At 34.7% G+C, this 60,948-nt stretch overlaps 5 protein-coding genes and 1 non-coding gene across 6 annotated transcripts; 3 read left to right on the forward strand and 3 right to left on the reverse strand.

The window, feature by feature from the left end:
- Positions 1–4,919: 4,919 nt before the first annotated feature.
- Positions 4,920–9,375, forward strand: LOC109798835 (Lung seven transmembrane receptor family protein). Its single transcript, XM_020359238.3, has 5 exons — positions 4,920–5,201; positions 5,279–6,218; positions 6,431–6,526; positions 6,674–6,810; positions 8,825–9,375. The coding sequence occupies exons 1-5, from the start codon at positions 5,020–5,022 to the stop codon at positions 9,000–9,002; spliced, it is 1,533 nt and encodes a 510-aa protein (XP_020214827.1). The 5' UTR covers positions 4,920–5,019; the 3' UTR covers positions 9,003–9,375.
- Positions 9,376–11,804: 2,429 nt separating this feature from the next.
- TRNAT-AGU (transfer RNA threonine (anticodon AGU)) lies at positions 11,805–11,878 on the reverse strand. Its single transcript has one exon. It is a non-coding gene; the product is annotated as a tRNA-Thr (tRNA).
- Positions 11,879–24,348: 12,470 nt separating this feature from the next.
- WTF1 (Ubiquitin carboxyl-terminal hydrolase family protein) lies at positions 24,349–26,373 on the forward strand. The gene has a single exon (XM_020368839.3). It carries the CDS (start codon positions 24,554–24,556, stop codon positions 26,111–26,113), a length of 1,560 nt encoding a protein of 519 aa, XP_020224428.1. The 5' UTR covers positions 24,349–24,553; the 3' UTR covers positions 26,114–26,373.
- A 3,168-nt stretch (positions 26,374–29,541) lies between these two features.
- Positions 29,542–35,106, forward strand: LOC109801881 (vacuolar-sorting receptor 1). Its single transcript, XM_020363039.3, has 12 exons — positions 29,542–30,172; positions 30,926–31,624; positions 32,036–32,124; positions 32,219–32,288; positions 32,375–32,458; positions 32,596–32,672; positions 32,786–32,867; positions 32,950–33,032; positions 33,138–33,204; positions 33,588–33,716; positions 34,011–34,117; positions 34,633–35,106. The coding sequence occupies exons 1-12, from the start codon at positions 29,881–29,883 to the stop codon at positions 34,726–34,728; spliced, it is 1,875 nt and encodes a 624-aa protein (XP_020218628.2). The 5' UTR covers positions 29,542–29,880; the 3' UTR covers positions 34,729–35,106.
- Positions 35,107–36,473: 1,367 nt separating this feature from the next.
- Positions 36,474–40,286, reverse strand: LOC109802977 (putative receptor protein kinase ZmPK1). The gene is made up of 2 exons (XM_020364423.3): positions 39,035–40,286; positions 36,474–38,219 (listed from the first exon to the last, which is right to left on the reverse strand). The coding sequence occupies exons 1-2, from the start codon at positions 39,981–39,983 to the stop codon at positions 36,748–36,750; spliced, it is 2,421 nt and encodes an 806-aa protein (XP_020220012.1). The 5' UTR covers positions 39,984–40,286; the 3' UTR covers positions 36,474–36,747.
- Positions 40,287–55,507: 15,221 nt separating this feature from the next.
- Positions 55,508–59,510, reverse strand: LOC109799358 (protein FATTY ACID EXPORT 3, chloroplastic). Its single transcript, XM_020359893.3, has 5 exons — positions 59,040–59,510; positions 57,333–57,500; positions 57,187–57,236; positions 56,872–56,909; positions 55,508–55,778 (listed from the first exon to the last, which is right to left on the reverse strand). Exons 1-5 carry the CDS (start codon positions 59,431–59,433, stop codon positions 55,688–55,690), a joined length of 741 nt encoding a protein of 246 aa, XP_020215482.1. The 5' UTR covers positions 59,434–59,510; the 3' UTR covers positions 55,508–55,687.
- Positions 59,511–60,948: the final 1,438 nt, after the last annotated feature.

The following is a 60,948-nucleotide window of genomic DNA, read 5'->3' on the forward strand; positions in this document are numbered from 1 at the left end:
AGGGGACTACTAAAACCTCTTCGGTACAATCTCTCATTGATGATCACAAATCTGGCTGACTCTCTTTGTATCAATGAAGCCTCTCTTTTGTCCTCTGGCAATTCCCCCCGAGTCAAGTATGCGATGTACGGCCCCATCCACGAATCGAGCTCTTCCTGGATGAAAAGAACACTCTCTTGTGGGAAATTGATACTCGGCTGGGATAAAGTTTCTTGGATAACCGACCGAGTGGCTCCTGGCTTCTTTATGCTTCCGAGTTTAGACAGCAGATCGGCCCGCGAGTTTTGCTCTCGTGGTACGTGGTTGAGTGTGAACTCTCAGAAATTTTTCGATAGGAGTTTCACCTTTTCCAAATACTTGGCCAATTGAGGATCCTTCGCCTGGAAGGTTTCGGCCACTTGTCCGGTAATCAGCTGGGAATCGCTTATAGCTGACAAGCTCGTCGCCCCCATCTCTTTTGCCAAAGTCATTCCTGCCAACAGTGCTTCATACTCTGCTTGATTTTTGCTCGCCCAGAACTCGAAGCGTAGTGACTGTTCCAACAGTATGCCACCCGGACCTTCCAAGACAATTCGAGCTCCACTTCCTCCTAGGTTCGAAGCGCCATCCACCGATAGAATCCATTGTGTTTCTCCGACTCCCCTCTCCTCAACAGGAGGGGTCAGTTCCATCAGGAAGTCAGCTAATGCTTGGGCCTTGATTGCTCCCCTTGGTTCATACTTGATTGAGAATTCAGATAACTTAACTGACCACTTCATCATTCGGCCTGCCAGTTCGGGTAATCGAATGATCAGTGTGAATTACCACTTCGTAACTCTGGAAGTAGTGCCTCAATTTCCTCGCGGTGACCAGTATCGCAAGGGCCAACTTTTCGATCCTCTGATACCTCGCCTCTACTCCCTGTAAAACCCTACTCACGAAGTAAATAGGAACTTGTGAAGCTTCTTGCTCTTGTACCAGAACTGAACTGACGGCTGGGTCGGATGCCGAAATGTAAACCAACAAGGGCAAGTTCGGTCGTGGTTTTGTCAGGATGGGCGGAGATGCCAATGACTTCTTGAGTTCCGAGAAGGCTTCTTCACACTCGGTCGTCCAAGCGAACCACTCATTCTTCCAGACATTGAAAAAGGGGCAGTGCCTTATCCGCTGCTCTTGATAAAAAACGGGAAAGAGAAGCCATCCTTCTCGTTAGTTGTTGTACCTCTTTCACCGTAGATGGGCTCCTCATGTTGATGATGGCCGAGCACTTGTCAAGGTTTGCTTCGATGCCACGATGAGTTAACAGGAAACCAAGGAATTTTCCTACTTGGACCCCAAATGAGCACTTTTCTGGATTCAACTTGAGTTGGTACACACTGATAATGTCGAATAGCTCCTGCAAATCATCAAAATGCCGACCAGTGCTCATCGACTTCACCACCATGTCGTCTACGTAAGCTTCCACATTCCGACCCAGCTGATTTACTAATACCTTGTCCATTAATCGTTGATAGGTTGCCCCCGCGTTCTTTAAGCCAAACGGCAAAACCCTGTAACAAAAATTAGCCTGATCTACTATGAAGGCCGTCTTATCTTCGTCTGTCGGATGCATACGTATCTGGTTGTAGCCCGAGTAGGCATCCATGAAACTCAACAACTCGTACCCTGACGCTCCATCGACCAAACAATCTATGTTAGGCAGCGAATACGAATCCTTCGGGCAAGCCTTATTAAGATTGGTGAAATCCGTGCACATCCTCCACTTCCCATTACTCTTGTGAACCATCACCACATTCGCCAACCATGTCGGATACTGAATTTCTCGGACATGTCCCGCCAGTACCAATTTCTTTGTTTCTTTCGCAATGGCCTTTCGTTTCTCCTCTCCGAACTTCCTCCTCTTCAGGATTATTGCCTTCGCGCTAGGGTCTATGGCCAACTTGTGGCACAAGAAATTTGGATCAATTCCAGGCATGTCGCTAGAATGCCACGCAAATGCCGACACATTGTCTTTTAGAACCCTCACCAATTTCTCTTCGTCCTCAGGAGTTAAAGAGGTCCCTATCTTTACATTTCTCCCTTCCATTATCTCCACTTCCTTGACGTCTTTCGCAGGGGCAGGTCGATGATCAAACTGACCCATTCTAGGGTCCAGCTCGATGGAATGAATGTGTCTTTCAACAGGTGTGGTGTATAAGCGTCTCCTCGCCTTCAAACTATCCGCATAACACTTCCGGGCAACCTCCTGGTCCACCTTGAGGACTCCGACCACTCCATTAGGCAACAGATACTTCACTTTCAGGTGCGCGGTTGATACAACGGCCTCCAGTTTGTTCAACGTAGGCCTGCCGATGAGTATATTGTACGACGACTGGGCATCCACCACTAAGTATCGAATGGTCACCGTCTTCATCTGCGAGCCCTGACCGAAAGGTCGTTTCTATATCGGTGTATCCCCTAGCCATAACCTGATCTCCTGCAAATCCTACCAGAGTTCCCGCGTAAGGCACCAGTCGGTCGTTGGGGATCTTCATTCCCACGAAAGCTTCCCAAAAGAGGATATCGGTTGAACTTCCCTGGTCAACCAGAACGCGCTTCACATTATAACCCATTACTATCATCGAAATGACGATGGGATCATCTTCGTGAGGAGCCACCCCTTCATAATCGGCGTCCGAGAAAGAAATTGTGGGATGCGGTGGTCGGCAAATTTCCGACACAGATAAGACAGAACGCGTGTATCTTTTCCGAGCAGCCGAGGTGACTCCTCCTCCTGCGAATCCTCCTGCCACCGTGTTGAAATCCCCATGGACTACTTACTGATGGGTCTCCGACGAACTTGCTGGAATGTCCTTGGGAGGAGTTCTCTCTCTATGCCTGTCCCTCCTTGTATCATCCTGCGCACGCCTGTGTCGCCTATCTGACGAGCCCTCTTCCTGTTTTTTCGCTACAAATTTTTTCAAGAGTCCCTCCTTGATCAAGCGTTCAATCTGTCTTCCAAGGACGAAGCAATTTTTGGTAGAATGCCCGTGAGTCCTGTGAAACTCGCACCAGTCGGTCTTGAAGGGACCCAATTGGCGCTCCGTTGTTGCTGGGAATTCGAACAACGCTGCGCTGTTGACATCATGGAGTATCTGCCTCCTAGGAACGTTGAGCAGGGTAAACTTCTCTTCGTCGTTAGTACGTGTCCACTCACCCCTAGGCCGACCTCCCCTATCGGCTTGTCGGTAATTGACCTCCTTCGAGTTGTAACGATCGCGTCGCTTATTCCAATCTGACCGTGGTCGGAGATGCTTGTTGCCATCGTTACCGCTTCCCCCTGCTTCTCTGCTCTCCGCTGCCCTCTTGCTGATCTGCCCTTCCTCTGTTTTAATGTGACTCAGCGCGAAGGCTCTTACCTCTGACATCGTCTGGCAATTTTCTCTTTCCAGCGCAATGTCGAAAGCTCCAAACCTCAGGTCCTTCTGGAATGCGATGACAACCATCCTTTCATCCAGGGATGCTATCCTCAAGGCGATCTCATTGAACCTTTGCAAAAAGTCCTTCAGTGATTCTTCCCGCTGCTGCTTGAGATCGAACAAATCCGACGTGATCGGAGGCTTCTTCTTGTTAGCGGCGAACTGTGCCATAAAGAGTCGACTGAAGACATCGAAGTTGGTGATCGATCGGTCAGGGAGGCCACTAAACCAATCGAGTGCCGCCTTCTTGAGTGTTCCCATGAACAGTTTGCAGCGGACTTCCATGCTCCCTCCGCAGATCAACATTTGAGCTCGGAAGTCCGTCAAATGCTGACTGGGGTCCTGCGTTCCATCAAAAGGTTCAACCTGGGGTATCCGATGATCCCTAGGGATGATCTCGGCCTCTATGGCTTCGGAGAAAGGTCGAAAATCCCTAGGGACTTCCATCATGACGTCTTCCTCCACCGTCCTGGTACTGGCCTCTAACCTGGCCTGCATCTCGTCCGCTCGCCTCCTGATCTCTTCATTCTCGCGCTGAATGGCCTCCTCTCTCTCCCTGGATTGCGCGTTCTCCTCCCTTAAGCCATTGATCATGGCCATCATCTCCTCCATGGTAGGGGGTTGTGAGTTGTTGTTGTTATTGCCGCCTCTCGCCATGGTAAAGTGTGGGTCTTCTGTATTACTTGGGGCGTAGGAAAAGTTTCACCGTGGCCCCACGGTGGGCGCCAAAATGTTCCGGCCAAGGGATGAACTAGGGTTTTTTTTCCTATATCAAGCCTTAGAGCCAGAGCATTCAAGAGTGTAATCTGCCTTCTTAGCCTTAGGGTTTTAGGTTTTATGGTGTGTCGTCAATGGGCCTCTTGGGCCCCGAGAATGAAGGGACCTTCCTAACCGTTCTTATCAAGAGGGCGCGAGATAAGTGGGGGCGAGTTTAGTCGGATTCCGACCGACTGGGTCTATACCGAGGGCCCAGTCAGGTAAATGCCGAGTAATCCCCTTATAGGTGAGGGGAATCAAATTAGCTAGTCTAGTCGGGTTATGACCGACTAGGTCTGTGCTGACCCTTCAATCGGGTTAATGCCGAGTAGAGGATCCTGCTCGCCCTATTACTGAATGGAAAACCAGGTCGGATTACGACCGGGACGGCACACTTGCCTTCCAGCCCTGAGCCTATAAGGCGAGAGGGCTTAAGGCCTGACGACCTAGTCGGGTATTGGTCGAGCAGAAGAATGTAGTCACCCTATTGCCGATAAAGAAACCAGGTCGAATTACGACCGGGACGGTACATATTTTTTAATAGCATATTAAAAGCATAGAAAGTTGAAACAATGTTGCTGAATCTTATGAGTTTGAAAAAAAAATATTAAAACTGAAATATATTTTTTTTAATAAAAATAGTTAAGCACATACATAATAACGTAATTATAAAATTAAAATATTTTTTTTTAAATTTTAATGAAGCAAAAACAGACCGCAAAAGTGGAAAGTGCAAACACTATCCTTAGAAAGAAGTCGCATTGCATTGCCTTGCATTGCATTGCATTGCATTGGCGCAGCACTTGTTGTATGTTGGTGTTGAACGATGACGGCGTTTGAGCGTGAAAGCCACCCTCCGTTTCCGTTACTGTTAGTGTTACCGTTACTGTTACTCTCTCCGACGAATGCCTCCATCCACGACTACTCCAACGAGGCCTTCACCCACCGCTCCGACGCCTTCTTCTTCCACGGCGGCAGCGAGGCCCTCTTCGCCAAATCCTTCATCAGGTACGCTCACGCTCACGCTTAGGGTTTCGCTTACCCTTCCCCTTCCGCTTCCAAAATGCTGTCGTTTTCCTCTCCAGGTTCGAAACGGTGACGTTCACGCGCCCTCGCGAATCCGCCAGCGTGCACGGCTCGATGCAGCAGAACTCGGGGCTCGTGGAGGCCATAGTCCTCGAGGTTCGGGATCGGAACCGGATCGGAGGCACGTTCCTCAAATCCGATTTGCTCTGCTGCGATCCCAAGCTCGCCAAGGAAGGAAACTGCAACCTCGGCGAAGTCATTATCCAGAAGAATCCCGATAACCCCCAATTCCCCAAACGCATCAAGACCTTCTTTCAGGGAACCAACGACGAGATCAAGATGGAGACGCAAACCTTGGAGATCAACGCCACCGGGATGTACTACCTCTACTTCATGTTCTGCGACCCTTCGCTTAAGGGCACCACCATCCAGGGAAGGACCGTGTGGAGAAACCCTAAAGGTTACTTGCCTGGGAAAATGGCACCTCTTATGACCCTTTATGGCTTTATGTCTCTAGCTTACTTGTTATTAGGGCTTGCTTGGTTTTTGAGGTTTGTTCAGTTCTGGAAGGATATCATTCACTTGCATTATCATATCACTGCTGTTATTGCGCTTGGGATGTGTGAGATGGCTGTGTGGTATTTTGAGTATGCTAATTTCAACTCCACTGGGGCTAGGCCCATGGGGATTACCCTCTGGGCAGTTACCTTTACCTCTGTTAAGAAGACTCTCTCGCGGCTGCTGCTGTTGGTTGTGTCCATGGGGTATGGGGTTGTTCGCCCCACGCTCGGTGGGCATGGGATTGCTTACAGAGTGTTGCTGCTTGGCTTGTTCTATTTTGTTGCCTCGGAGGCGCTTGAGCTTGTTGAGCATTTGGGGAATATTAATGACTTCTCCGGGAAGACTAAGCTGCTTTTGGTGCTCCCTGTCGTTTGTCTCGATTCCTGCTTCATTCTGTGGATTTTCTCGTCGTTGTCCAAAACCTTGGAGAAACTGCAGGCAATTTCACTTTATCTATATCATTCCTAGTGTGTTGTTGTTGTCGTTGGTTGGTTTGTCATGGGAATGGAAATGTTGCATTGGTTTGTGATTTGACTGTGTTTGAGTTAGTGTTGTTGGGTTATAGCAGGCAAGAGTTGTGTGCTTTTTTGGACTGGTTACTTTTGTGTAACAATTGTGGTTCTATTTTGTGTTGAAATTTTTGGATGCAGACGAGGAGAAACTTGGCTAAACTGGAGCTTTACCGAAAGTTTACAAACACGCTTGCGGTGTCTGTGCTGCTGTCCATTGCGTGGATTGGCTTTGAGGTGGGTCTTGGGAAAAAGATGTTTGATGCACAGAAATAAACAATTTTAGAGATTTACTCTCTCTGTAGGAGTTTTCTAGCATTCTATTTTGTGCATTTTTACGCGAGTCAATGTTGCTAACCAGGGGTTCTTACTGTGTTCAACCAGCTATACTTCAATGCTACCGATCCATTGAGTGAGCTGTGGCAAATTGCTTGGATTATTCCAGCTTTCTGGTCCCTGCTTTCATATGCCCTCTTGCTGGTGATATGTGTCCTTTGGGCTCCTTCTCGGAACCCTACTAGGTACTTGTCCTTTCCATGGCCTTCGTGTGGTGAATGGTGATTTTTTAAGACAGTTACTTGGTGGTTTTATGCTTAATATGTTTAAGCTTTTTATTTGAAATGCGTTTAATATCTGAGCTTAGAAGTTAGAACTAGTTATTCCAATAGCTAAGTTGCTTTGGGTCTTCATTTGCTGATTATTTTTTTTCTCTTTCATTTCATTGCAAATTTGCATTTATATACTGCACATTTAGATGTGTGTTGGATTTTATTTGCATGGTAAACTGTTACATTAGATACACTAATGCAAGTTTCATTTAACCTGTTGATGAAAATGCAAGATTCTATTTAACCTTCATTATATCTTTCGTTTCTGTGTGTATGTGTGTGCTAAATTGCTAGTGTACAAAATGAGACACAAACCATCGATGCAAATTGATGTTATGGGGAATTAGTTGTGCCACTGTATTTCCCTTTTCAAACCAGGCCTCAGCATAAAAAAAAATGTTAGTAATTCCTTATCTGTAGTGTTGTGCTTAATATTTCATCATTTCCTGTCTCTAATATGTCATCCACATACACCAAAAGTATTGTTACTCCTCCACAGAAGTAGAATGCTTAATAAATAGTGTTTGTTCTTCTTGGCTTTATCTGTATCCCATAGCCTATAGCTGATACAGCTCTTTCGAATTTGAAATTTCCAAATCATACCATGCTTAGTAAACAGTGTTTGTTCTTCTTGTGGCTTTATCTGTATCCCATAGCCTACGCAGCTCTTTCAAATTTCCAAACCATATCTGTGCTTAATAAACAGTGTTTGTTCTTCTTGTGGCTTTATCTGTATCCCATCGCCTACACAGCTCTTTCAAATTTCCAAACCATATCTGTGCTTAATAAACAGTGTTTCTTCTTGTGGCTTTATCTGTATCCCATAGCCTACACAGCTCTTTCAAATTTCCAAACCATATCTGTGCTTAATAAACAGTGTTTGTTCTTGGCTCTATCTGTTTCCCATTGCCTACACAGCTCTTTCTAATTCCCAAACTATACTAGGCCTTCTGCAATTCACATGTAGTATGGTGTTCATATTCTTCCTGTAGCTAGGTGGATACATATATGTGGATACTCCATATGGATTCTCCCTTCTTTCAGAATGTATGAATTTCAGTTATGGTTTGACCATTTTGAGAGCTCAGTAGGCAGTAGGCACATTAGCTTTAATGAGTTATTTTCAATATAATTTGTCTTAAACCACTCACTACACGAATTAGTGTTATGTTAATTAATCTTAGTATTGTGCGCCTAGATTATCTAGGCACATTAGTTTCAGTATGTGTGCCTAGTCAATCTTCATTGTGGTTTCTACCTGCCTTTTGTGTGTATACATGGGGAATGCTAACCTGCTCTTATGGGTTATTTTCAATATAATTTTTAAACCTCTACTTTAAGTTTTCTAACCTACCTTGTGTGTGCAGCCATTACTTGACTTTATCTCTGATATGCTAATGCTAACATGTACTTCTTCATTCTTAGTTAACATCATACTTCTTTTTTTAGTTTTGTTATTTCCAAATTAGCTTAAATAAAAAATCTATTTTAGGGTCTGTATGAGTAAATTTCTCTAAATCCACTTCTAGGAGAGGAAAATAAAAAGGAAAAATGAAATAAGTTTTTCCATAAGTTACAATTAGCTTATCCTTAAGCTAATTTATAGAAGTTCTCAGCAATTAGCTTTTCCAAAATCTTATTTTTAATTTATGTATAAGTTAATTTTAACTTATAAAGAAGTTTATTTCAATTTTCCTTCTTATTTTTCTTGAAGGGCTTTTAGAAAAATTTATCCAAACATATTCTTAGTAATTGTGAATATTATACATTTTACTTATTAAAGAAATCAGTAATTATGAATATTATACATTTTACTCATTAAAGAAATCAATAATCTTTATCATCTTTTTCTCTAGCACCTTCTTGCCTCGATTGGTCTTGTTTCTGTCTTTAGGCTGATTTGTTCCATATGTATGTTTGTTTCTAGATATGCATACATGGAGGAAACAGGTGATGACTTTGATGAGGAGGGCATCTCTCTGACGAGCAGTGTAGCGAAGATAAGTGGGGATGTGGCAGCCAAGCTTGATCGGAAGGAAAGGAAGGGTTCAAGTGCCACAGATCATGCCTTTGGAGAAGATATTGAGGAAGATAAGCGAGAGTAATGTCAAACTTGTATAGTAGTGTTGTTTCATATGACTGACATCATTTCTCACAACATGTCTGTAGATGGATGTCCATATATGCATGTGGTTTTGTATGCAACAGGTGTCGGTTGGTGATGGGGAAACAAAGGAGGCAATCTCACCATTAGATCAAAATCGTTTAATTGCAACTCATACGTACCACATTAGAGTAGTTTTTCATAACAGATGGTGTGATAAAATCATTCCTTGGTTTGGTTTCAAATGACCATCATCCCTATGTATCCATCTCTATGCCTTCAAAGTTCAAATTTACATTCCCTTTTCCTATAGCAAAACGAGTTCCAAAATTACTGTTTCAGGATTTTAAGGAAAATTTCCCACATTATTGACAGAGACTCCCATGATTCAGTTCAAAATTTTAGTAGTTATATACTTTATGGTAGTAAATTCGATCAAAAAAGTCAACCGGTTTTTACATTAGAAGGGCGAAGACAAAAAATAACCAAATAAATAGGATATACTCGAAGAAAGAATGGTTGAGGAAGAGAAGATTAATTCAATTAAATAGACATTAAAAAAGGTGTCAACATAGTTTATTTATTACAAGGTTCGGATTGTATATTTCCTAGACTGCCCAACCTTTTCTCGTTTATATTTTTAAGTAGATTACACTTGCACAGATTATTTATTTATACAATAATACCTGAGCAAGTCGGTGAGTATTCCTTCTGCATACTTAATGTCCAATAAGAGATATGAAAATATTCTTTTACTAGTATGTGTTTGGTACAATAGAATAATATGGTGTCATTCCTATACAACGCACGATGAGTGGCCATTTGCATTATATTTTTATTCAGTATTTTTTCAAATCCGTTGTACAACCTTTCTTTTTTGGTTACATAATTGTAAAATTTCAATTTGTGAGAGATGATTGATTAATGGGATGAAATGATATTAATAGTTGTTTACGCAATTGACATTTCACTCACAGAAAACGGTATAATTTATGAATAAGAAAAGGTTAAAATATTAAAAAAAAACTTTTTTTAAATATAAGTACATTTTAACTACTTTTACCTCATTTAATGGTACCCTACTTAAAATATGTCTATTTTAATGTATGATCTTTTAGTTGTTTCTTTGACATTTATAATAAGGAAAATTTAAGAAAAATGTTATAAAATTAGTAAGATTTAATATAAATAATTAATTTTTTTAATGTGTAAAATTAATTTTTTTAATAATGTAAAACAGAGGAAGTATTTAGTTGTTTTTATCATGATTAGGTTGTTTACGTTTGAAACATGAATGTCTTCTTTATTAATTATAATGGTATGGTATAAGCAATTGTGTCTTAAGCTTAATCTTAAGAAAGTATATTTTTTTAGTGTGAATAAGACCACACAAGTTTTCTTTTAATATCATGTATAAAACAAATTGGTTATGTTTTTATTTTATTAGTAGGTATTATAATGATAACAATAAAAATTTTATAACTGAAGATCATGGTATATTATTTTAATTCCATTACTAGATTGATCTTACTGATTCTTTTGAATCTCATACTTTGAATAAGTCAAATCTGCATAAATCCATTTATTCAACAAGTGATTTATGTTTAATAAAATGTATGTTACTCTTTTATAAATTTTGAGTTACTGTTGAAAGGGCTCAAAATTACGTTTCCAAAAGGATCACTAGTTACTTGTGTGTTAGAAGTGCATTGAAATGACTGGCACAATAATTTGGATGGAACCCAAACATGTGCAACATCCTTTTTTAAAAGTAGGTTCATCAGCTAATAATCCAAACGTGTTATTAATTGGTACAACTTAAATCAACCTTTTCCAAGTCAATATTCTTTCAGATATAATATTCACTAAATTTTATACTATTATCAGAGTCATTTTTATCCCACTTGACTGGTCCATTTAAATGATTTAACTGGTTGATCATGATCATAAACGGAAATTATCGACTATAGTATACCATTCAATTTTAAGAAAAATTGCTTTAGAAGCTGTATTTGTGGAGCAAGGTCTTCAATATAAAGTTGTGATTGATTGATTGATTCTAGAGGCATCTGATACAGTTAAGTATTGACATCAATCATTGTTGCCAATTATCAAATTCGTTTTAGCCGGATATCAATGTCACCTTCCTCCATGTTTGTGTATATCTACCGCATTCAATTTCTTTCTGATTGCTACACATTTTAACTTTTGATATATAATATTATCAAATTCACCTTCTTCTCTTGATGAAGGCAGGGTAAGAGAGAATGCATGCCTTCTTTCATAGTGTGTTTATTTCTAGTTATCTTTGAATTCTGACTACTGATTGCTGCACTTGGTTTTGGTTTTTCCAAAAGCTAAAAAATGGGACATCTCCATCACCATCATGGTAGTAATCATCATATTCATCATCAAAAGCTCCACAAACTAGGAGGAGGAGATAGTCCCTATGATGATCCTTTCTTGAATTCATGTTGCTGTTTTCTGGCTACCTCATACATTTTCATTGCTTTCCAGAGATGCATCCTTTTGCCATGTTACTCATTCTTCAAGTGCTTTGGGTGGAATGACACTGACCCCAGATATCATCATTACATCCATCACTTGGAAATGGAATGATTCTTACTCTCACTTATCAATTCCTTGATGTAAAAGGTCTTTACTTGTTACATATTATGATTATGATTGCTGGAATAACATTCTTTTTGAAAAGCAAGTTGCAAATTTATTGAAATTTGGCTAAAAAGATAGAGAAGAGAAAGGAATTTGATTATATAGAATGTAAAATCGTGAAACACAATTTTGCTTTCATTGAGAGTCGAACTCAAGACCTCCCGCTTACTAAACGGGTGCTCTAACCAACTGAGCTATGAAAGCACACATTTGAGAGAAAAGTTTTGCAGATTTAGATCTGTTTGGATTTATCAGTTTTTCGGTTCAGCAGTTTTTAGCTACGTAATTTAATTACAATGCATGTTTGCCGGCAGAAATATTTTTGTAAACATCAAGTTTTGTTTTACACTTTTACAACGAAAAAGGATTCGTCAAATTTGTGGGTAAAAAATTTACAGTTTCTAGAAATCAACTAGTGAAATGGATGCCCAATCACAGGAAGTACAAATTTCACAAAAATCTTGAAACTATACAAGAAAAATGTGTAACTAAGTCTATTAAAAATAATTTATTCAAGTTTAAATATGTTCAAATTTTCTCTAATTAAATCGATTTTCAGATTATTACCTATTAATTTTTTTTTTTTATTTTAAATACTTGACTATTTTTTTTTTCAATTTAGTACCTGATGTTAGTCCTCCTCTATTAAGTGATGATGACGAATTGTCATGTTATTACTCAACAGTGTCTGTCATATCATTTAAATGTTCGTCTCACTGTCCACATCATTGGCCACGTCAAATTTTATTTTTTTTATAAAAAATTTCATTTCGCGATTAAGGGAAACAATTCGTTGTTAAAGCATTGTCAAAGTTATTCTTGACGAAGCCCTTGTCATGCTCTGCCTGTGTTGAAGGTAAGTGGTTGCTTAGGTTATTAGGGTTTATAATTTGATAGAGTTTAACTGTTCTTTTGATGAGTTTTTTTTTCTGGACACAAAGATTTGGTTCCTTTACAATTGTGTTGATGGATTTCAATCTAATACTTCATCATGGGGTCATTTTGAGTTAGACCCGGTGATGCATTATGTTGGGGGCAACGAGCCAATGCATGTGAACAATGTGAATATGGATAGGTGGTCCTATTTTGAAGCCCTGTGAATCGTACAAGAAGACTTGACATATGGAGAGCATTCTGTTAGGCTGTGGTGGAAATTTGGTGCTTCTGATTTCAAAGAGATAAATTGTGATAGTGTTGCATCAAACATGCCAAACTTTGCAATTACTAACAATGTGGAAGTGGAAATGTTTACACTTTTTGATGGTGGCAACGAAGGTGTTGTTGGGGAGAATTTCTCTAATAGTGATGATGACTCTGTGAAGGATGTTCGGTTGGATGATTCAGAAGAGGAGAGAGTTGCTGGATTGGATGATGAACTTGATATAGAAATTCCTGAATTTGGTCGAGTCAAACGTACTCAAAAGAAGACAATTGCAAGGAAAAATGATGATCTTGAGGAGGAGTAGGAAGATGTTGCTCATAGTGTTCGTAACCCTGAGACGAAAGTATGGAGGTCAACTATTGATTGTTGTTGGTAGAGACTCAAACGATCAATATTTGCCCTTGGCTTTTGCTGTTGTGAAAACTAAGACAAAAGACTCATGGAAATGGTTTCTGAATTTGCTTCTAGAGGATATTGGTGTTGTACAGAACAATAAATGGGTTTTTATGAGTGGCCAACAAAAGATAAATTGATTTATACCTGTTGACTATAATTGTCTATGTTGCTAGCAAACTTTTGTACTAACTGTCAATTCATTTTGTATATGGTTTACTACAAGTGTTTGAAGAATTTCCTGTCCCAATTGAACACAAGTTATGTTTGAGACATTTGTATAATAATTTCAAAATGAAATTTGGAGGAGGTGTGCAACTAAGAGACTTAATGATGGGTGATGCCAAAGCAACGTATGAACAACTGTGGAAGTCTAAAATGTAATAGATTAGAGATGTGAATGAGGTTGCATATTGGTGGTTATATAACCTTGACAAAAAAGCATGGTGTAAGCATAAATTCTTCTTTTATACAAAGTGTGATTTGTTGATGAATAATTTGAGTGAGGCATTTAATAGTACCATACTTGTTGCTATGGATAAGCCAATCATAAGCATGTTTGAGTGGATTAGGATGTACCTCATGAATAGGTTTTCAAACCTTAGAGATAAGTGTAAAAATTACATAGGTTAGATTATGCGTAAACCTTTGAAGAAGTTAGATTGAGAGGTTGAAAAATCTGGGAATTGGGTTGCATGTTGGAGTAGGGATGGAGATTTTGAGGTGAGCCATTTACACAGTGGTGAGAAATTTCTCATTAACATCAACCGAAATTATTGTAGTTGCAATTTTTGGGATTTGGTAGGTATTCCATGCAGGCATGCAATGGTTGTGTGACACCCTCTACCCCATCATTAATACACAATAAATGTAAACAATAATTTTTTTTTCCTTTTTGAATAAATAAAATCTTTCATAGTTGACAATTTCTTTCATGGATAAAATAATTGTTGCAAATATCATAAGGTAGAAGATTCACATTCGTAACTCATAAGTCATGTAAGTATCCAAATTCAAGAAATCATATAATAGAAAATACAGAATAATTCCAGCAAAGGTGGCAGTGCCTCCTAGTTAGGAATTAATTTATAACTTTCAAATCATGTAATAAAATAATATGATAAAGATGCACATTTTGGTCTTTTATCAAGAACGTTCAAAATTACAAAAGAAATATTACAAACTTTATTTACGTTATTTCTTTGCTAGAAATTACAAAAGAAAAGAAACTAAAGTTATTAAAATAATAACATATTAGACTAAGCTAGCTATGCCCCGATGTCACATCCTATCAGAGCACGCCCAACTGAAGCCTTAAGCCTCATCACCAACATCCTCATGATGATGATCGCCTGCAACATAATTTAAACATATACAAGAACAACAAGGGAGTGAGAAACATCTCACTCAGTTTCAGGTGAAGAAATAAAGGTTAGATAACACACACACATAACAAATATAAGTCACATGTAGATAATACAAATAAATAATCAATATCACATATATACTCATTTATCATGCTATGATGTCATGGACTCGACTCACAAATGCATGCATGTGGCGCCATACGGAAGTTTAACAATTCATCACTGGTGACCCTACGGCACACCTGGTTACATCACTGGTGACCCTAAGGTACACCTTGTTAGCTTGTTACATCACTGGTGACCCTAAGGTACACCTTGTTAGCATCACTGGTGACCCTAAGGTACACCTTGTTAGCATGTTACATCACTGGTGATCCTAAGGTACACCTTGTTAGCATCACTGGTATGCGGCCTCAGCGGCACACCTGGAGTAATATATGCATATGATGCATGTCATACATTTATTATTTCATTGACTCAACATTGACTTATTACAAAATTTCATTTAGTACATCATGTCATCATTTTCCATATTCTCATAATCATGACTTGTCTTAATAGTCCATTCTTATGTCTCATGTTAGTTGTCCATATTTCACATGGTCATGTCATAAATACTCCTCATAGGGTCCGCATAGGAATTCACAGAGAACAGTCTTATTCATATTAAAACTTATTTATTTTTAACATTAATCACATATTCATTTATTACTTCCAACAAGAAACAAAGTAGAGCAAACAGAAAGTAAAATAGAACAACAGGCAAAGGATTGGGGGCCAATTCGACAATCAAACTATCCAACAATTATTCGCACACCCCCGAGCGAGGTTTCTCACTCCCCCCTTACCTGGATAAGCAGAGCTAAAACTTGGGCAGGACCTCCTCCTCTGGATTCCCTCTTTCTTTCCCTCTCTTTCTTTCTCTTTCTCTCTCTAAGATTTTCACCTTCTCACTAAGTTATAAATTTTTCACCCCCCTTGCCCCTATTTATAGGCATCCTGGTGCACCCGGAACGGCCCGTACTGAATTCGGAACGGCCCGTTCCAGATCCTTCAAATATACGTAAAATTCTCAACTAGAACGACCCGTTCTAAAATCGGAACGGCCCGTTTTCAAAAAGCAGAACGACCCGTTTTAAAACTAGAATGGCCTGTTCTGGGGTTCCATTTAACACTCATTGACCATACGTAGAACGCCTAGTTTCTAACTTAACTTTTTAGGCAAATTCAAAATCTCAGAACGGCCTGTTTCGCTTTGGGAACGGCCCGTTCCGGGAAAACCAAAATGGGCCTTTACATTACTTTGGAACGGCCCGTTCCACTTTTGGAACGGCCTGTTCTGCTGCTTCAAAAGTAACTTATTTACTTCATTTGGAACGGCCCGTTCTACTTTTGGAACAGCCCGTTCCGGCGTAAAAAAAACAGAATTTCACAAAAAATTTCACAAATAATTAAATTATTAAAAACCTTTACAATATTTTATAAAAATCCTTTTTTAATTAACTAAAACAACTATAATAAAATAATCTTCATAAATATAAAAATAAATAATAATTAATATTGCATTAGTAAAAATTCAGGGTGTTACAGGTTGCACTGTAGTTCAAAAAGTTAAACTTCATGAATTATGTTAATAATTGTTATTCTAGGGATACATATGTTATGTGTTATGCAAACAAGATTTTTGCCACAAATGGATAGGATATGTGGCCTGAAAGTCAATTTGATGAGATACAACCACCCAAAAATAAGAGGGGCCCTGGGCGACCAAACAAATTGAGGAGAAGAGAACTAGGTGAAATTGACCCAAATTTGACAAGACTGACAAGAGACAATGGAAAGTATAGGAGTAAGAGATGTGGTGGTCAAAGATATAACAAAAAAACCTGTAGATAACCAGCACCAACACCATAACTAGTCAATGAAACACCAACTAATGTTGAAAATCCAAATGTTGGAGCATATAGAGAGAATGTTATAGTTGAGACAACCCATGAGGTGGTTGAACCTAATGTTGATAGCAAGTTCCTTTACCAATGTGGTAGAAGGTATATGCTATAATAATAACGAATTCATTGCTTATATACAAATACTAATCTTTTGCCTTTGCAGGGAAGAAACATAAGACCACAATTGGTGCCAAGAAGACCCTTGAAAAGAGTAAACACAAGAAGGAAGCAAGTAGATATGAATGATGAGAGTGGTTCAATAAAAAGACCAACTGCAAAAGGGGCAAATCTAGAAGGACCAACTCAAGAAGAACCAAGTGCACTAGAAAAAGAACCGTAGCAGGAACAAAGGAGAAGGGAATGGATGCTTTTATTAAGATTACTTTTGCTATGATACTTTTGATACAAAATGTGTATTTAATTTTGATGCATGTGCATCTTTTGGGGACCATACATTACCTTTTTATTACAATGAAATATAAACAATGTGCAGCGTGTAGTGTGCACCTTTTGGGACCACACTTTTGTGTCTTTTCTATCTTAACATGTAATGTGCAATGTGTATTTAATTGTTACTGATTTTTACATTATCTGTCATGATTGTTACTGAGTTGTGCAATATTCAGGTAGTCAAATAAAAATTATTAGTTTTGTAGGTAGTAAAGTAAGACATATTTTTAAGTTGTGCTATGGAAAAAGTACCATCATTCAGGTAGTATTATAAAAAAAAAAGTTAATATTTGAAGGTAGTAAGTTGTATAACTTAATATTATGCAAGTAGTATTTTGAAATCATATATATTTCGAGGTAGTAAGTTGCATAAATTAATATTTCTACAACTCAAACCAGCGTCGCTTATGAAACATTCAAATCAATTGAATACAATGTTAGTTCAAAACAAATTCAAAACATACTCAGTCATAATGTAAAGAAACCTTGATTGTTGTTGCAAATCAATTCAATTAAATACAGTTTAGAACATAATCAGTTCTAATGTAGAGAAACAAAGTGCAAACCATAAAATTGCATTCAATTACAAACTATTAAAAGTGTACATTTTTCCTACCAACGTTGATTGTTATTACAATGTTTACAACTGTAATGAAAATCCAAAACACTATCACTACAAACCCTAACACCTTGACCCTATTTCACTCAACTGAAATCTTCTTTTTCTTGCATGAAATTTTCAACTTCAATAGCACAAGTTGTTGATGAAGATCAGAACATTCTTCCTGAAGCCGTGTAATCTTTTTTTTTTTTTGCTTGTTGCAATTTTCTCTTCATTTGCTTTTTCTACGTCCATTAAAGTACTAATCCTTAACTTCAAATCTTCAATTTTGCGCATGTGACTCCTTAAATCAGCTCCACCCACAAATGTGTTGTCCCCATATTTAACCCAAAGAAAAAAATTACAATACTCAGGTTCCTGCAATCAAAATTGAAACAACATTGTTATAAACAAAGGAAAACCTTAAACCCTAAACCCACATATGTCATTCCCAAAGCAGAAAATGAATTCCAACTTACGTTCCAATTAGGGCATCTCAAAACCTTTTAGCGGGATTTTCTTTGTTGTGGGATGTCAAAATGATAGCGTGTTTCTTACATTTACAATTGACTTGTTGTGCAGAAGACGAGCACGATGAACCACAGGATGAACTCATTTGACGAAGATAAACCCAAGTTGGGTCAAAGATGATGAAAAATGAACAAGAACCCTAACTCATTCTTCTTTTTCAAGGTTCTTCTTCTTCACTCACGAGAGCCCTCTTCTTCTTCTTCTTTTAGGGTTCTTTCAATTTGTTTTCATCCAAAGACGTTTCCTAAACCCTTAATTGCGAAACAAAATTTCTTTAAAAAATTTAAAATCTAACGTGGCCAATGACATGGAGAGTGAGGTGGACATTTAGATGATATGGTAGACACTGTTGGGTGATGACGTGGTAGTCCGCCAACCACATCATTACTTAACAGAGGGGAACTAATGTCAGATACTAAATTGAAAAGAAAAATAGTCAATTATTTAAAACAAAAAATTAATAGGTCGTAATCTAAAAATCGGCCTAACTAGAGGTAGTTTGAACATATTTAAAACATTTATTTATTTTTGCTCTATTTAAAAATTCATTACTCAGTTTATTTCTTTTTTCTTCATTAGTATAGCTCCAATAATTATATAATTCCTCATAATAAATTCTATCTCTTGTAAAGATATGTAATTTTGTTTCCATCATTTTTTGAAAAATGGATAAATTTGGTGGATATGTAAAAAATATTCTTTCTTTTCCATCACTTTGACATGTCTGAAAAAAAAATCTAAAATAATATAATTTAAATATTTAAAATATTCATTTATTTCAGTTAAAAAGTATAAAAATATATATTTATTGTATATTAAAGTATTATTTTATGTTCAACCATTCATTTTTCAAGTATATCCTCTTCTTAAGTTGTTAAATTTCTAAAGTTGATTTATATGCAATTAGTCTTTTCCATGGTGATTTTTATAACATGTCTTTGAATGTAGAACTCTGCTAGTGAATTATATAATGTTTCAAGATTAGATGATATCACTAGTTATTATTATTGTTGTGGACTTGTGGTTATATGCTACCGAGTTGGTGTTGAAGTAAATGTTAGAATACAAGAAGGGAAGGTTAAATTGTTTCCTTTTAAAAATCTATTACTCAAAAGACAATGAATACAAGATTTATACTAGTTCACCCTAATTGGGTTACGTTTAGTCCCCACACAAACTTGTGGGATTTTCCACTAAAAACATAACCAACGATTATTCAAACTCAGCCACCTGTTAACACAAATAACTACTACACAATCACCTGTTGTTAGCAGCAAACAATCAGCAACCTGTTGAGATTCTTCACTTAACCACTTGTTGAGAGAACAGTCTTACAACCACCTATTATGAGATTACACAACACCTATTATGATTTTATTTACTTCATTACATCGCTACATCTTAGTTTTGGGTAGAGAGTATGTTTACAAGAATGAGTTCTTTTATGTTCTTGTAGATTGAAAGTTCACAAGTAAATCTCTTATAATGGAGCTTCCACTAAGAAAGATATCACATTTCTATTTATATTACAAATCAGAGTTACAAATGTGAAGTGGGTGTCTCTAAAAAATTAGAGGGTGAAACAGGGAATATAGTTTGTTCAGCTTGAGTGATTTCTCTTTTTCTTTGATATTGCTTGCTTCAAAGTGAGACCATTGTCTTCCCTTTATAGGCACACAACAATAGATCCGTTGTAGCTTGCTTATTTTTTAAGCATATGGTTGTACTTTTTATTTTTGTTTTTGTCAACCTTAACAAATGAGGTTCCTTTTGAGTAAGTTGTTAGAAAAGATGACTTTATTCAAGAGGAGGTGAATTGAATATTTTAAAAATTATTTTCAAGATCTTCTATTTTTAAAACTTTTTTAAAAGTCTTTCCAAGGAAGTATATTGATTCAACTGATATAGGATAGGATATTGAGATTGATTTCTATATTTAAGAACATTCCATGAATAAAACCTATATAATATGCAAGAATTCAAATAGAATGGACTAAACACATTCTCAATCAATATAAGCAAGAAATACAAATAAGAAGTGTAGGGATAGAGAAAAATCAAACACAAGATTTATACTAGTTCAACCACTTCCATTATGATCTACATCCATTCTCCAATCAACTTGATTGTGATTTTTTGCTATCTTTAGATTTAGAGTATTACAATCACATCCACATATAATAAACTCCTAAAATTCTATAGATACACCAATTTCTTGAACCCCAAGAAATGTCCCATGTAGTCACCCACTACACAAACTCCTAATCCTGAGAAGTTGGCTTAAGAATATTATTCAAGAGACTTTTAGAACAAATTCATATGGATACAAAATCAATCAAATAGGCGAATCAATACTAGAGTAGTTTAGCCTTTCTCTTAAGTTGGAATTGTTCACAAAGGATCAAAGGTTTCAGAGAATCTTTTTCGCAAACATTATCACAAAGATACAAAATTTTCAGTTTTAGAATGTTTGTCCAAAAACCGATATTTAAAGAAATTTCTATTTGAAATAATCGATTATTTATATAGATAATCAATTATTTTATTCTTGGTAAATTTAGAAACTAGTTAAGAACATTTTAATCTATTATTTACTATGATAATCAATCATTATTGAGTATTGACTCTGAAATAATTGATCATTATAGTGAGTTTCTTATAATGAGAAAAATATAGTAAATAATCGATTATTCTAAGTGGATAATCGATTATTTTGAGTGACAAACTCAAATTCTTGATTTTTCAAGTTTAAAACCAATTTCAAAATCTTTTCATCATTAATCAATATCTAATAAGAGATATGTGACTAAATTACTCATAATGCACAAAACAAACATGCATACCAAAGCATAAAAACAAATCAATGCTATTTGCACTTTCTTAACTATGAGAGACATTATTTCTAATCATCAAAATATACTAAGTCTTATCATAGCATGGTCAACATAAGTCTTCACTTCAAGCCTTTTGTACCAGGTCTTCAATACAAGTCTTTTGAGGAACATTATTTCAATTGAAGGCTTTTAATAAACAACTTAAAACAATAGTCTTTTGAACCAGGTTTCCAAGACAAGCCTCATGAGAAGAAATATTTTACTTGGAGCATTTTGATTAGCAACTTGGAATACTCATTTACTTGCTTGAGATAAACACTTTTGTTTTTGTGCTAATTAAAAATCCTTGATAGATTATGAATATTATTTTAGGATGTCATATGGATGTCTTGTGAATCTCTTCAAGAAAATATTGAGTCATGTAGTTTTCTAATCAATCTTATTCTTGTTAAAACACTTGAACAAAATTATTAGCACACAGATGAAAACTCTTCTTTTTATAAAATTTGAGACTAAGAATTTGTCATTATTAAAATCACATTCGGGCAACATTCAACAAGTATTATTTTGGTTCTATTTGATGTGTTTGGAGAACTTGTTGCAATTTCCTTAGACAATTTTTTTTTGGGTGCCATATTATCATTAATTGTTAAGTCTCTAGTTCTTGAAACACACTTCTACTTGCATAACATTTTCAACATACAAACCATATTTCACATCTTCTCTACTTTAAATAAACAACTGAAGCTCACATATAACAAAGTTCATCATCATCTTGAAAAATACTAATACATTTTCTTCTCTATAATAAACATAACAATCAAACAATCAAAAGGAGGAAAACTTCATATAATCATCAAAGGAGTAAACTAGAAATATAACTTAACTCATACTTCATTTATTAGGGCTAATAGTCTTTATAAACCACCATGCACAATTATTTGTTGTGATGAGGGAATGTGAAGAACATTCCATGCAATAACTTAGACAAAAATATCAATCGAACCAACCTTATAATTAACATTTAGTTATTGAAAAATACCTTAAACCTTTCTATGTGAATAGAATTTTATTAAAAAAAAACATCACCAAATATCTCATATCCATCAATTAGTAAGTTACAACTACACCATTATTTATCTTCAAAATGAATGATACACATATTTTTGGACATGAATACAAAAATAAACAAGGGCTTTGTTAGATCAAAGGACGATCGTAAGATAATTTTTTTTCAAATCATACTATAAGACATATTAAAATAGATGATTGGTTATTATCACGTGTAGTCTTTCAAAAAAATCACTTCGTATGTATAAGACGAATGCATTTAATATATATCATTTATTATGTTTGATAACCTAATAGTCTTTGTCTACGATATTCCTTGACAGATCAAAAAGAATAAAAGCTTCATCAATACTCGCACCTTTGAAAGGAACAAAGACATACTTTTTGTTAGATAAAGGACAAGAAAATTTCTTGAAGTATAGGAAGTTTTAGAAAAAAGTCATTTTTGAATGCCATATGCAATAGTTCCTTCCGTTTGGTACCTTGAAGGTGATAAGTATCCTCCTTGATCAAATAAGAAGTGACAATTTGGTGAAACACATTTAATGCACCAATGGATACATGTCTCTATAAGGAGGGAAGATGAAAATAGGCGAAGCAACTTTATGAGAGATGCTCAAGGATTTTTAATAGTATCTTGATGAAAGACATATATAAAGAAGCTTGAAGTCTCAAAATGACAAAGAATAACAAATGTAAAAAATTCATTCATTATTTCTATAAAAGCTCTAAACTTAATTTGGTTGTATCACATCTTAAAAGTAAGATGAAACAACAAGTGATTTTCTAACTTTAACTTTGCCTTATTGCTTGAAGCCTGAAAAAGACTTTGTCATAAAAAATACTTGGTTGTTAAAGCCTAGATAGATTTTATTGTTCAAAAAATACTTGGGTAGTTACTTGAAGAGAAAAATCAAATAATATTTAGGTTGAGTTAAAAGTGTCTTGTGAAAGAATACTTATATATCTTTGTAAAAGATAGTGAAATGTGATCAGGTTAATTAAGAATGAACGTAATCTCGGTGGTTGAGATGAACCAGTATAAAAATACTGTGTATTCTTTGCTCTTAACTCTTCATTTGCACTCTTAATGTCTTGATACTATTTCACTATTTTAAAAAATTGTTGAGTTATTGATTGACATTATTCAACCTCCTTGTCTTTCGTTTCTCCACAGACTTGCTCATGAAAAAAAAAGGATACTATAATGGTTGAAACAACCAATTCATATAGAAATTCCCAAACTTGGAATGAGAGTATTTTTAGAGAATACCAACATATGTCATCAACAAATTTTGCATATTCAATAGTAAATACATTTCCAGGGATCTCTTGTAACAACATGATGAAAATAATGTACAGGAATGCATGAAATTGTAGACTAAAATTTTTTGTTGACATGAATACATCTCCCTAGCAAAACACTTCACTATAAAAGAACAACTTATCGCAGAACACCAATTATTGTAAAATTTTCCACCTATATTCAACACCGAAATAAAACCACAACAACACTTTATTGCTTTTCCATTTCGTCACACCTAAATGGGACCAATAAATGAGCAATTTGACACACACTAATTACACCTTGATTTTGTTGCATTTACAAAAGAAGAGAGCATAAACCTTTGAAGCCAAGTTAAAGGTGATAGCAAAGTCCCATATAGGTAGATACAACTCCAAACACATAGGGTCCAACCTAAAGGAGAATATGCAAATGATGTCTAACAAGAATATCTTCAAAACGTCATACAAGTCCAAAACGTTGTTGTTTTGTTTCTTTAAAGGGAGATGGATGAGGTGGTGTTGTAACTCGATTCTCACAACCTCAAACACACAGAATCTTATTGAACTCTTCATGAGTTTCAAGCTAATTATCTTCTTCTGAAAGTCCTTAGCCAATATTAAAGGCCCCTTAACCGATCCCTCAACCAAAAAAATCTATATAACTTATAGAGAATAAATCCTCTTTTAAAAAATTCTCAAACCTTAATACAATTAAGTGTTAATAGATTTTATCATACACAAATGCGACAATTTTTTTTTATAAAATTATTATTTACAAAGATGAATAAATAAATTAATAATATATTTTTATGAAGCAAGCATCAAAATACTATATACATTAAGCTTATCGATAGAGACATTAAGTATACCTTTCATATTTATCATTTGTTATTAAAATAATATATCTAACGGTGTACACTTTGATCTACCAAAACACTACTTAAAAGCTCATCCACCATGGATTTTACTATATAAAATAAATATTTATTCTTAAAATACTGGTTTATCTTATTTATGAACTTGTAGATAAAACCCTGAGATATTTCGAGCACCGGGGTTTAGGCTTAGCGTTACAACTCACAAGTGTTGCTGCATCCTTAGAGCAGAGCACTGAGTATCTTCTTCTTCTGTTGTTTGCAAAACATCTTTTCAGCTTTTGTGTGTGTACATCAAGGAAACATTTTTTTAACCTAGTTCTTCTTGTTATTGTTGTTGGGTGTTGGTGATAGATTCCATGGAGCCTTCACTCCTACTTTCTTCACCTTCATCCTCCACCCCTTTACCCTTCTTCATCTCAAACAACCTCCCTTTCCATCCAAAACCCAATCTTTCCGTCAAATTCAATTGCTCCCTCCAAAAGTCCCAATTTTGGGGCAGAAACTTGAGTTGGGTCTCGTCACAATCGCACGAAAGAGCAAAATCGGGTGTGCTGAGGCCCACGATAACGGCAGCGGTGAAGAGGAGGAAGGAGCTTCCCTTCGACAACGTGATTCAGAGGGACAAGAAGCTCAAATTCGTCCTCAAGGTAAGGAAGATTCTTGTGACTCAACCAGATAGGATTATGTCGCTTAAGCAACTTGGTAAGTTCAAAAGGGATTTAGGTCTTGATAAAAAGAGGAGGCTTATTGCCATATTGAAGAAATTCCCTGCAGTGTTTGAGATTATGGAAGAAGGGGTTTACTCTCTCAAATTCAAAATGACCAATGAAGCTGAAAGGCTCTATTTTGAGGAATTGAGGGTTAGGAATGAAATGGAGGAGTTGGTTGTTGTGAAGCTTAGGAAGTTGTTGATGATGTCACTTGAAAAACGGATTTTGTTGGAGAAGATTGCACATCTCAAGACTGATTTGGGTCTGCCACTAGAATTTCGTGACACAATTTGTCATAGGTACCCACAGTTCTTCAAAGTGGTGGCAACACAGCGTGGCCCTGCTTTGGAATTGACTCATTGGGATCCTGAGCTAGCCGTGTCGGCTGCTGAGTTGTCGGCGGAGGAGAATCGGATTAGGGAAATGGAGGAGCAGAATTTGATCATAGACAGGCCTCCTAGGTTCAATAGGGTGAAGCTTCCTAAGGGGCTTAATCTTTCCAAGGGTGAGATGAGGAAGATTATGCAATTCAGGGATTTGCCTTATATTTCGCCTTACTCGGATTTCTCAGGACTCAGGCCAGGGTCTAGGGAGAAGGAGAAGCATGCTTGTGGAGTTGTTCATGAGATCTTGAGTCTCACACTTGAGAAGCGAACGCTTGTGGATCATCTCACACATTTTAGAGAGGAGTTTAGATTCTCTCAGCAGCTGAGGGGGATGTTGATAAGGCATCCTGATATGTTTTATGTCTCCCTCAAAGGAGATAGGGATTCTGTGTTTTTGAGGGAAGGTTATCGAGATTCTCAGTTGGTGGAGAAGGACAGGTTGTTGCTTATAAAGGAAAAGCTTCGTTCCCTTGTTAATGTTCCTCGGTTTCGCGGGGGAGCTGGTCGCAGGGTAGTTGAAGATAGCATGAGAGAAAGTGATAGCAGAGAAGATGAAAGTGGTGGAGAGGAAGAAGATTGGTCAGAAGTTGATAACTTAATGAGTGATGCTGGGTTTGATGACTCTGGTGATGATGATGATGATGTTAATGACTGGAGTGATGAAGATGATGACGATTTGCCGCCGGATTTTGATGAGGATGCTGAAATGTTGGAGATTGGACAAGGAAAGACTGTTAAACAAGTTGAAGAGTCAAGACAGAAGGATGAAAAGGTTCTTGTTCCTGTATTTCCTGATGGCCGTCCAAGAGAACAATGGTGATCTTTGCAAGAGCTTCCAAGCTTGGAGTTTTTCGTGCAAGAAAGCATCTGACTTCAAATTTTGAGTTTGTACTGGCTGATTTGTGATGGGTGCTTTACACAATGCTTGTTGAATTCACCTTCTTTATTTTGACTTGTTTGATCCTCTTTTTTAAGGTTGTGACAAGATTTGTGTAGAAGGTTGAATTTCTGTTGCAAGCTCTGCAGATTAGCAAGTTAACAAATCAATTTATAGTGGCGGATATACATTTCTTGGCCTTAGTTAAGTCCCTCCCTGATCACTTTAGCATACTTGTTCAAAATACCTGAATCAATGATCCCTCATCATGATAGTTTCCATCAGACATGTTTAATTACATAGTTGTCTAAAAGCATGTTAAAATACAAGCTTATAAGAGTTTTTAAAAGCTTATTAACATTACAATACATTGACTTCTAATTATTATTATATCATCACCACTTTGTGAAGCTACTTTATGACTGATTCTCTTGGGAAGTATAGTACCTCAATTTGATCAGCTATCCCATCTTATGACAATGTGAGCTGCATTATGTAATAAATTGTTCTCTTGAAATTATGCATCCGAAGAGTTTCTACTAATACCTTAAGGCTTAAGCTGTTTATAATTTCATTGTTTTCTGGAATCTCGAGTGGAATAATCTGACAGTAGGAGATTGGAAATATTACATATATGAAACACTTGTAGATGACTTGGGCTTTATTTTGGAATTATGTCCATCACACAAGAAGCTGAATTATTAAAATTGTTCCTCATTAAGGTTTTATTTTAAGTTGTCTGTCTTATGGTTAGGCCTGAGCACGGGTTGGGTTCGGGTCAAAAATATTTAGCCTAATCCAAACCGACCAAAAAAAAATTTAACCCATTTTCGACTGTAACAGTGTTTCGGGTTTATCGGGTTCAGGTTTGTCGGGTCTCGGATTAATTGGGTCGGTTTAGTCGGATTGGGTCATATTGGGTCCTATTTTTATTTGTTATTTTTTTCAAAATCTAAACAATAAAAAAAGATAACAACAATGGAGGAGAGAGGGATGGCGAAGCCACTGCAGTAGGGGACAACGCGGGAGTCGTCGCAGTTGGAGACGATGATTTTGTCCCGCGTGATGACAGTGATGACCGCGGTGGATCCGACAGCGTCGTAGTGAGGAGTACAAAACTCGCAGCAGCAAGCGTAGGTGTGTTCGTTCTGGCTGCAATGATGAACCTCGTCGTCCATGCAAGCGAAACCGTTCCCCTATGATAGGGTTCATTTGAGAGACGTCATTCGTCGGAGCCTCGCGGTCTAGCGCGCGAAGGCTTCACTTAGCGTGGGCGAGGAGGACGTGGTGGTTGGGTGCTGCAGGGGGATGATCCTGACGGGACAGGTAGCGGGAGCGGCGGTTAGGGTTTCTAGTTTGTGAGCAGAAGAGAAGGTTTCGCGGAGCAGGCGCTTAGGGTTTTTAGTTTTACTCTCGCAGTGCTAGCTTTACAAGAATAAATAACATACCTTTTAATTGTTTTGGGTTGGTCGGGTATGGATACCGACGGGTTCAAATATTTTAACTCGAACCCGACCAACATAACCCATTACAAATCGAGTCTAACAATCCGCAAAACTGAAAAAACCAAAAATAACCGGCCGAACTAAGAAACTCACCGCGGAAACTTTCGATTTCGGTCGGGGCGAAATTTTCTGCTCACGCCTACTTATGGCTATAAACTATGACACATTGACACATATATAGAATAGCGTGTTGAACACTTATCGGACACATGTCGTCACGAGTAGAAAATGTCCTTTCGGCTTGAACACCTCCATGACATGTTTTGGTTGTGAATTAAGAGATGGAGTTGATACTTACTTTTAGTTTTACTTTTTAAGTTATATGTAATGTAATGTAAACTTGAATTTTAATATTATAATAATAATAATTATAGGTTTAGTTGAAAATAACTTGGACACCTGTTTCATTTTTATTTAAAATATGAGTTAAATCATATTAGTTTGATGGATTTTCAATTAAATTAGTAAATGAATTTTTATTTTTAATATTGTCGGTAAATGAATATCATATTTTAAATTTATTGTTCTAATTTGATAATATGAATGAGAAAATGTCGATGCATGAAAGGTTATATGTGAAAAAATGTTATTTAAGATAACATGAATTAGAAAATTTAAAATGTTTTTTGAATATACTTTTCTTTATTCAAATCTTATCATTTATGTTAAATTTTTAATTAATTTTATTATTATTTAAAAAAAAAAAAACCATGTCCTTTTAAAGCTCTTCAAATTCTTCTAAATTTTAGAAATTCTTACTATATAAACCTATTAAAATTTAAATTATAAAAATCTAAACCCACGGACTCAAGTGGATTCTTAAATATCAACAATGTCATATACTAATCACATGTTCATATACTTAATTATTAACCAAATAAGGTAAAAAGAAAATTGAAATAATGTACCTTAATTTTCATATAAAAATGTTTATAATATATTTTCTTTACCATCGGTTTTGCTTTTACTTTCATAAATGTTAAATAATAATAATAGTATATAAATGTTATTATAATAATAATAATTTTAGTATTTATAATGACAAGAATTAAATATATTTTTATCTTTCAAATTTGATGTAAATTTTTTCTTATCATGTGCTTAAAAGACATGATTATTTGTGAATTGTATCATACATTATATTAGTATGTAAATACAATTTTAAGGAAAATATATTTGTACAATTGTACAACTATCTAAAAGAGAGGAGAAAAAAACAGAAGATAAAGTTAAAATATAATAAATTATGTAACAGAGAGATAGATAAAAAATTAATATTTTCTCATTGTTATATGAATTGTAAGTGTATCGCAACCCTAATTTTAATTCATTTTTGATTAAATTTGATTTGAGTTATTCATTTTTTTTTTGTTAATTTTACTTATAAATAATAATAATAAAAAGAGAAACGGTGAATGGCACAAATCTAAACATATATACTATACCAGTAAAGCAACATGTAATAGGATATATTTAGATGCATGCCACACTATTAATAAATTATGAAATAAACTATTTTAACTTTTTTGAGAATATTTTATTTTTTCTATACAAATTATAAGAATTAAAATAAAAATTAGAAGAGCAAACCTATATATTTCACAAAGAATACCATGTTGGTAGAATGACTACATTGAACTCAAATTCCTCATACAAGGTTTTGGTTCAAGTTTGCAAGTAGAAAAAATGTAGTTGAAAAGGAAAATTCTTTTAAAAATGATCAGTAATGTTGTCCGAAATTAATAATCTATAAAACTGGTATGTAATTTGCACTTTGGTGACCAAAACAAAGAATAAAACCACATTTACCATTTTTATTATACGAATAAATAATCTTGGAATGTACAGTTAGGAAAGCTGAAATTGTATTTATATTGCGATGAGTGCAATTACCGTTGAATGTAACTAACCCGTCCACCCCATTGTCCATTTCTTTCGCCTTTTGGTTTTGATTTTGGATGTTTTTCTCTTCTCCCACGTATCAGCCATTGTTTTCATTTTCCCAATCTGGGTTTCCTTCTTCAGCATGCATTGCATTTCACTTAGCTAAGCTCTTCATTTGATCCAGGTTGTGCCTCAATGACATTGGAATTTCAGTGTTGTTGTTAACTGAACCAACAAAACAGGATTTCCTTTTTTTTTTTTTTATTCTTTCTTTTTTTGTTGATTGAGATCTTCCTACATTGGAGTGGAAGAGTTAAGCATATGACAATGAGGACAAAGCAAATTTTTTTTTGGTGTGCATGGGTTTTTCTTTGGGGGTCTTGTGTGGCCAGATTTGTGGTGGAAAAGAACAATTTGAAAATCACTTCTCCGAAATCATTGAGAGGTATATATGAATGTGCAATTGGAAATTTTGGGGTTCCCAAGTATGGAGGAACCATGATTGGCTCTGTGTTGTACCCCAAGTCCAATCGGAATGGATGTAAAAGCTTTGATTCCTCGTTGGGTTCCAAGCCAGGAACATTCCCTACCTTTGTTCTAATTGATCGGGGAGGTTAGCTACCTCTTAGTCCTTTGAATACTCTTCAGTTTTTGAATATGCCAACAAAGGAAAAAAGTATAAGATACAACTTTCGATGGGTTTCATTAAGTGCTTTCAGTATGATTCTTCCATCAGAATTAGTGTTTCATTTTGAAAAATTACATTGATCTTTAATGCAAATTTTATGGAATGAAATTCCAATTTTGATAGGAGAATTTTGCTAAAAGAATATGTGAAACTATCTTTGGTGGTTAAAGTTTTTATACATGGGCTTTTATTAGGAGGGTAACAATCAGGGATAATGGGGTGTGTGCATTTTTTTCTCTCTTTTTGGTATACAGTTCCATGGTGTGTTTTAGTTATGGGAGTTTTGAATCTTCTGAGAATTGCATTGCACTTTATTACATGACTTAGTTGATATGGTGATAATGTTAAGAGGAGCCTTTATTCCCTTCCCTTGCCTATATGCGTAGATCTCCAATGTAACAACAAGGAAAATTAAAAAAAAAATCTTAATCAATTGAATTGGTGTCTGTCTTAGAAATATTCTGTTTTCAGTTGGTATCACAAATTTAGAAAGGTCCTCTCATATGATGTAAAGTTCAAGGGAACTTCTTGTCCTATATTTTGGTAAATTTTGGTACCTTTTATTCATCACATTATTGTGTGGTGATTGGCGCCAAATTGTTGACATCATTGGTTTCTAGAAATATTCCAATAATAAGGCTCTCAAGTTTGTAAATTTTCTTTTTGTCATTTGGATAGATTGCTTCTTCACTTTAAAGGCGTGGAATGCACAAAAAGGTGGAGCAGCAGCTATTCTTGTTGCAGATGATAGGGTAGAACCATTGATCACCATGGATACTCCTGAAGAAGGGAATGGTGCAAATAATGATGATTACATCGAGAAGATCAGCATTCCTTCTGCCCTTATCAGCAAATCACTAGGGGATAACATCAAGAGGGCTCTCTCTGATGGGGCCATGGTTAACGTAAATCTTGATTGGAGAGAGGCTCTTCCACACCCTGATGAGAGAGTTGAGTATGAGTTTTGGACAAGTAGCAATGATGAGTGTGGACCAAAGTGTGAAAGTGAAATTAATTTTGTCCAGAGTTTCAAAGGGTCAGCTCAATTACTTGAGCAGAAAGGGTTTGCAAAGTTCACCCCTCACTATATAACTTGGTATTGTCCAGAAGCATTTATATTAAGCCAACAGTGCAAGTCCCAGTGCATAAATAATGGGAGATACTGTGCTCCAGATCCTGAGCTAGATTTCAGCAGAGGGTACAATGGTAGAGATGTTGTTATCCAAAATTTACGTCAAGCATGCTTCTTTAAAGTGGCAAATGAAAGTGGAAAACCTTGGCAATGGTGGGACTATGTCACTGACTTTTCGATCCGCTGTCCAATGAGAGAGAATAAGTACACTGAAGAATGCTCAGATCAAGTTATTAAATCTCTTGGTATGTTGGATACTGCATGTTCCTTTGCATACACTTTGCATTTCTTTGCCTTTTGATTTTGAGTATCGGGCAAAACCTTTCCAATCTATGTAATTATTGATTTTAGTTTTCTTGTCAATGCTTCAAGAAGTTTCAGTTTTTTCAAATACTGGAGCTTTTATACATATGTGGAACAAAACAAATCTGTATCTTCATTATACAAATATCGTTGCCATTATCCTCAAAATCAACACAAAAATCAAGTCATAGCTATAGTCTTATTTATCTTTTGGCATGAACTTAATTAAACTTCTTATTTGTTGTTATCCCAAATTTCTGGGAAAATGTTTCTCTCTTTTTTTTTTTTTTTTTCACGTTATTAAGTTGGGATATGCTGCATGCCTGTTTACTCATTGCTCATACACTTTACAGGTGCTGATTTGAAAAAAGTTAAAGACTGTGTTGGAGATCCTACGGCAAATGTCGACAACCCTGTTCTTAATGCTGAGCAGGATGCACAGGTTGGTCTTACAGGAGGAGAACTTCTGATGGCATTATTCTAGATTGTTCTTGTTCTTTAATTAGATCATTTTGTTTTATGATTTTTGGTTTCAGATTGGCAACGGCGATCGTGGTGATGTTACTATACTACCTACTCTTATTATAAACAACAGACAATACAGAGGTCTGAGACAACCATTCTGGATATCTTGATGGCTGTCTTACCTTGTTCTGTTGTATAATTTTTTTTTTTTTTAAAACTGCTTTTAGGTAAGCTGTCAAGAGCAGCAGTACTCAAGGCAATCTGTTCAGGTTTCCAAGAGACCACTGAGCCATCAATTTGTTTAGCCCCAGGTTCTTTTTTCATTTCTTCTTTTCTACCCCTACCTCCCAAACATCCATGGAGAAGAACCAATAGATTAAATCTGACATACCTACATAGTTGTTGGATAAAAGAATTGATATAAGATGCCATTGATTGTTGTTTGCAGACATGGAAACAAATGAGTGTTTGCAAAACAATGGTGGTTGTTGGCAGGACAAAGCTGCTAACATTACTGCATGCAGGGTATTTGGTTAACTCAATCCTGTCGGCCATATTTTTGTCAAATATTTATATCACTGTACTTTAATACATGTGGGGTCAGGCTCTTCTGGTTTTAATCGCTTTCCTAATTATAGGACACTTTCAGAGGAAGAGTATGTGAATGCCCTACTGTACAAAATGTACCATTTATTGGTGATGGATATACTCATTGTGAAGGTAAATTAGTTTCTTTAATTTAGATAAATCGCTTCATCCCTATGCTATAAATTAACTATAGCATATTTGAATTTCTAAGCAGCTACAGGCTCCTTGAGGTGTGCAATCAACAATGGAGGTTGTTGGAAGGAAACCCAAGGTAGCAGGTCTTTCTCTGCTTGTATTGTAAGTAATCCTCTGCATCCTCTTTTATATGACCTTGCTTGTGTGCTCTTTTTCTTTCTCTTTTATTGTTGTTATATGATTCCTGTTTCCTAAATGATTATGAAGGATGACCACACCAAAGGTTGCAAGTGTCCACCTGGATTCAGGGGTGATGGATTCCACTCCTGTAAAGGTACTTTAATGTCTAAAAGTTGTTTGAGCTGTTCTAATATAAATAATTATAGATCTTCTTACAACATCTTCCTGTAATTCCAACTTAATGAAGAAAGTGTTGAATATTTTTTATGTTTCCAAGATATTAAACATATTTACTTTTTGCTTAATACTTTATTAGGTATAGGAGAATTAATAGGAGGTTAATGTATGAGGAAATAACATTATTCCTCTAGTACCATCCTTTGAATGAAAAAGACAAATACATCAGCATTTACTTATCTTAGTTAACTGTTTCAGAATGATTGAATGTGATCCTATAGTAAATAGTCATGCTGTTAGCTATTCTGCAAATCTGAAAGGTTTTTTCTCTTAATATTTCTTGTTTTGATTATATTGTAGATGTGGATGAGTGCAAAGAAAAAACGGCTTGCCAGTGCCCAGAGTGCCAATGCAAAAATACCTGGGGAAGTTATGAATGCACATGCAATGATGGTTTGTTCTACACGCGAGAAAATGACATGTGTATTGGTGAGTTTTTTTTTTTTTTTTTTTTAAAAGCTTTTGTAACTCTTTGTATGCCATTTTGTAACTCATTAAAATTTGATTGATGATTCTCCATGCATGACTTTGCACTGGTCACTCAATAATGCTCAATTTGGCATTTCATTTCTACTTATTCTATATGTAATTTCTTTAAGGTTTCTAAATTTTTTTCCAAGTTATTTCTAATTATCAATGTTATGTTCTTTGAATAGCTGTTCAGACTTGAAAGAAAAAAAATTTATTCAATTTTAACTCTTGTCATATCTTACAAATATGTAGGTAAATATGCTGCGACAGCGTCTGGTGGGGGTATTGTTTGGTTGGTTATTCTGATCTTGGCTATTGCTGGTGCTGGGGGATATGCATTTTACAAGTACAGAATCCGGGTAAAATTCTTGCTGATTTGATTGTCCTTTAACAGTGTGACTTTGACAAAAATTTCCTTAAGGCATATATATTTAGATAAAAGAGGCATTTATGTTAATTTGAATAATTTCAATTTTTATAGCATTTAAAATATAAAAAATCCTTTTTACCAATGTTGAAGTAGCATGCAGCTCGCTGTATTGTCAAAAGACTTCCGATTAGAGTCAGGAACGATGAGTTTCCTTGATACACCTAGTTTAAGACAATATTGTTACACTACAATGCTCGATGTGTCATGTCAACAAACCATGGTTAATACCAAAAAGATCAACATAGGAATTAAAATAAACTAATATTTCGAAGTAAAATATTTTAAAACAGATGAAATATCTCCTGAATTGGAATTTGATTCAAATGACTATTTTTCTTTTGGCATTTTTCCCCCCTGATATTATAGTTGTTATTATATAAAGGTACTATATTCAATTGACATCCTATACTCGTTTAGTTTGAAAGAAACATTAATTTTCTGCAGAAATATATGGACTCCGAGATAAGGGCAATTATGGCCCAATACATGCCCTTGGATAATCAACCGGAGGTTTCTAGTCAAGCTCATGAAGATGTCTAGAAGATCTGGGAATGCCAATTCTATGAAAAGATGAATTTGATATATGGGACATCCTCTACAGTTTAGTTATTGACACGGAGACAAGCTGTTTAACCCGAGGCTTCTAGCATCAGGCTTAGTTAGTGTCATCCTTACCCCTCAAGTCTTTTTCTTTCCATTTCTTTTCCTTATTTTGTTATCTTTTTCTTCCCTCAAAGTGGATGGCTTGTTTTTCTTAGGAAGTATCAACATAGAGTGGAAGTCGTGTTCTTTTACTAATTTAGGCCACTTGAAGTTGGCACCACATTTCTATTCAATTGGGGACGTTAGATATGGCATATGGAAGAGACATATTTTTGTAGAAACTATAAACTTTGCAAGCTTTTAGTATTATTTTTATACCAGTTTGTAAATTTTATGAATAATATATATCTGTAGTTTGTCACTGCCGATGAACATACTAAATTAATGCCAAATCTCTCAGGAGTCAGGACCAAACTTAAACTTTCAACAAAGATCTAACCTGTTAATGGAAACTGTAATCTATCAGGCAAGGGTTTGTCTCCCCCAAGACATGTGATAATGATAGATATCCATTAATAGTTAGGTGTCTGTTAGTGAGGGAGTTGGTTAGTTAGGTTCATTGGACGGGGTAAGATAGTAGAATAAACAAGGTATATTGCTCTAAATAAAGAGGGGAGATTGAGAGAGAAATGATCTTATCATTTGAGAAATAATTAGACTCTTAGAGAGTGGGTAGAGTCCTGGTCTCTCAAATATTCAGGGAAATCATTCAGTTTTGTATCTTCTAACTCTAGCCTAAGGCTTTTACTACATTGCATTACATAACAATTGGGATTAATAAACTTTTGGGATGTATGGATTGAAGGAAGAAAGAGATAGACAAAAGAAATAAAACGAGAGAAAGTGACGGATGTAATAAATGATAAAATGAAAAATGAAGTAGATATAGAAAGAAAAATGGGATAGAAATGAGATGGAAAATAAAATGAAAGTACGATGATATTTAATAATAGGAAAATGATTCAAACTCCGAAAGTGTGTGCCGAATTCATTCCAAATCATTAAAATAATAATTTAAATTATAAAATATTAAATTAAATAATTGTTTTATAATAAATTTATTAAAAAATATTAATATTTTAAAGTTTCGAATGATATTTTGGACAATTATTTCGGAGGCTGAAGCATGACTCTTAATAATATGCCTAACTTTCCTATGTTCCAAATTTGAATAAACATTGGGTAACAAAGTAAAGCTAAGGATATGAAAAAAACCTAAGTTCCTGGCACGTGTCCTCCTTCACACGTCAAGATCTTATTTATGGATCTTTATTTAAAACATCTGTTATCTTCCTTATGTAATGCCAACTCTGAAGTCAAGTAATATGCTAAAGAAACATACTTAAAGATAAGAGAGTTCCACTCTAAACAAAGACACCATATTATAAAATTGATTGCGCATCGCCAGAAAAAGATAGCCTCTCGACTTTCTACCAAAACATGATGCATAAGAATTATAATTTCAATTTTCTCATAATAGAAATATCATCAGAATCTTAAAACTTGAGTTCGGATTACATACGTTCAGAAAATAAATATAATTCCGAGCTCAATGCAAAATGTGTATGATCTAGATTTTGTAAAACTATATCTACAAAATTGTTGCCATAGGTTTAACGTTGAATATGTACAAATAATTATTATTTTTTATTAAGTTGCAATTATATAAGAGTGGAAGGGGGTTAACGAAGCAAAGGAGTGGTTTGCAATTGATGGAAATATTGTAATACACAGGGTGTACTGAATAATTCCTGCAACTGTAACAACATACAATTGCTAGACACTAGAATAAGATATACAGCAGCAGCAGCATTAAACTTCAAAACAATTGTAGATTTACCACAAACAGAGACAATTTATAATAGACGAAACCACTCAAAATGAGAGGAACTGGAACCGTTGATGATAAAGGAAAGTGACAACCATGGGAGAGATGGCTATTTGTTGTTCAAACCATCAAGAAGCATGTTCATGACTTTGAAGCCTCTCAACAACTTGACTCATGCTGGGTCTTGCATCTTTCTCTTCCTCTACACAATCCAAAGCCACTGTAGCTAAAATCTCCATTTCATTCACGTCATAGTTTGATCTCAAAGCAGGGTCAATAATTTGACCCACCCAAGATGATCCCACTTCTGATCCTTTTCTCCTTTTCTCCCTCACCCATGTCACCAACCTCTCATGATGAGGTGAGTCTGCTTCTAATTCTGTGATTTGGACACCTGTTGTTGGGCTCCTTCCAGTTATCATCTCCAAGATAACAATTCCATAGCTGTAAACATCCACCTTGGAAGTGATTGGCAAGTTAAAAACCCACTCTGGTGCCATGTAACCTCTTGTTCCTCTTATCCTTGAGAAGGTTGAATTGTCGAGGTTGTTCCGGTTAAGTAGTTTAGACAAACCAAAATCAGCTACCTTGGGCTGGTACTCGGAGTCAAGAAGTATATTTTGGGGCTTAATATCACAATGCAAAATCCACTCCAAGCATTCTTCATGCAAGTAGGCCAGACCCCTTGCTGTTCCAAGAGCAATTTCATACCTCCTTTTCCAGTCAAGTACATTTGCATTCGATGAGAGGTTCTGAGCTAAAGAACCATTCTCCATGTACTCATAAACCAACAACCTATACTTTCCCTCTGCACAATAACCCAACATGCCAATTAAGTTCATGTGGTTAAGCCTTCCAATGATGCTTACTTCAGCCAGGAACTCACTTTGTCCTTGGTTCACTACTTCATGTAGTCGCTTTATTGCCACAACTCGATTATCTGACAACACACCCTTATACACAGTACCTCCGGCACCCCTTCCAATCTCTTCGCTGAAACCTTTGGTGGCTTTTTTCAGTTCAGAGTAACTGAATTTCCTAAACCCCGTTTCTGCTGCAAGAACATAGCCTTGTTTATCAGCATTATTCCTAAACAAGAAACACCACACCAGAAAGATGCACACGACCTCAATTCCTCCCAAGCCACTCGCAAACCACAGCATGAACTTCACCGACCCATTTTCTTTTTCTTCCACGTACGGCCTCTCTAGTACTTCTGCTCCTCCATTGTTTGCCTCACAAACCAAGCCATTCTCGATGTGGTTCTCATAGTCATGGGACAAAGGCAGTCGCAGGAGGAATGCTCCTGTGAAACCCGGTGAATGATGCCCATTTAGCAACTGTCTCTTCAGGTAGCACTGACTAGTGCTGTCACTTTGCCCCGAAAAGCTGTGTGAAAACCCTTTGCATTCACATAAACCCAAACACAAATTCTCGCATTGTTCGTATGTGTGATTTGGAAAGTAGCCATAGTCATATCCATAAAAATCAAATTCGGGTAAGCGCAGGAAGCGAGACTCTTGCTGAGTGTCGTTGCACCAAAGCTGGAATTTCGATACACAACCTTGAGACCAGTCTTGACTATCAACCCATCTATATCCTGTTTCCATAAATTTCTCGTTAACTAAAAGGAGAAAATAAATACTAATTTCTATAGAGGTTTAAACAAGAAAGTGTCTTTTCTCAGCAGGTATTTTTCTACATACACAACTCTAGTCTTCCCTTGACTACACATCCAACAGGCAAGGTTATCTTTCAATTATGTAACACCATATAAGTTCTCATACAAGTTAAACACATAAACCACAACCTATAAAGCACAAACACATTGATAGAACCTCGTATCAATGTGTTTCACATATTTTGGACACAATACTTGTCAAACACGTTTAGACACACGACTGACAACTATCCATCGTGTCGCAATTAAATTTCTTTTCTGTTTGGACACTTCTCTAATACACCTTGAACACCTTTCCAACACACCCGGAACACAAACTAAGAAACTGAAGTAAATCGACACTTCTCAGTTAAACACTTATCTAACACTCTTATTATAAAATAAAAAAATAAAAAATTCAATTAATTTATAAATATTACAACACCTGTAACATCTTTTGTGAGACTCGTTCTAATAAAAATTATCACTTGTTTTAACTTATATAGTCCATTTTACAAAAGCCATCATCATATAAAAATTATTTATATATAAATGTTGTCCCATGTCTCATATTTTGGACATTAGTTCCATGTCGGGGAGTTGGTGTTTCATAAACTACAATCAGCTATTAGAGAAGTTAAAACTCGGTAGTAAAGCATATAATAAGTCAATTTCAACCTAATGAAAGAAGCTTAAAGAGCAAAAAAAACATTTTTTTTCCTTCCGAAATCTTCTCCACTATTTTCCTCAAATACCTGGAAGGCACGAACACTTTCTCTCCGAATTTGGGCGAGCGCTGCAATAACTATTGGGTCCACAAATCCCGTGAATGAAACAAGGCTGCGAGCGAAACTGCGCCGACACGGACCACTTCTCCTCCCCCTCTCTCAAGCTATAGACGCGAACATTGCCGTCGTGATCGAGCGTCAACCGCCGCCGAAGCAGCGTCCCGCAATCAGCGGTTGTGATGGTGAAGTTGTCAGAAGAAACGACGTGGCCGAAGGAATCGAGCAGCACAACCCTAGTGTCGTTGTAGGTGGATCTGCCGTTCCCGACGAGGCCGAAGTTGTTGTTCTGGAGCCAGGCGTAGGGCCAGTAGACGCTGGAAACGCGAGGGCCCTGGTACATGAGGCGCAGAACATTCTCGAAGTCGAAGAAGAGCTTGTAGTAGCCGGAGGAGTAGTTCGACCCGCTTCTCGACGAAACCAGCGCGGTGCTCTTGCTCAGAGGCTGGTTCGGGAGGAGCGTGTCCGTGGGGAAGTCGAAGCTCTGCCAGAGAATCTTAATCTTTCCTCCGTCGCCGTGGTCGAGGAGTACGAGGTTGCCGGTGTCGTGCAGGTGAAGCTTCACCTGTCTGGATGCGGCGGCGGTGTTGGTGGACCACACTTGGAACTGGGCGGCGTCGGTGAGGACGAGGTTGCCGGTCTTGGAGAGAGAGAGGGTGGAGCGTCTACCGTTTACCGGGTGGTCCCGGTTGGCGATCCAGACGAGGGTGTGGGGCGGGCGCGTGTAGCGTATGGCGAAGCAGAAGGCGTTTTCCCCGACGGGGTGGAACGCTGCGGTGAATGTGGGTTCGGGAGACGAGAGAATCACGTCTTGGGGATTCTCGACGGAGAGTGAGAAGGAAAAGGAGTGGTGAGGATTTTGGAGGATTAAGGAGAAGAGAAGAGGAAGTAGGAGTAGTGTTGATGAGGCCATTCGCATGTTAATGCTATGCTCTACGGAATTGTCATGATAGGTATATAAAAATATATATTAAAGGAGGAGGTGATGAACAATTCAACATGCGACATCGGTGATTAATGGGGATGAACCATGATGGTGACTGCTGTCTTCAATCATCCTTTAGGAAGTTTCTGCGTACCAAATATTCACATTTCTAAAATGGATAATTTAACACTGTGTTTGGAATAATAGAAAAGTACGAGAGTGGAAAGAAAAGGAATGGAAACTGGAAAGGAGAAAGAAGGATATTATTTTTTTTGTCAAATGTTATTTTTCTTTAGAAATAATTATCGATATGTCCCACATTTTTGCACGTTGAGAAATCGGATACGGGGAATGATCTTCTGCTCAACATATTTTTTTTATTTAATTTTTTTAATTTAAAAATAATTTTTATAAATATATTTTTGCAAATATATATTTTAAAATGAGTAAAATACAATTAAATTTAAATAAAATATTTCTTCTTTTTTTATTCTATAATAATTGCCATTTTAAATTGTTTTATATAGATTAAAAAAAGCTAATAAATACATAAAAGAGAATTATATTTCTTAAAATTTAATTTTATAATAAATTTTCTTTATTAAAAATTATACAATACAATAACCATCTTTTACATAATACTATTAGGGTACAAATCAAAAGGAAGAAGAAAAAAAAATAATTAAAACTACATTGAAAAACTAATATAACACTTATTTTTGGACAATTTTTTTCCTTCTAATAATATGACACTTATTATAGGATGAGAGAAATAAATTATAAAGAAGTAATTACATAACAAATTTATTAAATTATTCAATCTATATATTTTAAAAAATATTAAAGTTAATTTTTGTGAAATTTGATTAATGTGTGAGATTTTTTTGTTCGAAAAATGATTCATGCCTATAGTCTTCATGTCATGAATCAAATTGTATAATTTTCACGTCTTAAATTGGTGTAAAAAGGACTTCAAAAATAATTTTCAAAATTGATAAAATTAGTATTTTTTTTTACTTAATTTAGTCCTTTAAGCTTATTATAAGGATTACACTGTACAAATAGATGGCTGAGAAATTGCATTGTATAAATGAATGAATGCAAAATCTCACATCCTACAAATTAACATTTGAGATCACACTTACAAATCAACACGTTAGAGAACTTTACAAAGATTTCTCTTTTGTGACAAGATAAAGGAGCATTTGAAAAAAATCATTATTTTTACTTAGTTAGGTCTTTTAAGTTTATCCCAATAGTCACACCATACAAATTAATCAACACTGAGATCAAACCATGTATACTACTTCATTTCAATTACTGTTTTGACAAAAATGAATGGTTGAAATATAACTCAGATGAATGATGTCATCATTAAAAAATGTAAAGAAACTCTAAAGGTTGCATAAAATCTATTTGTACACATATTGAGATAGATCTTAGAAAAAAAAACGCTAACTCAAAAGATGTGATTATTTTTGAACTACAAGACATAAAAAAATTGCACAACTTCAATAATAATAATAATATATGTTTTTAAATATGTTTTATATTTAAATAGTTAAAAAATCATGTGTATATATATTACATTTTATAAATTAACTTTTAAATTAAAAGAACAGGAAAAAAATTCCAAGTCAAGCCTCCCATGCCCAGCTTCTCAATGTAGACCAAAAGTGTGGCTTGTTGAAAAATATTTATTAGGGAGTGACATTTTAAAGCTTAAAACAAAGAGAAATAAAAAGAAATGATAAGATTTATATTTTTTTTTCTCCTCAATTTGAAAAGAAAGAAAATAAGATAAAAAAATTTAAAGAAAGTTAAAAATATTTTTATTTATTATATTTTTAATTTACATATTTCTATCATTTTATATATACATTTTTTTTCTTATGTTTTATTTTTTAATGCAAATAAAAAATCTAAAAAATAATTTCCTTTTACTCTTTTTCTTTTATTTTATTTTCTTTTATGTATCTTTCTTTTTTAAACTAAATAATTATTGTAACAGCCCAATTTTCACTGGGCCAAAAGCTCAATTAAGGTGGTTTAGTAGCCCGGAACGGGCCGTTCCAAAATTGGAACGAGCCGTTCCAAATTACTAAATAGACCTACTTTTGGGAGCCCGAAACGGGCCGTTCCAAACCATAAAATTTGTCTATGATTCTTACTTGGGAACGGGCCGTTCCCAACTAGAACGGGCCGTTCCGGATTTCAGAAATGGCCTTTGAACCTTATTTGAGAACGGGCCGTTCCAAAATATGACCGTTGAGAGTTTTAATGCGAACCCCAGAACGGGCCGTTCTGGTTTGAGAACGGGCAGTTCTGGATGTGAATTTTACCCATGACGTGAGATTTCAGAACGAGCCGTTCCGGATTTGAAACAGGCCGTTCCGCGAATCCTGATGCCTATTAATTGAGTGCTCTGACACTCCTAAAATCATATTTTTTCAGTTCTGACTTCTTTCTTCTACATTCTCTTCTTTCCCTTCTACACTCTCTGAAGATTGAGGGACACTTAGAGGAGGAGACCAAGAGATCTCTGTTTTGGTTTCAACTGCTGTTTATCCAGGTACGGGGGAAAAGAGAATTATTTATATGTAGAGTTACATGAGAGAATTGGGTAGAGGAAGAGTCCCTTAAGATTATGAGTAATTTTATAATTATTTTTGTTTGGAGAATTATTGCTTTTATGTGATTCTGTATGAATTTAGGATTATGAATATATATTTTATTTGTAAAAATGATGCTCTGGGAGAGAGAACGAAATTATAGAAAAGTGTCTGTAAGTTAGGTTTTGGAAAAATTGGATTGTTTCTGATGGAAGAGCATGGGCTAAAGGCCCAACCACTAGAGTTATGGCCAGGAGATTACTTGAAGACTTGACTGCTTTAGAGCTTAGTGGGCCCAATGGGCTTGGTGGGCCTAGGGTGCTTCTCACTTGGACCTTACTTGAATAAACACCATGTTTTATTGCATTTTCTTAGCATAGGAAGTTACTTTGATTGTTGGTCTTGTATTTTGACCATAGATTAAGGATTATGCTTTTGGGCTTGTATTTGGGCTTCTTAGGCTTTGGGCTTTTGATACCCAATATTAGGCTCATTCTTCTTCTTGTAATTTTTCCTATTCATTGTATTTCTTTGACCAATGTATTTCGGTCATTAGATTAGGTTTATATGAAGTATACATTAATAGGTGCATTAGGATTCATTTTTATGTCATTTAGAAGTAATTTGATTTGAATTTGAGTCACATGGATTGCATGGTGAGGATCCGGCCATGTGAGCTCTAAATTCACATCAAATAACTTCCAAATGACATTAGGATGAAGGTACCATCCGGATTAGTCACTTGGCTGGCCAAAGTTTGAATTTCAAATTCAAATTTGAAATTCAAACTTGGCGCCAACTAAGCTTACACGGATTGGCGCCACTTAACCTAATTTTCCCACCTATAAATGTGTAACTCTTACCTTGTATTTGCACTTTTGAATATATTGAATTTCTGAGTGAAATCTTCAGCAATTCTTCAAGAGTCACGGAGTTGAGAGAGAGCAAGAGAGAGTGCCTTCAAACACCTTAGGAAACCCTAGTTCCTTCCCTTTGAAGTGAGCAATCTCTTGATTGCTTGAGCTTGGATACTTCCTTTTAAGGCTTAGGCCTTCCAATCCGCGAGTTCTCCTCCTTCTAAAGTGTTCATCACTTCGGTCATTTCTCCTTTGAAGAAGATTCGTGCCTAGGAGAAGCTAAGGAGAGGTTCATTCATCACTTCTTCCACCTCCTCCATCAGTTTCTTTTTGAGAAATTGATAATCTGATTAGATTCTGTATGTGTTGAGGATTAGAAATATATATTTAATTTGTAAGAATGATGATCTAAGAGGGAGAAAGAAACTGTAGAAAAGTGTCTGTGAGCTAGGTTTTGGAACAATTGGGGGTTTTACCGTTATGTTGAAATTATATTAAATTGGTAATTCCGTTGAGTATTATATTAATTTATGAATGTTATTGTTATATTACTTGATAAAAATTGATGATTTATATGTGAATTGCTTGATGTGTATGAAACCCATTATTTTGGACTTGTTTGATGTGTGTATGGTATTGAGCTATGAGATGAGATGTTGTATGGATGTGATTATGATTGTGGTTCCTCACATCAATGACCAGGGATGGCATGGCCCCTGGGTAAGTGATGCTACAGGGAGGGCATGACCCTGGCATGGTGTGGGATGAGTGAGACAATTGACACGTATCACTTATGTCAAATATGGCAGCCCTGACATAGAGTTAATTGTAAAAGATTGTGTGGATTGTGATGTGATTGTGGTTCCTCACATCAATGACCAGGGATGGCACGACCCCTGGGCGTAAGTGATGCTACAGGGAGGGCGTGACCCTGGCGTGGTGTGGGATGAGTGAGGCAATTAACCCGTATCACTTATATCAGTTGTGGCGTGGCCTTGTCATAGTGTTAATTGTAAGATTTGTGTGGATTGTGATGGATTGATGTAATTGAGATGTGAAGATGATGAATGATTGATAAATTATGATATATATAAATGCTTGTGAATATTCCATTCAGTAAGGAATTATGGTGGATTATGTTGTGTTTTTCCTTGTGTGCTTTCCATATAGATGTTTTCTTTTCTTACCGTATAATTTGTGGATGTTTTAGGTGAGGAAGATCCGGCTTTGAGTGGCATCTAGAATGTCAACCATTGAGTTATGGGTGTGCTCTGATATTGTGACATCGGGGCAGAGGATTCTAGGATAAATTTTTATATGTATCTAGAGTTATACCTTCTCTTTTGAAAACAATTTGTAAACTCTCAAGTTTTACTTTCTAAATTTTATTTTTAATTATTTTGGTTATTTATGAAGGTTTTATGTGAACCCTTTTTACCATTGTTGAATATTTTATTCTTTAGCTAATTACAAGATTTATTTAAATATGTGTTGGGGTAGTAAGGGTGTCACAATTATCATCATGTCATGATGTCACTATTAAAATCTTACTTTACTTACTCAAAGAGATCTTTTGACATTAGAGTAGAAAAAATTCTAGTAAGCATCTATTAGTCCTCAACTCGACAAGTACAATCTTAAATCAAACTGAATATTACTAAGCTTCAACTCATTAAGTGAACAATGATGTCTGATGTAAGGATCTTAGCATGTTATTGACCAGTGGTAAGGAGTTTGGTTAGTATGCACATGATTATGAATTTGAATACTAGTGTCGTCATTGTAATTTTGATAGATTTAAAAGAAAAATAGACTATAGTGTTGTCATTATAATTTTAATGGATAAAAAAAATTAAAATAGTCCCTATAATATATATCATTCTCATGTATTTTATTATTAATCTTAATTTCAATTAATATTTGAATGTTAAATATTAAATAAAATATATAGTGCATCTTAATTAAATAAAAAATGTACTTTAAATTTAAAATACATTAAAATAATGCAAACTAAAACTAATAATAAATTTTAACGTTAATATATCTATAACAATAGATAAAAATGATACTTTCCCTCTCAACTATTTTTTGTCTCTAATTTTAATTGGACCATTTTGTCTTTTAAATGAAAACTTCTATTAAGTAATTGCTCATTACATTTCTATTGCAAATGAAAACTCACATAATTGTCCTTTTTTTCCTCTCTTTATATATCTTTTATTTTTCATCTCAATGTAAGATCATATTCTCTCACTATAATCGATACATGATTGTTCCTAATATATATATATATATATATATATATATATATATATATATATATATATATATATGTGTGTGTATGTGTGTGTGTGTGTGTGTGTGTGTGTGCATGTGTGTGTGTGCGTGTGTGTGCGTGTGTGCGTGCGTGGGTGCGTGGGTTTGTGTGTGTCTGTAATAAGGAAAAAACAAATAGGTGAAGAATAGACTCAAATTTGGTTGTTTGGTTTAACAGAAATAAGAAGAAAAAAAAGAAGAAGAGAAATAATATTATATGTTTGGTAAAATTAAAAAAAATAAGAAATAAAATATATAAAAATAGAGAAGAGAAATATAAATATAAATAAATGAATAAAATTAAATTTTAATTATTTTTATTAGTGTAAATTACACTCACATCCATTGTGTTTTTCTGAGATCGTAGTCAATACACCTTTGTTATTTAGACCTACGATGGGACCCCTTAAAAGTTAAAAAGATATTATACTCATCCATGAGTTTTCCTTCCTTTGGTGAGACCTTTTAAAAGTTGAAAAGATATTACACTCTCATCCTTAGCTTCACCTTAGCTAATATGAGGGGTTGGAGAATGGTCATTTTGGATTTTGGGTTGAAGGTCAATGTTGAAATTGTTTAGAAGGACATCTTAGGGAAGACAATAAACCTTGTTTGAAATGCACTCAAACTGTAACTAGTAATCGACCATTAGGCCTGGTTGATGTAGCTTAAAAAGCGTAGCCATATGGTTTTCATAAGATAAGGGTTTGAAGCACAACTCCAAGGAACAAGTATCCTAATCATAAAGTTGATTGTTCTAATAGAACCATTTGAATCGAGATAGAACATCGCCTTTCATATAAAAAGCCACCATGGAAAGTCATTGATCAAGCAAAATGTGGTGAAGATTAAAGAGTTGATTTCCTTGAAAAGGCTAGTCTAAAGGAGAGGTACCATCAAAAGGGAGTAGTTGTAGTTTAGGGTGATGTAAGGGAGGTGGTGGTGGTTGGCGTAGGGAGTGAAAAGGTGGTTATTGGTGGTGTTGATGGGTCATAAAAGGGTTGGGGATAACATGTAAGGCAAGCAGTAGGGTTAAACGAGAGAACGTGGGGGTGGGTATGAATAAATCCAAGGGAATTGGTGTTATGGATAGTGCCATTTGGGGAAACCTAGAAAACGATAGGGGAATTAATAGGCATGGTACCCAGGTTGTTTGATGCAAGGGGTGAACACAGGATGTTGAGGATGAAAACCTTATCAACTAGAGTGATGAGGATCCCAACAATATAGTTGTGATGAGCAGTCATGGTAGCGGGGAATTGGTTGAGGCATAGATCTTGTTGTTGTTGGTATTGATGGAGGGTGTCAACCATGGATTTGATGACCTTCTCTAGGTCCTTGGTGGTTTTCGAAGGAATGAGGCTAAATGAAAACATATTTTTGCATGTTAGTATTTGCATATTTTTGCTAAAGAATATGATTTTACAATAATTAATTATTGTTTGATTGTCAAAAGAATCTAAAAATGGCAACAGAAGCCAAGACTTGCTCTAATTTATAGATCTCGATTCATTTGGTCAACCTTCGATTCATGAAAACTTCATAACTTGAATTTGAGATTCTTTGCAGACTGTTTATGGTTCGTCTATTAATCTTCATTAATGTTGAAAATGATATCTTAGTCTTAAATCAATGAGAGCCTCACACTAAACTTTCATTCACCAAAATAAGCTGCATAAATTTTTTAAGATCCTCAAGGAATTTTAGAAACTCAGAGAATTTAAAATTCTCAAAAATCAAATTATTTTGATTTCAATTTCTATAATTCTTTAAATGTTTTATTTGTATAAATCAATTTAAATTTTTAAAATTTTTAATTTTTAATTTATATATGATAATTTGATTTTCACCATAAGTAAAATTAATTAATTATACACACACACATTGAAATTAGTGGTAGAGGTTGGAGTAGAATACATAGGATTTTATATTCGATCTCTAGTGTCATTATAATAATTCTGATGGATAAAAAATATACACATTTAAATTTTAAGATTAAATTTTACAAAATTAAATATTAGATAATTTTTACATAATTAATAGTTTTAAAAATTAATAATAGATAATATTTAATAATTTAAAAAATATTTTTGAATATTCAATAATTATGAGATAGAAGAGATATAAAAGATATGTAGGTTTGATAAGAAAGAAAAAATATGACGAATTTCAATTTTTTACTTTTTAGAAAGAATTTAAAATTATACTATTTTAAAGAATTTCACAAATATTTGAATTTTAAATTTTATGTAAATTCTCTATTCAAACAAAACATTTTTTATCTCAAGACATTTGAAATTCTTCAAGAAAAATGAATTACTCCAGTTAAATTTTTTATCCAAACATATTTTAATGGTTTAACCAAAATGTGAGAGAAAGTTTGAGTGAGAGAGAAAGCTCAAATGAAATCGAGCGAGAGCATGCAAGAATGGAGCAAGTAGTGATCCAAGGAATTTTAGAATTATTTTTTTTTAGGTGGGATTATTTTAGTTAATTAAGTTCTTGATTAAAATTTTTAAAATTTTAAATTCTCGTTAATATCCAAAAAAGAATATTTTGTTTCAAAAATTTTAAAATCCTTACTTAAAGTACTTTTCTCAATTGAAATCCCTTGTCTAAACACACAATTTGCACTATCAATTGAAAAATTGAAGGGTTTTATTTTATCTGTTATTCAAATGGGAAACAGACAAAGTTTTCGAAACCATATTTGCACTATCAACAAGCTATTGCTTGTATAACAGGAACTATTAGCTACCTAGCATCGGTTTATCTCCCAAAACACCATTTACAAATGGAAAGGTATTAGGGATTGGTCAATGAGACATTTAAAGGTAAAGCCAGTTGGTGATATTCCACTTCAAAGGAAGGTTGTACATCACTTTAAGACTTTTAGCTATAGTCAGTTTTAATATAAGTTTTTTATTAGGGCTACTTTGTAACTAATTCTATTACGTTAATTGCTTTCTATTTTTGCTCTTTCTAATTGTATAAATACCTTTTTTGTATTGTTATGAATCCATTTTTTCTGATCAATAATATTGAGCGTTATATGATTTTTTTCTCTCCCGAGTTCTCCATTATCATACATGTTGTGTTTAGTTCATAATACGGTATCCATGCTCTTCCTTTGAAGGGCTTTTCTTCGCATCTTTCTCTTCTTCATTTGTTCTTCCTTTTCTTCTTACAATGAGTGGAGATTTTGATCAAACAGTTCATGTGCATAACCTTTATTACTTGCATCCAAGTGAGAGTCCTGCTATTGCTCCCGTCTCACCAGTGTTGGATTCATCAAACTACAACTCATGGAGTAGGTCAATGTTAACAGCTTTGAGCGCCAAGAACAAACTCAAATTTGTTGATGGAACTCTTAACGAACCATCGCAAACCGATTCTTTCTACATCGCTTGGCGAAGGTGCAATAACATGGTTGTTTCATGGATCGTGCATTCTGTTTCAGTTTCAATAAGGCAAAGTATCTTATGGATGGACAAAGCTATCGACATATGGAGAGATTTGAAGTCACGATATTCGCAAGGAGATTTACTACACATTTCAAATTTACAACATGAAGCTTCTTCCATCAAGCAAGGTGATATTTCTGTAACTGATTTCTTCACAAAGTTATGCATAATTTAGGATGAACTTGAGAATTTTAAACCAAATCCGATTTGTTCATTCTTACCACAATGCTCTTGTAAAGCTCTCTCTAGTGTTTTGGAATGAAAACAACAGGGTCAGATCATGCAATTCTTAGGTGGTCTTAATGATCAATATAACCAAGTCAAATCTCATATTTTGATGTTGGACCCATTACCACCGATTTCGAAGGTTTTCTCCTATATTGTGCAACAGGAACGACAATTTATTAGTAGTGATGGTATTCTTAGTATACTGAATCTTGAATTGAAAGGATTAATCAATGTTGTTAGTTTTAATGCATCATCTTGCAAATTTTGTGGTAAAACTAGCCACACCAAAAGTGTTTGTTATAGGAAGCATGGATTTCCCTTAAATGGAGTTGGAAATAAGGGAACATCCAATCATGGCACAAAATCTTGCGCTCATTGTGGAAAACTTGGACACACGATTGATGTGTGTTACAGAAAACATGGTTTTCCTCTAGGTCACAAATTTCATAACCAGAATGCATATGTGAATAACTCAGTGACTGGTGATGTACATGTCACTTTTGATCAGCAAAAATAAGAAACTCATGGTCTACATTTCACATCTCAACAATATCAAGCCTTGCTACAGATCATGTATCTTCATGTCACTTTCTCTCCATGTCTCACTAATAATTCTTCCACTGTAGGTAATGTTCTCCCCTTTATTTTCTCCTTAAATTCAATTCACAATGCATCATGGTTTTTGGATTCTGGTGCTACAGATCATGTATCTTCTTCCTTAGCCTACTTCACTTCTTATTCTTTGATTAAACCTATAATTGTTCATTTACCAAATGGTCAAGAAGTTTTAGCCACACACTTAGGTCTTGTAAAATTTTCTAAGACATTATTTCTTTATGATGTTCTATACACTCCATCTTTCACTTTCAATCTAATTTCCATTTCCAAGCTCGTTTCTTCTCTTAATTGCATACTAACCTTTTCTTCTACTAAATGTTTGATAGAGGACATGAACACCAAGATGATGATTGGTACAATTGATGTTGTTGCTAGCTTATACAAATTGGTTGTTTCACCTCCATCCTTAGTCAACACCATTTTTGCAAATCATACATCTGTTTGTACTATTGTTATACAACTATCTTGTAATAAGTTGCCTATTGACCTTTGGCATTTTAGACTAGGACATATTTCTCATGACCACATGCTTCTTATGAAAGATTCTTATCCCTCTCTTGTAAGTGACAAAAATTTTATATGTAATACTTGCCATAACGCTAAACAGCGCAGACTTCTTTTTTCCAAAAGTGATTCACATGCTTCTCAACCCCTTGCTCTTTTACATGTTGATATATGGGGCCTTTGTGCCAAAATTTCTTTTCAAGGTCATCAATATTTTTTACTATAGTTAACGATTATTCTCGTTACACTTGGGATTTTCTAATGGTTTCTAAATCTGAAACTCATCAAATTTTACAAAATTTTATTACACAAGCAAAAAAACAATTTGAATTCAAGGTTAAAATCATTAGAACGGATAATGGAGTCAAGTTTCTTATGGATCAATTTTTTGCTTCCACGGGCATAATACATCAAACAAGTTATATTGAAACACCTCAATAAAATGGTATTGTGGAACGTAAACATCAACATCTTCTAAATGTTACTCTTGCTCTTCTTTTTTGATCTCATTTACCTCCTACATTTTGGTCATTTCTCTTTTACATGCTATTTTTATTATCAATTGTTTGCCAACTCCTTTTTTAAAAAATAAGACACCATATGAACTTCTTTATAAGCATCTTTGTGATCTTTCTTCATTCAAAGTATTTGGTTGTCTTTGTTATATCTCTACTATAACTGCTCATCGCAAAAAACTTGATCCACGTGCTAACCCTTGCATTTTTCTTGGTTTTAAACCTCACACCAAGGGTTATCTTATGTATAATTTACACTCAAGAAACATAGAGATTTCTCATAACATAGTTTTTCATGAAGATTGTTTTCCTTACTATCACATTCACTATGTTTCTCAAACTGATACCATACCCGAATTCATTTCATCTAGCTTGTCTCTTCTTTTATATGATATCCATGACTCTTCCATTTCACCCACTACACCAGTTGTTTCACCAATTGTTGATGCTCCTTCTTCTTTTAATCTTGTTCCTCTTCGTCGTTCACAACAACCCAATAGACAACAAACTTTTCTTAAAGATTTTCACACAGCTTTTACCTCAGCTAACACTAATTATCATCCAGGTATTCAGTATCCCTTATCTCAGGTATTTTCATATGCTAAATTGTCTCCTTCTTTTCATCATTCTGTTATGTCTATCACCTTTATTTCTGAACCCAAATCTTATAAAGAGGCTTCTAAGCATGATTGTTGGCTTAAGGCAACACATGAGGAGATATCTGCACTAGAGGCAAATGATACATGGGTTTTGATTACTCTTCCTCCTCACAAGACAGCCATTGGTTGTCGTTGGGTTTATAAAATCAAACATCGAGTTGATGGGTCTATCAAACGTTACAAGGCTCGCTTGGTTACTAAGGGTTACATACAAATGGGAGGTCTTGATTATATAGACACTTATTCTCCTGTTGCAAAACTCACTACTATTAGATTAATTATTGCCCTTGCAACTATGAACAATTGGCATCTTAAACAGTTTGATGTTAACAATGCTTTTCTCCATGGCATTCTTCATGAAAAAGTTTACATGCAAATTCCTCTAGGTATCACTCCTTCACTCCCTAGACAAGTTTTTCGTCTTCAAAAATCTCTTTATGGTTTGAAGTAAGTAAGTCGTCAATGTTATGCTCATTTGTCTTCATTCCTTATTTTTCATGGCAACAAGTAGTCTCAGTCTGATCATTCTCTTTTTCTTAAATGGTTAAATAATTATTTGCTCACTGTAGACCCCTAAAATTGTCCGGGTCGGAAATAAGACTCAAAGACTCTCGAAGACCGAAGGAAAGTCAGCCGGAAGGACTCCTGGAAGACCCTAGGATGATTCTTTGTAAGTCTAGAAGTCTTAGAGTAACTTAGAATAAGGGTGTGCGAGGATTGGAGCTCAATACGCCCTCCCAGAGGTTCAGTACGGCCGTACTGAGCCATTTGAACTGCAATACGGCCGTAGTGAACTCAATACGGTCGTACTGAAGTTTTTGAACTTCAGTACGGCCGTACCAAATTCAATACGGCCGTACTGTAGTTCAAAAACCCAGTACGGGCCGTATTGACCTCCCAGGCCGTATTGCGCCTCAATCCTATAAATAGGACGTCATTTGCACGTCCTTCCACACTTTTTTACACATTCCTCAACCCTCCTGCTGAGTATTCTTGGGTTTTTGAGCTCTTCTCTGCCCTAGATATCTCTCCGGGAGCCGATCCGACGAAGTTCTTGAGTCATGAGCCATTAGCTTGAGATTAGAACAAGTCGAAGGGAAATCTCTTTGATTTCCATAGTAAAAATTTGTCTTTAGGGGAAAGGAGCGAGCGGACGTGTAGTGGGAAGGAGCGCCAAAAAGCCTCCTAAACTTCATTTTGAATATATAAAAGCCCGCTTCGGAGGTTTCTTTCTAAATCCTTTCTTTTACCGCTTTTATTGATTTTTTATTGTTACATTGCATGTTTAGAGCTTTCATCATGTAAATATTTTATCTATAATCGTTTCTAATAAATAGGGGTAATTTAGTAATTTTACATTGTTATTTATGAAATAATCCGTCATAGGGAACCCGAAAGGGGTGTTGTGGGGTGCTAACACCTTCCTCGCACGTAATCGACTCCCTTACCCGACTCTGGTTGTAATGGCCAAGGTTGATTTATGAAAATCAATTGCCTTATATCTTTTTCCAATGTTTTGAGTAAAATATTGGTGGCGACTCCAAGAACCCTTCTTTTTACGAAAACCACTAATCCATGGAGGGTCCCGCTTGGGATTAACATGGATTGATGAGAGTCATTTAAACAAAATTGTTAGCTCGATGAAGTCTCAGTTTGAGAATAAGTCGTTCTAACAATCCATCATTCTTCAAAACTTAAAAAGAGTCCAACCATCGTCGCGAATGCCAAGGTCCGTTTCGGCGGGTGGCGACACTCACTACTTTACTAGTATATGTCGACGCCATTATACTTGTTGGAAATAATATTTATGAGATTCACTCCATCACTCATCTTCTTGATACCATGTTTCACATCAAAGATCTTGGTAATTTAAGATACTTTCTTGGATTAGAGGTTGCTTGAAATAACACTAGAATTTCTGTTTGTAAATGTAACCATACCCTTGATATCCTTACTAATACTGGTTTATTAGGTGCCAAGCCTGTTAGCACTCCCATTGACTATTGCACCATGTTACACAAAAATCTAGTACTATTCTTCCTGATCCTACTCCATATCTTTGATTAATTGGAAAATTGATTTACCTCACCAATACTCGTCCCGACATTTCTTATGATGTCCAACATTTAAGTCAATTTGTTGATTCTCGAACATCTGCTCATTAGCAAGCAACATTTCACATTGTTCGATATCTCAAGAATGCACCTAGATGTGGTATATTTTTCTCTAACAGAAATCATCCTCAGATCAAGGCCTTCAATGATTCTAATTGGGCTGGTTGCCATGATACTTGTAGGTCTATGACTGGTTTTGCGGTTTATCTTGTTTCTTCTCTCATTTCATGAAAGTTCAAGAAACAAGCTACAATTTCTCGAAGCTCTTCCGAAGCAAAATATCGTGCTCTTGCCACTACAACTTGTGAAATTTAGTGGCTGACTTTTTTGCTTCAGGATTTCCAAGTTCATTTTGATAAACCAACTTTACTCTATTGTGACAATCGATCTGCTCTTCATATGGCTACCAATCTCATTTTTAATGAAAGAACCAAGCATATTGAAATTGATTGCCACATTATTCGTGAAAAGCTCAATTTTGGTTTACTTAAACTTCTACCTGTTTCATCATCTCTTCAAATGGTTGACATATACAAAAAGCCTTTGCCTCCTACTGATTTCCACCATTTTTGTTCCAAGTTGGGCATGTCAAACATCTATTCCCAGTTTGTGGGGGGTCTTAGCTATAATCAATTTTACTATAGTTAGTTTTTTATCGAGGCTACTTTGTAACTAATTCTGTTATGTTAATTGCTTTCTGATTTTGCTCTTTCTGATTGTATAAATACCTTTGTTGTACCTATTATGAATCAGTTTTTGTTGATCAATAATATTGAGCATTATATGATTCTTTTCTCTCCCAAATTCTCCATTATCATACATGTTGTGTTTGGTTCATAATATAGACATCTATAATCTCTTAGTAATATGACAAATCACAATATTACATAAATTGGAAATTAGATCTATATTTCCAAGTTAAATTCTTCCATGCATGAAACCATAAATTAACATCACCAAATCTTTAAACAATTACACGAAGGAAGTAAATAACCATAAAAAGTAAGAGTCATTTTTGGACAAGTTTTTCAATAAGTATTGATAAGAGAAGAAAATAAAATGAATCAAGGAAGTAAATTGAACCTAATTCTCACGTAAATTAAAATTTAAAGGTTTAAATATGTTTTTAATCCCTCAAATTTAAGATAAATTTATTTTTGGTCCCTCAAATTTAAAACTGTTGTTTTTAGTCCCTGTAATTTTTAAAAGTCTTGTTTTAGTCCCTTAAATTACCAATAACTTATTTGAAAGTGACTAATTAAGACAGTTATGCAATATCAACAAGATTTAATGTGATATTTTCACTAATATGGACACCAATAGGTAGATTTTATACAATAAAATTTGATAAATTTCTTAACAAAATTTGAATATAGGGACTAAAATAAGATTTTTTGAAATTATAGAGACTAAAAATAACAATTTTAAATTTGAGGGACCAAAAACAGAATTACTCTAAATTTGAGGAACTAAAAACATATTTAAGCCAAATTTAAAATTAGTTTACACTCTTTGACTTCTTTACATGTTCCCTAATTTAACCTCTGTATAAGCGCCTAATAAACAGAACAGAGTTCAACGTTCATGCTTTAGAAAAGGCATGGCATGGTTTAACAATTGAAAAGTTGCCGTAAATAAACCAATATTTGACCATCTTAAAATAATCAACTTTTGCCAAATAGAAATCAATTACAGTGACAGATATTACAAAAATGTTCCTTTGATGAAAAGACATGATTTTTTTCTTATATGTTGTTTCGGAAAGAATACAATACTCTTGAACTTTAATAGGCTAGCTTTGTACGACAAAACTAATTTTCTGTACCACTTTCTAAGTTCGAGGCATTTTGTTGTTTATGTTCGAGTACCAATCTGTAGACATAAAATGCCACTACTGCACCACTGCAGATGTAAACAACGATGTTATTTAACAAAATATTAATAACTACGAAAGAACTAATCTAGCTTCAAGAACATAGGGAAATTGATTAATAAGGGAAGCCGACACTTGATTCATTCAAATTTCACAACATTATCAATGGAAAAAGAATTATAATCAATTGCATGTGCTGCTACTACAACAAAGAAAAACCGTCTCATATACCACCGACTAATTAAGTCATACGTTAAGAGTTTGGTTGATAAAACTTCTGTAATATCACTTTTAAGAAAAAAAAATTGAAATAAATTTCTCTATAAATTAAAATTAACTTATGCAGTTAAAATTGAGAATTTGAATAAGTTAATAGAAAAAAGTTTTACAAATTAACTTACACATAAATTAATTTAAATATATGAAGATGTTTATTTCATTTTTTTTCTTCATATTTTTCTCTCTAGCATATATGCTTCTAGAAAAATTTACCCAAATAGGTCCGTGGTCAACATAGAGGCTCAAAGCTACCAAAGAAAACATTATACATCTTCTAATCTAGACCGGCTCAAATTGCAATTTGCATTGCCAATTTTCCACCCACAAAGGATACAAATCCCAGACAAGAATATGCCTAGCTTTCGTATGTTCCTAATTTAGAAAAACATTCCGTATTATATCAAAGGCAATTTTCCACCACAAAGGATACATTTCCTTCTTCACGCCAAGTATCAAAATCCTATTTTAGGATACATATATTTAAGAAGTGCATGAAAGGCTAAATTAATAGTGAATAATGAAACTGAAAACACGTCTACTAATTTCACTTTTAAATTTTGTAAAAGATCATAGCATTGGCATTTGGCACAAAGAACAGGAATGGAATGAATGCCATCCTATTTAATCAGCATTCCATAGGTCAAACACAAGTATAAGGTTGGCTGAGTTTCCAATTCGAGTATTTAGCAAGAACCATCTCAATCTATAAGCTTCCCACAAAAAAAATAATTTTCAATATTGTGTCTGTAGAACATCATAGCAGGCTTCACCTCACAACCAAGCATTTCCCCAAAATATGTTATATAAAACCATTCATGTAAACAATAATAAGATTTTAAGAACCTGATCAAGGCAGTGAAATAAGTTACAAGTGGTGACCCCTGTAAAAAGGAAGACAGGAACAAAAACCATTAGAAATGTGAAACAAGATAAAATTGAATATAATGAACAAATCCAAAAAAAAAAAAAAAGAATAAATAATATAATAGTATAAAGGTTTTTTTCTATTGTTATCCAATCACAAATGATAAGTTTTGACTTTTAAAATGACTACTTTAAAATTCAAAGAAATGATAACTTCTAATTAGTTATCAATATAAAAAAAAATTATATTGCATTCTATTAAACTCAAGAAGTAAATAAATGAAATTGTCTAACCTCCGCAGCTAGCAATCTTATCTCCCGCAAAAACAATATAGTAGCTATTGCTGCAAGTCCAACAAACACACAAAACCTTAACATTCACAAAACAGATGGAGTAAATTTTAGAAGTCAAACCAATAATCATATGAAAATGATGTTACCGGTTTGGCCTTTCAGCATTATAGAAGATGATTGTCCTCTTTTATATGACCTGAGACTTGAAACGCTTAGAGCCAAAAGGACACCGCCTAACACTATCCCAAACCTCAGCGCCGCAATGCTTCCTGTCACCATGAAGGAAACAAATCCCCCTAAAGAAAGCACCAAACCTGCAATTTAAAAAAATAAATAAATTAAATTAGACAACGCGTTCGCAATAAAAACACAAAATCTTTCGTACGCTCTATTATTTATTAAAAATTACAAAAATCATTAATAAGACTTGTGAAATAATTGAATCCAACAAAATTTTACAATTTCAAATAAATTTCAACTAACAATAAATAAATAAAAAAAATGTGCTCAAAAACTGAAAAGAGTGTGTTGATATATTTGATTTGACTTCAATAGATATTCGAGTAAATCGTCTCTGAAAGTGATTAGTATTATCACATTAGTTATTAAAACTAAAAATGTAAAATAAATTCTTAAAATATCAAACAAGTCTCTAAATAACTACTTACTATCATAGTTTAGTAACTCTTTTAGTCCTTATAGTTTCATAAACTTACATTCTAGGCTCTATGGATAAAAATATTCCATTTTAATTTTTATACATATTTATTTTTTCTTTTTATTCTCTGTCATCTATTTTTATAAGAATTAAAAGAGAAAGTTTATGCAATTACAGGAACTAAAAAAGAAATTTTATGCAACAATTGAGACTAAAAAGAAAGTTTGTACAATTATAGAAACTAAAGAAAAAGTTTATATACATCAATAAGAACTAAAAGAGAAAATTCATACAAATAAAGGACTAATATGAATAACTTTTAGTCATGTTCTTAGAATAGTGGATTTAAGTCTAACTCAACCTTACAAAACCAGCTTGTAAGGTAAGGGTTATTTTCCACTCATATACTATTCAATTGCTTAATCTCTGGTCGATATGAGACTTAGATTTTTCTCAATATATGTAAACTTAAAAAGTAAAGTCTATAAAAATATAAGACAAAAAAAAAAGTTACTAAACCTACTATCATTTTTATCCTAAATATGTACTATGTTTTCACTAAAGTTACATTTTTTTTTACTAACGTAGTTGTCAATTTCTACCAAAACTTTTTGTTAATGGTTTTATTCAAAGGACTAATATGACGGTCCAAATTGAGGGAGGACCAAACGAGAAAGTGACTATTTAATTTAATTATTCATTTATAAATAACCACTCAAATTAGTCTTCGAATTTAAAAGGCGGTGTTATATGATTGAAACAAAGAAATTATTAAACACATTTTAAAAATATAAATTTATAATCACATTAGATAAAAAAAATATATGACTTTCAAAAATATTAATATATTTATACTAATATATATAAGGAATACATTTTTTTAAAAAACTACCTTATTCTTTATATTTTATTAACTATTATATCTTTCTATTTTAAAAAATTATTAAAAAAATAATATTTTTTATTAAATTTAAAAACTTGAAAACAAATCATAATATTAATTAGATTAATATATTTTTATTAATTAATTTTTATTTTTATTTTAGTTTGCCTCCATCTTACTAGTATTCATAAATGGTTTAATTTAGGAATTTAATTGAGACGATACGACAACTTGTTAATTTCAGGAGCAATGTGACATAATCATCCAAATTCAGGAGCGAAGTGAGAGTATTTGCTTCACTTACACACATACCGTAAGGTATACCGACGTAGAAATCGCGCAATTGAGAAATTTGGGCGAGGTCGTGATCGGGAGAGGCGAATGTTTGAACGATTTCCTTGACCTCAGGCGAATTCTCGACGATTTCCTCGGCCGTCACTCTCAGCTCTTCCGTCGCGTCCTTCAACACCAGAATCGCCTTCGAGGCCTCTTCTCGGAAGGCGTCGAGAGCTTGTTTCCACGATTCGATGGTGCGATCGCCCTTGCCCCCTTCTCTTTCACGCCGAGCTGCGAGAGCGAGAAAGGAAGGGGCGAGAATGCGAGGAGGAGCGAAACGAAGGTTAGGGGAGGAGCAACGGTGGTGTATCAATTTAGGGTTTAAAGCCCACGCTGATTTCAACGTTAAAGTCAATGCAGTTGCAGCCATCACACTCAGCTTGGAACGAAAGTGTTTCTCACAGTCCCAAGTCCCCAAACAACCCGCAACATTCTTACAACACTTTTGGAATCCAAATTTAACATGTACAACTTAAGTTTAAATATATATATTTCGTAAATTCCTCTTTTCTCCGTTATAAATAAATAAATATATATATATATATACATATAGAGGAGGGTTCAAACGACACCGGTATAATTTTTACTAAGTGTTACACCGCTCAATAACTTTATATTAAATGTGAATTTTGAAAATCCAACCGTTAGATTGAAAGTTCATATCTCGTAGATCATGTATATCAAATTTTGTATTAATCTAAGATGATTTGATACTTCATTCTCATAAAACAAAATCGACGTAATATATACATTTCAAAATATACAAAAATATGAACACTTTGATTACCTTCAAGTTGTTGTTCAATTTTAACAAAATTTGACATATATGATCTAAGAGATATGAACTTTCAATCTAACGGTTGAATTTTCAAAATTCACATTTAATATAAAGTTATTAAGCGGTGTAACACTTAGTAAAAGTTACACCAGTGTCGTTTGAACCCTCCTCATATATATATATATATATATATATATATATATATATATATATATATATATATATATATATATATATATATATATATTGTCCATTATATTCTTGTTAAGATATCTTTTTTAATGCATAACTTTTTAATTATATTATTTTAATATTTATAATAAAGATAATTTTAAAAAATATTATAAAATTAATCAAATTTAATATAAATAACTAAATTTTTTAATATGTGTATAATTTTAATTTGTTTTTTTTAAATAACTGAGAATAGAGGAAATATATAATTTTACAAAAATTATTTTTTAACTTTTATAGTTAAAAAATTTTATTTTATTATTTTTATTTTAGTTTTTGTCTGCTATTTATACTTAATGCTTGGGATATGATAACACGATAAAGATGTTTTTGAAATGGAAACATGAAATTTTTTTTTTCGAAGAGCATTGGCGAAGGCGTCGGTAGTTTATGTTTACAGAAGGTTTAGAACAGGGTTTTGAACATGTAAGTATGTTGTTTATGGGTGTTTTATGTTTTTAATGTTAACTCCTTTTATGTTAAATAATTAGAATATGTTTATATATAAATTAGAAGTATTTTTTAGAGTTTTTTATTAAAAATAAAAAAAATTTACATATCTTTTTTTAAATGTTTCTAAATTTGTATCTAAATAGATTTTTAATTTTGTTTGATATGTGAAACTTATGAGTTGCAAGTAAGTTTTGTTTTTATCAAAATTTGTAAAATGCTATAATCATATAGATGATGACATGGTGACTCCAATATCCACAAAGATAAAAATAGATGCAAAGACACTCTAACTTAAAAAAGAATTTTGGATAAAAATGAGATTATGATAGAACGATATATAATGTTTTATATATAGTTAATGGATCTTATCTTTAGATTTACAAATAATATTAAGTGATAAATCTTGGTGATTGCATAGAG

Source organism: Cajanus cajan, chromosome 3 (assembly GCF_000230855.2).
Source record: "Cajanus cajan strain Asha chromosome 3, NIPB_CcT2T_4, whole genome shotgun sequence".
NCBI lineage: Eukaryota > Viridiplantae > Streptophyta > Magnoliopsida > Fabales > Fabaceae > Cajanus > Cajanus cajan.

Bases quoted from the DNA above. Each gene is read 5' to 3' on its own strand.
- LOC109798835 (XM_020359238.3), top strand. From the start codon at position 5,020: ATGACGGCGTTTGAGCGTGAAAGCCACCCTCCGTTTCCGTTACTGTTA. The intron at 6,219-6,430 runs GCAATTTCACTT...TTTTGGATGCAG, and splicing joins AAACCTTGGAGAAACTGCAG to ACGAGGAGAAACTTGGCTAA. The intron at 6,811-8,824 runs GTACTTGTCCTT...GTTTGTTTCTAG, and splicing joins CCTTCTCGGAACCCTACTAG to ATATGCATACATGGAGGAAA.
- WTF1 (XM_020368839.3), top strand. From the start codon at position 24,554: ATGGAGCCTTCACTCCTACTTTCTTCACCTTCATCCTCCACCCCTTTA.
- LOC109801881 (XM_020363039.3), top strand. From the start codon at position 29,881: ATGACAATGAGGACAAAGCAAATTTTTTTTTGGTGTGCATGGGTTTTT. The intron at 32,125-32,218 runs GTTGGTCTTACA...TTTTGGTTTCAG, and splicing joins ATGCTGAGCAGGATGCACAG to ATTGGCAACGGCGATCGTGG. The intron at 33,205-33,587 runs GTACTTTAATGT...ATTATATTGTAG, and splicing joins TGGATTCCACTCCTGTAAAG to ATGTGGATGAGTGCAAAGAA.
- LOC109802977 (XM_020364423.3), bottom strand. From the start codon at position 39,983: ATGCGAATGGCCTCATCAACACTACTCCTACTTCCTCTTCTCTTCTCC. The intron at 38,220-39,034 runs GTATTTGAGGAA...TTATGGAAACAG, and splicing joins AAAGTGTTCGTGCCTTCCAG to GATATAGATGGGTTGATAGT.
- LOC109799358 (XM_020359893.3), bottom strand. From the start codon at position 59,433: ATGGCTGCAACTGCATTGACTTTAACGTTGAAATCAGCGTGGGCTTTA. The intron at 57,237-57,332 runs GTAACATCATTT...TTGGACTTGCAG, and splicing joins AATGCTGAAAGGCCAAACCG to CAATAGCTACTATATTGTTT. The intron at 55,779-56,871 runs GTTCTTAAAATC...TTACATCTGCAG, and splicing joins TATTTCACTGCCTTGATCAG to TGGTGCAGTAGTGGCATTTT.